The following is a 66963-nucleotide window of genomic DNA, read 5'->3' on the forward strand; positions in this document are numbered from 1 at the left end:
ACACAAAGTTTTCACACGTGCATGGAGAAGGAAATAATTACATGACATCATTTAAAGTTCTAACTTTCATACGCGCAATTGTTGCATCGGCACATTTACCCTCCATTTCCAGGGCATTGTTAACTTGGTGTTGTTTTACAATGATGTCATAGGCAGACTCATTATATCAGAAGCAAAGATTGTTAATTGGGGAGACGGCGTTGAGTTAGAATGATGTCATAACTTCTTTTCCTGCTACTTTTTGTCAAGAAAACAGTAGAATGACTGGCTGTTAATCTCATTATCACATTAGCGTCGTTTGACCACATTTGGCGATAAGCAGGAGCTATAACTCAAAGCAAATTAGATCCACTAACAAGCCCAGTCTGCTTTTTTTTTTTTTTTTAAGTAAGTATGATTTCACGGGGAGAATGGTTCCAGTGAGGTCAAGTATCGTGGAGTTTTTATGCACGGAACTAAATTAACTGGGTGTGACTTAACAAGGTGATGGCAGATTTTGGAAAAAAAAAAAAAAAGAGAATAAAAAGGACTCCATTGCATCAGTTATTGTGCAATCTGTTTATCCATAAAACCACGTGTCACTGACTACACGTAGTGCTTATCTGTTCCAGTTCATCCCAAAGGTGTTTGAGGAGTCAAGCTCCTCCATACCCCATCATTCAAGTAGCCCTACATGGTTCAGAAAAAGGAGTTACCTCATAGAAGAAAGATACCATTCAGGCGGTAGCACCAAACAAGCTACGCTAATGATGCAAGTATCATCTACTGACCTTTTTACTCGGGGTCTTGATGATGTTCTTACTTTAGGTGGTCTAACATGAGCCCATCCAAAGGACTTCACGACCACAGATGTCAGAGTGACAGGCTTGTGGTTCTGTTCCCATATTGCCAGTTCGGGGAGTGGAGAGCCCCATAATCTGTAAAAGATCTGCCTGAAGACCAAAGATGATCAGCGCTGACTGACATATTGTGCAAAATCCCCTATATTTTAGTTCAATATTTTTTTTGGGACCACTTGCAGTATATGATGTAAATGCAAGCAGTACGTACTGGGGATTACACAAACAAGTAAAATGGTTCAGCATTATTTATTAGTCCACCCTCCAAAATTTCCATCCAGTAGATATTTTTAAGCCCACGTCGCATCCTGTTTTTCTTCTGTTGCAAAGTTGTTTCTGGTTTGTTTTGCTTCTCCAAGCTGGCCCGAAACCACACAATTGTATTGATTTTTCTGATTTCATCTCAGTGGATTCAGACCACTTTGGTTCCCTTATTTTATAGAATAGATGAAAATAGCTCTGACCTCAAATTCTTGAGGTTTGGCAGTGGATTTTGACACATTTATACCAAGAATAATATTGTCTGAGTTTTAATGTGTACCCCCCCAAAAAAAAAAAGTATTTACAATCGGCAAAACGAGGCCTTAAAATCTGCTCTTTCTGTTGAAGCCAATATTAGCACAACGTAGCACTTAAATGTATAAACCTCTCACATTCCTATCCCTCCATTAATTTAAAAGCACATTTTGTAAAATATGTTTCCAAATTTATGTACTCAGGACTGCGCCAAAAAGAAAAGGGGAATCCCATCTTCAGTATATTTTACCGTGAAATGAAGCCATACATGCTTAAGTTTGCATCAGGAATTGCAATTAAGTAACAAATAAATCTCCTACATGCTGACAAGGATAGCAGAGATTTAGGGCAAAAAGGAAATCCGGTGCATCTGCATCTGTTCGGTAGCTCAACTCGGCGGATGTAGGAGTGTGTGGCTTTTGTATCTGCAAGTCGAGATCTTCTAATATTCTTAAGGGACAATTCAAGATGGATTCAGCATAGTCACAGCAGATCGATATTAATTTTATGGTGTCATAAAAGCACATCAGTAGCACATGCAGCAGAGTTGTTTTTTGCGTTTGAACTGTTACGCAACATGAGACCTCCCCCTTGAAAAGAAATCCTTCTATAGTAGGAGATCACGTTCTGTTCTGGGGCGACCCCCATTTCAGTCCTGTAGGTCCGTTGCTCTGCTGACTATATAGCGCTTCAGAGCCGAGTTCAGCCACCCAACGGACGAACAGGTTTTCCACAATAAAACCAAGCATGAGCTGTGAATGTCTTTTTTTTTCTATTGTGCAAGGTATATAAAGTTCTCTCTGTGAGTCGTAAAAGCAAATCGAGGGTGATTCAAATCTTAAACAGCTTACACATATGGTTTTGGTAGCATAAAATAATCACATTGGTGATATGTGGAGTTTATTTGCTTAATTAAATTTAGATTCTTGGCAGTAGCAGGGATAAAACAGTTCAGCAATACGCTGTAATAAAATTTCAAACATTACATACAGTTTTATATTATAACACTGAATTTTGCCTTTCTGATTAAAGTTGATGTCAGCAATCAGGATGAAGCGAAGTGTTATTGATGTGCTCATTATGCTGCATTTGGTGAATATTTGTGCTTTGTTCACTCATCTGTAAAGAAACTTTAAATTCTTGCGACCAATAAGAGAAGAAAAAGTGAAAAGCACTCACATATTGTCTGGTCTTTTATTTGTGCAAAATATATTTTAATCATATATCATTTTGACCACTATAATCATAATATCAAATGTTCGTGTGTTTTATGTCTAGCCACTACCACTGAGGTTGGAAAAATATCTTTACTTGATGTCATTAATCCACCAATTCATGTTTGCCGCTTGTTAATGGGCGGACAAGCTGGCGGTCTGACAAGGATGGAACACACAACTGCAGCCCCCGACTCTCCATCCTCTTTAAAATCCGCCACGGTCGGCTCACGCGCATGTGAGCTTTGAGGTCGGAAGCTGGAAAAAAAAAAAAGAGAACCGCAAATCACAGTCGGTCAAGCTGGGTCCAACTGTCGCTCGTGTACACGTGCAGCCACACATGCATAGCCCGCTGGCTCAACGTATGGATCAAGATAGGGGAAGAAGAACTATAAGAAATATTTGAGGGAGTGAGGTGATCCAATTAAGCAATTACAAGCTTTGGGGCCCATACTTTCCATGACTTCATCTGGCGTTCACCATGGAGCCATCCGTCTCCATGGCGTCTCCGGGAAGTGGTCCTGAGACAAGGAAATGGTGGTTTCTGATACAGATCAACCTCTGTCACAGTTGGGTGGGTTATTTTAAAAAGGCAGTCTGATATAGTTACTAATTACCTGTTAGGAAAGAGAGGAATATAATCAAACTACCATGTTATAATTATAGAAGGTGATTGCATTTGAAGCAGCAATACAATATTTATTATTTATTTTATTTGTTCTCTTGCTCTTCAGTCAATTAGTTATGTGCCATTGTTGCGCACTTTCAGGTTCTCGCTCCCTCGGACTAAATCTACAGCCACCTTGGAGGTGTGACCCCTTTGAATTCTGAAGATTCCAGCAAGTCTTATATTGTGGAGTTTTCCTGAGACACGGGAATTCCATAGCGATCCATTTGGGAATTATGTCACAGTCTAAATGTGAAATTGACATGCTTACTATATCCGGATGGTATACTGATTGCTGCCAGTGATTCACTTTTTAATAAATTTAATACAGGTAAATTATGTAATTTAATCAGCGCAGATTACGCAATATGCGTGTGGTGCATCTGAAAAAAATATATATAACTTGTGTCCCGTTATTACGCTGACTGTAGTCCGTTGTGATCTGTACTTCAACTCCAAGTCCCATTGGATTCTGCAAATGATCCTCATAGGGGAAGAAAAAAAAAATGGCCCTGATGCTGATCCTTTTCTTCAATATGATATAATGTCACCCATCTTTGTACTCTAGTAGGAACACTTAATATATTACAGCCATTGGCCAGCCAGTCGATGAACATATATGGACCAAATAAAATTGTACATCTCACCTGAATCAACCACCTCTGGGCATATTTACTGACGGTGTTATGTAAAGTTGGACACCACCTCCATCATCTCATACCTGTTCATCACAATGCTGGCTAGTGGCTACAAACTGAATGGCATTGAGCTGAACTCGGCTTTATTTCATTCCAGACTGTAAAAAAGGGAAGATCATGTCTGCCAATGCTCAACTCTGCTTGATGTTTTCTGCATATGGAGGCTCCCCCAGAGCGGCAACAGAGGCTGTAAAATCTATTTAGGTCAGAGCACTAACGGTTGTTCCTTGTCTCAGCAGTTTAAGGGGTTCAGTGTCTTGACTCCATGTATCTCCAATATGTTTCAGAGCTTTTTCGATGGTAGCCTACATGGTTTATCAGATAAAAGGAGGACACTTAAACAATGATACATAGCTGTTAAGAAAATGAAAACAGCTTAAGGGGGTTTGGCGTCTTGTGTGCATGTTGTTTTGAAGTTCCATCTTCTTGACATTTACATTCGTGCTTTGCGTAAAAAAATGGCTCAAGTTTCGTGTAAAGGATGAAATGTAAAGGTGTTGTACTACATCGTGTTGGGGAATGCCAAATTATTTTTTTAAGGATAGCGCAACTATAGCATAACTGTTTTTGCATGATTGTCCTGCAACAGAGATTTTTTATTTAAAAAAAACTTTTTGCTAACTTTCAACTTGATACAAAATCGTCAACCACTGTCATTTTACTAGTGAGCCCAAACAGTGGCCTACAGGCATGTATCAATTACCAACATATATCTTCTGAAGAGCGCAATGTTTCAAGTGAGACTGGACATTATGCAGTGAATCAAACGTGTCTCCTGGGCTGTGCAAAACTGGACATGGTTCCAGGTACACAGGCATATTTCCAGGTACCAAAAAAACACTGATGGAAAACATCTATGGCAGCAGTGGACCAAATTTCCTCATGTGGCCTTCAGATGTCTGAAGCTAGCATTCAGAAAAATAACATTCCATCAGTGGGCTGAATCGCAGAGGGAGCCTGACCCATGAAAGTCACTACTCAGAATGCATTGTGACAAATATATATTCAAATAAAATTTCAGCTATTAGGTTGGGGTTCCTTTTAACACTATGTGATAGTTGTGCAGAACAATCTCTGAATGTTTGAAGAATGTTCCTCCATTGCATGCATGTGCACCAAGGCCAAATGCAATATGTCATTTTAAGGACTACAATTAGCTGAAAATCCACACTAACACCAGTCTTACATCATATAGGGCAACTATTCATTCCCACTTAAGGCATGTCATACAGCAATATACAACTCAAAGAGATTTAAAGTTTTTGGGTATGCAGGTCACAGCTTGGTTCCCTGGCACTCAATTGTGTTGTTATAGCAAACGTGTTCAGTGTGTCAGTTAGAGGATTTTCCGTGGAACTCAAAGACAGACTGGGTGTGTTTCCTTCAGGTGTTTGGTGTGTCAGCAGCCTCGACATGGGGTGGAGTACTTGTTTCTTCATTGGCACCGTGCATGTATGCACAAATCACGTCTGACAGACTATCTCTACAAACACAGCAGACATGCACACGTCAAAGCAACATAATGGTTCGAAATCAGAGACGGTAGGTGACTCCTTTATGAACTTTTGTGACCTTCACTGTAAAGTGCCAGCACAGCATATATTATCAAAGTCAAAGTCTGCTTTATTGTCAATTTCTTCACATGTCAAGACACACAAAGAGATCGAAATTGTGTTTCCTACTATCCCACGGTGACAAGACATATTACATATTATATATATATATATATTATATTATATAGGTCCACGGACAAACAAAACATTCAAGTAAACAATACAAAAAGTAAAATCAAGAAGGCACATACAATGAATAATAAGAGCAATGAATAAATAATAAATAAATAAATAAATGCAACATGGTTGAAATGGAGCAATTGTGCATACAGCAGACAGTCAGAATACAGATGTTATAGGTTCCATTATATATACTACATATACGTACAGGTATACGTACAGGTACATGTATACGTACAGGTACACGCATACGTACATGTATACGTACGGTTGCATATGCATATAGGTACAGGTACATGTACATATACGTAGAGGTACACGTATACGTAGAGGTACACGTATACGTAGAGGTACACTTATACGTACATGTGCAAGTACACGTACAGGTACATGTACATATACGTAGAGGTACACGTATACGTAGAGATACACTTATACGTACAGGTACACGTACAGGTACACGTACTCATACATATACATACATATAAGTATATCAAGTCAAGTTTATTTGTATATCCCTAAATCACAAGCAGTCTCAAAGCGCTTCACATAGACAAACAAATTGACAATGATTCTCAAAGCATCCCCTGATCTTAAGCTCCCAAAAGGGCAAGGAAAAACTCAAAAACACCCTACCAGGGGAAAAATGAGAAACCTTGAGTAGGGACCACAGATGGAAGGATCCCCCTTTCAGGATCACCAGGCTGCAATGGATGCAGAGAGGGCACATAAAATACGTAATATAAAAATCAATGAAAAAGTGGATGTCCAAGTCAAAGCGAAGAGCTGCTGGAGGTGCCCTCGATTGTCCTGGCAGTGTATGTATACATATACATATAAGTAAACATATACGTACACGTACACATACATGTAAACACACACGCATACATACATACATACATACATACATACACATATAATATATACATACGTACGTATAGGTTATTTTTTTATACCCATATTAGCTCAATCTTTCATGGTACAGTACGTTTTGTAGCCCTGAATGGTGTGTTGTCTTGCATGAGACTTATTTTACTGTAGAAGGAATATTTCTTTCATACCGTAGCATGAAATTTATTTACTCCATGTGATCGAAAAAAAGTTATTTTTACACCTGCAGTCAACCTAATGAGGCCTCACATTCCACCCAGAACTCCATCCATCTGGACATCCATCTGGTCCAAGGAGAACGGCATTCATCAGTGAATAAAAATCAGTATGCATGTTTTTCTTGTCTTTGTGAGATTGGATAGAGGAAACTGATATCCAGGTTCTTGCATGACTGCAAGTCCTTAGAGGGTCCTGCAGCAGTGTTTTTTTTTAACAGCAGCTCCTTTAATACAATGTCTGACAGAAACTTTGCTTAATACGGTTTTATCTGAATTAACCCAGTTTCTCGCTTTGGTCAGACAGTACACATGTTTTCTTTCAATGTCCTGTGGACATTGGACTATTCCATGATTTTTGAAAGATACTGCGTGTCCTTTAATTTGGCAAAATGTCCTGAAAATTTTGAATTTATGACCTGTTGACCTTGTTGATAATTAGATTGTAGAAGTTTACATTTTGAAGAGCTGGCTGCCGCGATCTTACGTCCAGATAACTCCGACTCTGTATCATGAGACCTAGTAGCTAAAAGGAAGTACGTCTCTGAGTTTTATATGATTTACACTCCTGTTAAACTCCTTATTCTGTGACAGGAAATATTTATACAAGGTCAAGTCTGCCGAAGTCACAGGACAGATGTGACGAGGCGGCAGAGGTTTGATGAAGAAGAGCAAGGCTGCCGAACAGCGGTCCATTGCTATATTATTATATCACAGTGAGGCGGATGCAATAAAATTCCCTTCAAAGAGTACAAAACGCACGCTAGATCTTTGCTGCGCCTTTTTAAGTTTTAACCGTGGACTTAATTTTGCTGTTAGCATGAGAAGAGCAGATGCTAAGGCAATCTGGGATCAAAACGAATTCCATCGGAGACTCATCTAAACAAGAAGGGCATGCGATAGTAAAACAGAGGCTAACATTTTCCTGAGATATAAGCCAAAATACTAGATCCCCCATTGGTGAAGGCATGTTTTTATTTCCCTTTTCTAAGACCCACGCTTAAAAATCCAGCATAATGAGGACTACAGACTTTCTAAGACTCTATGAAAAACGTTGTCATTGGGCGAGAGGCAGGGTACGCCCTTTCGTGGTCATGTAACATCCATTTCCTGAATCCCCACAAAGGTCGTGGGCGAGGTGGAACCTATCCCGCTGTCTTAGGGCGGTAGACGTGGTATACCCTGAACTTTTCGCCAGCCAATTGCAGGGCACACTTAAACAAACATTTACACCCAAACTCACACCAACGGACAATTTGGAGTGGTCAATCGGCCTACCAAAGAAAACGGAGCACTCGGAGGAAACCCACGCAGGCACGGGGAGAACATGCAAATTCCACATAGGAAGACCAGGGCCACAACTAACGTGCTAACTAGTGCGCTTATTATATAGTGAAGAAAGTAGCACTGTTGTAAACTCCATCTCAACTGTGACTCAGCCTTTAAGTGCTTACTTACTATTCTCCACCTATACGTCAGTGGAAAAACAGAGCAGGCGTATTATTTGCCTTTCTCCCTCCATTCATCAAACCTGTGATCCCTGCTACTACATAACCTCTCATGTCACATGTATTTAAGGGCAAGGAAACATGGATCTGTGCATTTCCCATCGAAAGCAATCAGAGTGGCTGATGACACAACTCCAGACGTCTGAAAACTTGTATTTGAGCCCTAATCAGTATTACAGGAACTCCGACTCGTTGTGCGGTTGAGACACATAATAATCCCCTGTCAGTCAGATGTGGGCCTGTTCAAACACAAGTGTTTCACAAGTCTCTCCTTGCAGTCTTTTGTACACACAATAATCTTGCTGCGATCTTTGCTTTCATTTTTTTTTCTTTTTAATGCTGACTGGTTTGCTCTTACATCCACGTACAGTGCAAACACCCTCACACATACAGGAGCCCACTTCCACCTGTTTTTGGTTACTGTAATTGGTCAGTGAGGTTTGGGAAATGTATGACAGCTGAATCTCGAGCAAAAAAATACATGACCCTGGCGAGAAATGAGTGGAAAATGAGGCGAGGGCCCGCTTTGCTCCTGGTGTGCATGTGCACAACACTAGTTTAGTTTAGCCTGATTCCTACTGTGATATTATTCATTCTCACACACATATTTTTAGCAAGTACGTCTCACCTAGACATTTGGATGAGTGTGAGGCAGGCAAGTCAAAAGAGAGCCATCCGGAGCCAGACAGAACCAATCAGTCACACTCCGAGAGCTCGTGTTGTTGGAGTCATCTTCCCACTGATGCGCTTTCAGCATGATGAAAACAACTTCATTCTGCTGCAGTGCAGATCAATAGGCTGGAAAGATAAATATACAAGTCGTGGTGAAATGTGTAAAGAGAGATGAAACATGTTGGAGAGCTGAAAGATACGAAAGGCCGTATTTTACTGTGGAATGCGGACACTTTGATGCGTTCAAAGTACGCTTTATGGGAGGATTCCAAAGTGTCTTAAGGCACTAGTCTTGATGGGTTGAGCCAAAGAAATGCGTCATTAAAAGGCAGGAAGCCATTACAGTCAGAGTTTGTGAGACTTAAGCAATGAAAGTTAATGATGGTAACCTCGAATTTTTTTTAACACTCCTTGACATTGGCCACCTACCGGTTTCGACTTTCCTGTGCTTCCTCGAAATTCTGCTCCGACCCTCGGCCTCGATTTTTAACCATTTCCAAGAATCGAGAGTTTTCCTCTCACAACTCCCCCCTCTCCCCTTTTATCATCAGTGTGGAAGAATACCGCACTTCAACAGAATACGCACAAGTCAAGGCTTCACAGAGGTTTTATTGTGTTAAGTTTCCAGTGTGTGCACACTCCATGCTCAAAACATGGAGTGATTTAGTTCAGAGCAAAGACAGGGATGGTTTAAATCAATTTTATTGGAAGATGAATAGATTCTCCTTTTTATTCAAGTACACCTGCATGAGCTTATTTCTCACCACATGTGGGAAAAAACAGTTAGAAAGCCAAAAAAGCTTTCATATTGGAGGTGGATTCATGTTTACAAAACCCGTTGTGAAAATTCTGTTTTTCATCAGCCCTCCGAACAAAATCGTGCCATCGGAGCACGGCTGCCTTTCGTCACTAGTTTTGTTCATTAACTTTATGGACAGAATTTTGAAGACCCAGCCGAGGGGTACCGATGCCTTAGGACAGGGGGTGTCCAAACCCGATCCTTGATGGCCGCTATTCTACATATCGTGGATGTCTCCCTCCTCCAACAGACCTGATTCAAATCGATCATTAAGGCTCCTTTGGAGTATTCTGATGAATCAGGTCTATTGGAGGAGGTAAACATCTAAAACATGCAAGACAGCAGCCAAGAATAAATTACAACAGCTTTGTATGCAAACTCTAAAACACCAGTGTCAAACTCAAGGCCCGGGAGCCAGATACGGCCCACCACATCATTTTATGTGGCCGCAAAGACAAATGTGCATCAAATTCGTGTGTCATTACTAGAATTACAAATTGTCTTCACTTTTAATATATTTTTTAAATATTTGACCGGCTTTTACTCGTCTGATTTGAAAACGAGTTATTTGTCAGTTTGTTTTGTAGCTTTTACTGTATATAATATGAGGTGCTCATACATTTATTTGTCTTGACAGTCATAATGGCCCTCCGAAAGAAGCTATGACTACAATGCGGCCCGGAAAAAAACGAGTTTGACACCCCTGCTCTAAAAGAATCTTTGGTAAAAAAAAAACATTTTGCATTATGAAAGCTGCATTGATACCAGGTGCACCGAGGGATTGTCAGTATCATGTCTCATCCGGAGAATGCCGATAGGCTACTCATGTAGTCGAGCAGACAGAAATACTGACACACCGCAATGACTCACTGGAGGCTGTCAGCCACCTGTGCTCGCTCCCTTGATTAGCGCAAAGTACCGCTCCCCCTCAATGAAGATGATATAAGGGACCATCCGGCCTGCTTTGTTTCTCTGGAGTTTCCTTTTCGGGATGGATTTGTCTGACTAGGACGTAGTGGGCCGGTTTATGTGGGGTCAGGTGGGGGTTGTGCAAATACACACTCACGCTGGGTGGGATGCAAGCTCAAACAGATTTTCCTATGACTCGCCCCTGGTGAAGTGCGTCTTGCCAAACAACTGCATCATCCTGCTCCCCACGGCCAACGTAGGGAGCCTCAGCGGGGAGTTTGAGGTTTTCCCAAATGATTCATCTTTGTTGTTGCCGACATCACCTGCGGTTTCTGTCACGCAATCAACAACTTTTGATTGATCGTATGATCTGCTCATTTGTTGATGGTAATTGCTGATCTATATCGGAATTAAAACATCAAACTTGACAGGAACTCCCGACCACGTTAGCGCATCCTGAATTCCTTTGGTTTAGCATTTGCAACATTCAAAATAAATCATTATATTACCAGAATATATCATATCAGTAATCGTACATCGGCTTTCCTTTTTGAGTCCAGTTATTCGTCACCCTGGTTACGCAATAAATCCCAAAGAGAGAATCCATCTTGAAAACCTGCTGTCAGTCTGTCGCTTTATGTGACACAAACACTTTATTTTGCAGCCTGTCACAAGAAATCCAACGTCATATTGTCTGTTATCCCATCAGAACAGGAAACAACGAGGAATAAATTCCTCTCCCTCAATTGCCATGAGGACAGATAACGTGCCGACCTTACTCCTCCTCAGCCGCACTAATGGGAATGAAATGTTCTCAATGGCGCTGGGGTTTGATTTACTGACACGAAACCTGTGTCGAATCCAGAAGCTTTACCATTTAGCAGATGGTGCCGCTGAAAGATGCTCTCGCTTTTGTTACATGGAGGCCTTTTTTTTCAGATTCATTTAAAGGCACTCAGTACATTCCTCTTAAAATAACTTGTAACCATAGCCATTTTGTAAGTGTATAAATAGAGTCAATTACGGGGGGTACCCTAAAAAAACAAAATCTCGCTTAGGGCGCCACGTTGGGTAGGGCTGATATTTCCTGTGACATAGAGATCGCATGACATCATGCCTGTCGTGATTGATTAACTGTTTTAGAACATGCCCTACAAACAAGGCTTGTGGAGTGTGAGGTTTATTGACTTGACCCTGATGTGTGTGTTGTTATCACAAATGTTCACATTCACGGAGCAGCGCACATTACCAGCCACAATATTAGGTACATGTGTGTAATATAGTACGGTCTGATTTAAAAATGTAATTTCATTTTTTGAATGGAATGCGGTGTTGAAGGTGAGACCTGGCACAAATAGCAAAACCTGTGAGTAATTGACACCCATCCACAAAGCTTTGCTTCGAGATGCCACAAGATGGCTGCAAAAATATACAGTGGTGCCATAAAATTTAATTAGTTCCACGATCATGCATAAAACTATCGCTATATCATCTTTCTCGATTGAAATGAATGAAAGGCCATTTATTGATTCCAGCCTCCAAAACCAATATGACAGGGATTGTCAACAGGTGGTCCGCGGGGCTCCAGTGGTCCGTGGCAATATTGCAGGTGGCCCGCAAAATTGAAAATGGAAAATAATTGTAACACATTTAAAAATAAAATTGATGTGTTTTCCAGCTAATTTTGTTTCTTCTTGGGGGTAGCAAATTTGAACAGGTTCCCTCCTCCCCAGCAAAGTTACAGGGGGTACTAATTCTAACAGAAGCCCTATTAGAATAAGTCAACCCATGAAAATAACTACCCCCCCTCCCATTTTTAAACGGTGAACCCTCGACATCAACTGACTCTGTCTTCTTTGGGGTTTCACCAAGTGTAGCAAATTTGAATAGGTTCCCCCCTCCCCAAGCAAAATTACGAGGGGCATGGCTCGGTTATAGTGATAGACTTGAACCTTGAAGGTGGTGGGTTCAATCCCCAAGTCAATTTAGACTTGATCTATTTTCCAGCTAATTTTGTGATGCATTTACCCGTCCAAATGATGTCAAATGTAGCTGAGATTTCCAAAATAGACAATCAGATGCAAATAAATACCCTGTATTGGTCTATCCTCCTTCGGTGAAAAAAATAAAATAATAATTCGCCAAAGCAGTGGTCCCTAAGTTGCTTCTTGGTTATAATGGTGGTCCCTTGGACAAAACTAGTTGAAAACCCCTTCAAAAAGAAATTCTTGTAATGTGAACATTTCTGTGAATTTCTTTTAAACCCAAGGCAGATTAGCTACTCAGTTATATTTAGCTGCAATCTTTATTATTATTATGGTTGAGGCGCATAAAATGATATTTTGATTACTTTATTCAGCTACACATGTATTTTTTTGAACAGACAAAATTCTCCTCCCTATACTTGAATACGGTAATATACAAGAATCACTATTCCGATGGCAAGCCTGCCATCTAGTGTTTTTCACTGTGAAGATTCACAGTGCTGCAGTGCACAGACTGGAGAGGAACTTCAGAAAAAGCTACTGAAAAATCACCCCTTGATAGTTAGCCAAAAACAAACAGGGTGAATGATATACTGTATATGCATTATTGTATTTTTTGTGGGGAAACTGATACCCCTAAATTTACTTCACTCCATGTCTGATTTAAAAAAAACAACTGGCTTTAAAGTCCAAGAAACCCTTCTAAAACATACAGCACATCAATCAAAGATGCATTTCCAGTGAACGAGCAAAAGACGTATCAGGTTTAACATGGATCTGGATCAAATTTGACCAAAGGGTCATTAATAAGCATTTTTTTTTAAAGTTGTCCTCCAATTTTACCTGCTTTATACAATTGGCTTCCTTCATCTTTCTTCATCACATTGCCTCAGGTAGACCTGCTGACCACCGGTGCGAACATTCCAATCAAATTAGACTGCAATAAGCAAAGTTATTCCAAGTATTACCCAACAAAGGCTACACGTGGTGCTATGTATTGAGGGCACTGATGAGGACACCACGATGGGATTCCCAGCAGACACAGATGCAAGTCTTCACCACAGAAGTCACAAGCGTCCATGAGGCGAAGAATTTCTGAATTATATGTTGTCGCTGCTCGTCTCGCTGTGAGGCAAGAAAATTATTTTTTAGGAGGATGAACATCATGATTAGCATGCGCGTATGAGTAATTTGTAAATAAATGATGCATCTTGAGGGCAATGAAACATTCTCAGTTATCTGTTCGTCATGATAATTGTTAATAGCATTTAGTCACTATTTAACACAAGTTACTCACTCGGCTCATAGTAGTCATAAACCTGCACCAGTGCATCTTGAATTCGGGCACTTAAAAACTCTGACCAATGAAAGTGGGATGCAAAGTTCTGACTTGTTGAGCTGTACACAAAAGTAGAGAATAGAAAAATAATGTTAGAGGCATACAGTGTAACGTAATTAACATTAATCGTGGTGTGGGTCACCGTTTGTTTAAATAAATAAATAAATAAATATACACGCTCAGGCAACAACATTATACCAGCTATCGTAGCTCCCTGTGCTTATTAGAAATTGCTTTTGGTGTGGTACATAATTTCGAAAATCAAAACTATGAAAGCAAAACTGCTACTCTCAGGCAAACACAGAGAATATTATTAGTTTTAATTTCCGTCATTTGTCTAACACAAGAATCTGTCTCTACATTTTGGAGACAAATATTTATGACATCATCCCACTATTTAAATGACTGATGAGATCCTTACTGAATCCAGGTAGAGGGTGATTTTCTGAGGCAATGTTTCCACCTTTCTTATTGATTGTATTGAGGCAGCAGCGCCAGCGGCGAGAGCAAAACCACTGAGCAGGCCGACATCCAGGATAACCATGCCTGTGTGAGGAATCACTTGATTGCTCTTCAGCCTACGAACAAGACATCACCATTGAGGGAACAAGAAAAATTTAAGTCACATTTACATAATGAGAAGTAAAGAAATATAAAAACATAAGAAATCAAAATGTTAATGTCAGGGACTTGCGTAAAAATGGAGGACCAGTAATCAATCAGTCATTAAAAAAAAAAAAAAAAGACAAAAAGCCTCAATAAAGTTAATAACACAATAAATAAATTGAGGGTTTCCAAACACAAAGAAAAATTAAAACCCAGTGTGATGTCATGACATGGCATTTTCTTTGCCGCATATGATTGGTCAGTTGTTTTTAATTTGTGGTTTGATTTAGCCAAAGAGTCTTTAATTAATCTAACGTGTTTTTTTGGAGGAAGCTGGACTACTCAGAGAAAACCCAAATAATTCCGAGGAGAAACATGCATACATGAACGGTCAATTACGCTCTTATAAAAATCATCTTACCTGACACACACAGATAAGAACAAGTAATCGTGGTTTTCCTCTTCCGTCACGTCCACTTTTAAACAAAATCCTCCTGGTTTCTGGCATGCAAAACTTGGTTCTGTAAAAATGCTTCGCTCTCCAGGTTGTAAAAGACATTCATCTGGAAGAATTTATGCGACATTTAAGACCTTTTTTTTTTTCTTGATTTTATGATGATACGCTTTCGTGTACCGGCTTTGCCAACAATGCAGGACACAAACACACTACAGAAACTATATCACGTTTTGGAAAAGTTACTGCAATGCAATCACAGATGTAAAATCCAGCATAATGAATTACAGAGAGTAAAACAGGTGGAAGAACTCTGAGATGGAGGGGTAATGTTTCTAATTTGGACAGAATGAAAAGATTAGGCTTTAGCCAAAGTCTTTTGAGTGGAATCATGTGGAGACACTAAGGCAAACAAAACTCTCAACTACAATATGTGTTCCAGATGTTAATCGGCGGGAGGCATCATGCTACATTTGCATTTAGCCGTTTTTTTTTTTGCTTTGGCATTAACAATGTAATTCATTGTCTCATGCACAGCTGCAATTTTCAGTTAACTCTGGTCATGCTCTGGCAATTAATGATAATTTATGTGGAGTTGGATAGTTGGAAACATTTCATAATTAGAGAGGAACTTTTGGGGGCGGGATGTGGCAGGATTCATTTGAAGCTGCAAATTGTAAACAGTTTTGTAATTATGAACTAATTATTGCAAGCAAGGACAAAGAGAAGCAGTACGATTGCACCTGAAATACGGCAAATCCTCTTCCTTCTATGTATATATGTAGATGTATGTCCTGGTCAGCATTGATCTGAAAAGAAACATGTCAAGTTGAACAAATCCCGCCAAAATATAAAATATTCCATGCATCAAAATACTGGACACATACGCTACCTCATGCTGCTGGTATGCCAAATAGCTGTGGAGTTGATGGGAAAGGTAAAAGAAGAATTCGAGGAAGATACAAGGAGACGGAGGTTGATGGAGCTGGAGCCACTAAATGCAGCATAGTAGGCCATTGCCTGGAGGGCAACTATTGTGTCCTAAGGGAGGACAAAATAGAACTTCTAGATTCAACAATATCCTGAATTTACTCTGGATGCAATTGAATGCATCCGAATGCATTAGACTGGAGTTCCAGTCTTGTCAACTTAGTCAACTGGTTAGTTTTTCTGCATTTTGCTGGTACTCTAACAATCTTTAGGTTACCGTATTTTCCGGACTATAAGGCGCACCGGACTATAAGGCGCACCTTCAATGAATGGCCCATTTTAAAACTTTGTCCTTATATAAGGCGTGCCGGACTATAAGGCGCACCATTAATGCATCATGTCAGACTTTTAATCCAAATCAAATCATTCTCCATTTTATCTTTTTATTTCAACTTCAGACGCAACAAATTACTTTATAATCATAAATAATGATCCATAGTCTTTTTGATTCATGATGCATAGACTTCAGCGGGCCACTTATGATTGATTTCATGACACAATGCTTTCGGGCCAGTTTAAATTTAGGAATTTGGTCCATATATAAGGCGCACCGGACTATAAGGTCCCACTGTCGGCTTTTGAGAAGATTTTAGGTTTTTAGGTGCGCCTTATAGTCCGGAAAATACGGTACATACAAAGACATTTCATCACAGTTTACCTGTGTGCTCCTGTAGCCACCCAAGAAGTTCCTTTGCTTGATTAACCACTTGAGAAACGGGATGCCCTCCACATAGCTTCCACGCTGAATATGTGTCAGCATTACATATGAGGCCATTTCTACCTGAGACGAGTGTGGTTGGCCCTCATGTACGTCCGGGCCAGCAGAGGATGCCCACATCATGATGCCATCTGGGGAATTGTAAAATGCAATAAAAAATTACACAACACTGTCACATCTACTACTCCTACTTAAAAAAATACATAGCCAGCCTTAAGACTGTGTAAAATTGTGATCTAACACCTCTAAATAATTCATTGGACATAATCTGGCAGTAGTGTCGGAATGTGATTCTGTTCATTCTCAAGTAGCAAATCTTTTTTAAACTACCTCTGTAGTCAGCTCTGGTGCTCAGTTCCTCCAGCGCTGTGCCAGCCACAGAACTGTTGGCCAGAGCTAACGCGTACGCTGCTAAACACAATGTGTAGTTGCTGAGCACTTCACTGGTTACACTTCTCTCCAGGTACGTTATGGTCAGGGATACTTTGTCATAGTGCTTGTCCTTCACAAGAATACAAAACAGTGGTGTCAAGATACCATGACAGTTCTTGCAGTAAGTAAACATTTCATGTAAATTGAGATGGAATCAATTTACCACATAAGTTTTTTCTCCAGTAGGGCCATCATAACAAAAGCAGTGAGGGCCACAGGGCCGTTGTCCAGTCCTTCTTGCATCGCTGTGTGCATCAAGCGCCCCACCTCAGAGAATTCTCCTTGGGGGCCCTGGAGGCCATGAGCCAAGTTCTGGCTCTATTATGACCGTTTCGTCAATGTGCATGTAGGGTTGAGCCTGGAGGAAGCACCTCAGGACGAAGGCTGTCAGCCTTGGAAGATAAAGTTACAGCCACGTCACCTATGTGATTTGCTGCTTCAAACGTTCGACGAAAACATTTTAAGGCAGTATAACTTTGACCCACTGAGGTTTTTAAATAAATTTGGCGTGGAAAGAAAATCTCTCTTTTACACAGAAACGGATAACGATAAAGCCAGCGTATTTCAGTGGCATATAAGAACGACCTACCATGTGCTACCAGCAGGATCTTGAGCACCAAAAGCACTGAAGGATCCATCATCTTTTTGGTAGGATAGCTGTCTTTGATAGCCTGAATAAACAGATAGATAGACATTTTAAAGCGGTAAATAAATAAATGAATGAATAAATAAATAAATAAATATCCAGTTCAGATTAGTCAGGTTAGTCCAGATTTATTTATTTATTTATTCATTTATTTTTCTAAATAAATACTATTGGCCAATTTAATGAGTCAAAAAATGACCTTGCTTCTTTTAATTATGTAATGTTGATATTTTGAATTCAGAACAATAAAATTCTACTGTAAATATGTAAATGTCGCATACCTTCAAACATATAGCTCAAAGCCGTGCTCCTCATCTCTTTATTCTCTTGGTTGGACCTGTCCAGGTATTGGAGCACATAAATATTTGGAGCAAGTGGATCATGTTCTGCTCTCCACATCCAATTGGCAATTGGACCAGTGAATTCAAGTGTTGGATGGACAAGGCCAACACATCAACCTGCGAATAGTGACACAATGGGGGTGGGGACCCTATTCAGTAATAATTTTATTGTACTGCAATCTCCCGAAAATAAAACACAGCGACAAAACAACCTGCAGACACCGACGATGTTTAAACAAGATCATTTTGTACTCTGATATAAAGTGTATTTGTCATGTTTGGTTTTTTGATTTGGGCTTTGGTGTGATTTTGTCCCTTTTGTTTTCCTGGTGTTCTTTGTATGTCTTGTTGTTGATCATTGTTCCTGTTCTGTTCTCGTTAGCCCCGCCCATTGTGTCTTCCAATCAGCTCCCTCAGCCACTTGTGTCTTGTCCGGGTGTTCCTCGTTGTCTCGTCAGTTTGTTTGTATTTAGTTCCCTCCTTTCTCTTGGTTGTTGGGGCATTGTCGTCTGTCCCACGTGCTGTGTGCTTTGTTTTTGTATGCTCCCCAAGCCACGTCTAAGTCTATTTTGTTAGTGTTTATTTGTTAGTTTATTGCTGGTTTTTGATTGCCTGTTTCTTCAGCTTTTCCTTGACCAGAGGTGCCTTGTTTGTTTTTTTGTTTCATTTAAGTTAAATATTTCTTGACTGAGCCACAGCCCCACTTACTTGCTTCCCTGCACTTGGGTCTCCCATTCCCTGATTTGTGACAGATTCAATCGTATCCTAGCTGAAGTTCAATAAATAAATGCAATTTAAAAAAATCAATAAATGTTGAAGTGCTGACAAATGGTGTAACAGAAGATAGCATTTTAACCTTGTGCATATTCCACCTACCTAATTTGTATCACTAAAGAAGCTGCAGTGACAATTTAATTGAAGACAAGTGCACACATACCCACTAATACCACATTGGCTCTCTGGCTGTCTTCCACCACATGCGGAGGCAAAGAGATAGAGATAGACTGGGAGTAGTTGTGGGTCAGTGGCTCCAGTTCCAGAAAAAGTGTCTCTGAGAAAGATTGTTCAACTCCTTCGGGCTTCAGGAAAATGGGATTCGTAGAGAATTAATAATGGGTTCACACCACCATATTTTGATTTTTATCATTGAGTGTAGATATGAACTTTAGAGAGTAGATATTCTGCCTTCAGTGCAAGTCAACCAAATCAATGTCAACTTGAGATGTCTGCAACAGATTCTGTACCTTCACAAGAACGTTCCAGACGAGGCTCTCTGAGCAGTCTGCAGCTATGGCGTCCACAGATATTTGCAGTTCCCCAATAACCACAGGCCTGATGGGGAACAAGGCTGTGGCTGAGCCATAACCTTCTAAGATGAGCGTTTGAGCATTAACCACGGAGATGTCACCATGCTTTGCCAAAATAAACTCAAAGGCCTCGCTTTCGGATAAAACCAAAATCACCTGTTGTGGGAGGAAAACATATTAATATAATATGACTTTGTCAGAGTAGTTTCTTCACTCCATACCTCTAAGTCTCGCGCTAAGTGGTTGATGATGTTCACCTCCAGTACAAGCTCCTCTCTTCTAATGATGTAGTGTGGAACATTAAGAGACAAGGAGAAATCTTTGGCCACATTCAGCTGTAAATGAAAAGAAAATAAGAAACAATTTAAGACTTTAATAGAAAATAAAAAATATGGACTTTCATATGTGTTGTTTGGTCAGTTTCTACATTCAACTACATTTTGGGGGTTTGCAAATATATATTGGAATGGACCAAGGAATTTCAATTAATTTTAGTTTGAACTGTTACAGTCTGCGTATACCGTATTTTCCAGACGATAAGGCGCACCTAAAAACCTAAAATTTTCTCAAAAGCCGACAGTGCGCCTTATAGTCCGGTGCGCCTTATATATGGACCAAATTCCTAAATTTAAACTGGCCCGAAGCATTATGCCATGAAATCAATCATAAGTGGCCCGCTGAAGACTATGAATCATGAATCAAAAAGACTATGGATCATTATTTTGTGATTATAAAGTAATAAGTTGCATCTGAAGTTGAAATAAAGATAAAATGGAGAATGATTTGATTTGGATTAAAAATCTGACATGATGCATTAATGGTGCGCCTTATAGTCCGGTGCTCCTTATATAAGGACAAAGTTTTACAATGGGCCATTCATTGAAGGTGCGCCTTATAGTCCGGTGCGCCTTATAGTCCGGAAAATACGGTATATATTTTTTACTTTCTAGCGCAACTGCGTCATCTACAAAAATAGACCCCATAGTGTACCTTTTGTGGCACAGGAGTGAATCCCAAACCCAAGTCATCTGACATTATCAGTGCAGCAGCTACCAGCGACGTAACACCATCTGGAACTGTTATTGCCCCACTTGTCCATGTTTTATCACTAGAGGACAAACAGAAGGACAATGCACGGCATCTGTGTGACATATTGTCCTCTACATGTATTCATTTTTTTCTTTGTACCATAAATCCTAATAGCTCACCTGAGTGTAGCATTAAACCACAATTGGTCTTCACCTCTATCCACCCAGTGTTTCCAGTACTTTTCTACTAAGTGGACATTGCCATCTGAAAATGTGAATGAAGATTGCAAGGGAAGTCAATGAGTGGAAAGAAAGCACATTTTGTCAATGCCTTTGTGTTATCATAACATACAATTTTCTGATCTATCCACCAGTGTTCATTCATATGCAGTGGACATTGGAGAAAATCTTCATATTTGCATCCCTACGGTGACAAAGCACAAGATGGTATACAGTACACTCTATGGCATTTCGGGAGGGGCCATTATGACTGTCAACCCAAATAAATGTATGAGCACCTCATATTTATTACAGTAAAGCTACAAAACAAACTGACAAATAACTCCTTTTCAAATCAGACGAGTAAAACTGGTCAAATATTTAAAAAAAAAAAAAACATTAAAAGTGAAGACAATTTGCAATTCTAGCAATGACACATGAATTTGATGCACAATTGTCTTCGCGGGCCACATAAAAATGATGTGGCGGGCAGTATCTGGCCCCCGGGCCTGAGTTGGACACCTGTGCTCTATGGTGACAAAAGCACTTAAACAACCCTTTACCTGCAATACATGACTCTGTACATTATTGTGACTGCCAAGCAAGGACATTGCCAATTTTGGTGATGTAAGACGTACATAAATAAAAGCTATTGAGGCGTCTTTTTAAAAGCTAGTTCATGTTCCCACGTCAAATACGTTGCAACTATACTTTTCTTCGTTGTGCATTCGTCAACAGGCCTCAGGTTAAGAACCAGGCAGCCATACTAGAGTTACAGACTTTTGGAAATAACCTAAGAAAGCAGGTCGGTCTGTTATAGCCAGACAACTGGTTTGAGCACGTATGATACAAATGCCGAGATGATTTTTACATGACTTCATTTGTGGCCTCTATCAAGTTGCTGGTTTAACATAAAACCACCGCACAAGCAAATAAAGGAACTGTACCTTGCCCTGCTTCTAAATCAGAGTCAGCCTGTGGATCCTCATCATGCATTCCCATCACCAAAATTCCGACACGGGAATTTGGAGTAAGGGCCGTCCACGGTGAGCGTTACTCGTTCTCCTGGACGGGCTCTTTCATTGCTCCAATGTAGAGAAACCTGTAATGGAAGAGTCACACTCGATTATCAACATGCTTCGATGTATACTGGACCAATTTAATGGAGCACAAGAGCTGGGCCATACATATGCTTGCTGAGCAACAGTTATCCGTGCTGTGTCACTAATGATCTTCCATCAGGGAGGATAGGAATAGACTGTGATACAGGCCTCAGGGGACCAGGACAATGTTGGCACCAGGGAAAAGGAGGAAGAAGTGTTTGACCCCCGCGTGTTACCAATTGGACCTCTTGAACTCACCTGGAAGTACAACAAGGACAAAAACAGTAGTGGATGTTTGTATCATCAAGAAATTACCATCTTATTATTTATTTGTATTTATGCATTATTCAAAGCAAACACGGTGCTATGAGGAAAGAGATTGTTAAATATACGTATATATGTATTATTCAAACTTACCACATAATGAATCTTGGATAGTGGAATTGTGCTTTCTGTCTCTATTTGATAGGGCGATCCGATCTGGAAGGTGAACATAGACAATCATGTAATCCATAAAAGAAAACCAACAAAATAACAAGCATAACGGAACTGTTCAAACACAAATTTGTTACCTTTGTAGTACCATTGCAGGCACTCCGGGCGTAATCTGAAGATATGAGTCACTTGGAGATGAGTAGTTTGTGTAGAGCGTCAGTGTCGACAGTTGATTGGTACCTGGCCTGTATATGAAATGCAAATAATAATCACACATACGAAGCATCCATCCACCATCTTAACCACTTATATTCACTTCTATAAATCAAATAATATTAAATTATTTCCACAGCAAACCAAACGTTCAGCTTTTGGAGGAATACATGAATACTTACGTGAATTAAAATCATCTGCACATCATACTGTAATTTAAACTTAATGTGGACATTCCCATCTATTGGCACTGGAAGAGTCATCGTGGTACTTCCTCTCATCATCGATGACCACTGAGTGACGTCAACCACAGCAGAGTACTTTCGATTATCGGTGTTCAGGGGCTTTTTGTCGTACCGGGAGATGCTAAGCTGTGAAGAAAGGTGTTTATTAAACTTGCCAATATCTGCTTGAAAAAAAAAATAGCTGTTGAGCAATTCTCTCACTTTTGTAAAGAAGGTCAACGATGGCTTCAAAGACTGGGGGAAATCACAGAACTTAAGCTGGAATGTGTTCCTCATCAGGTGGACTTTAACTGTCTTGCTGACTTTAATTCCTTGTGTGATGACACAATGTCATAAGTATATGAGAAGATCACAAAATATACACTACTAACTGTATAGACAGCCTACCTGTTGACTTGTCAGTAACGCACACTTTAATAAGTACGGCATCCTCCATTTTTGATGATATATGGAGGCGCTGAAGCTGAGCATTGCTGAAGAAAAAATTGAGCTGATCCATAGATCTGGAAGAAATAGAGAGAGAGAAAAATCCCTTAACAGAAATGGGATACTGCGTTTTTGTGATGTTACTAGGGTGTCTTGCATATTATTATTCATTTGACTTTTAGTTGTGTTGTTGCTGTGCAAATATGTGCGTTAAGGATGACCATGGTTGAAAAGTGTGTTGTCAATTCTTTCTCATTGCTCCAACCTGGAGACAGTTAGTAGTCACTGACTTTAGTGGTGAAAAGATGTACACTCTTTTAATCCTTTAAATTAAAGTAAATAAATGCTACATAGTAACGTTCTGTGACTTTGAGTTAACTAGTGATTATTGAATTGGAAAAAAGAGCTGATTTCTTAATAACGTATCATCGGCATCACTGTGGTTGTTTCTTCGACTTGTTTATCTAAAACTTCACCTCTTTGGTTTGTGTTAAGTCCTCCACGGCAGTCGGCTGAGTGAGTGAGATATTGAGGGTTCCCTGCACAGGTTGTCCATTGGGATAACTGCAGGAGAGAGCCAAAAGTATGATGGTACTTGCTATTCACTACATTATTGATTATTCATGGGATTACTGGACCCACATGGCTCTCACGATCCAGATATATCTTCTTCAACAAGAACTCTTGGTGGCGTCCTGACCAGCACATCAAATTTAGGAGGCTCTGCAACAAGTTGGCGTGAAAACAAATATGATGTTGGAGAAACTTTGGCAATTCTGTCATATTTGAAGCCATATTTTGTATCTTAATTTTGATTCTCCTATTTTTTTGTTTAAGCCTTCCTGCTTCCCTGCTAAAATCACTAATCAACAATATCTCCCTATCAGAGTAGTGATTATACAGTATAACCTCAATATTATTTCATTTCAAATGTATGGTAATGTAGTTATGAGCTCTTACCCTCATGCTCCACAACGAATGTTTCTTATCAGTCACACCCTGTACGGGAGAAGAACAAAAGACGTTTTTTTATTGACGTAATAGAGTCAAACATTCAACAGTCTTAGCTCACCTGACACTTTTCAAACTTACATGCATTGTGATGATGACTGTCCATGTTCCCAAGGAGGAGGTCTGGGATAAAGTGAATTGTTGAAACACAATCCCTGATTCGCTGTGGACTCCCACCTTTCCACAACATCCTCACTGGAATCCTCAAGAGCATCAGTGACACTCTCATGAACACACAAAAACCTGAGCAAAGACCCGTTCAGCTCCTCAGGCCACTTGTAGATAATGTAAAAAACTACCTCAACTGAGAGATCCACTCTCCCTTTGTACGGGAGATTATCCAACTGAACACAAACAGCTCGGACTCTGACAGTATCCCCCGGGCGATAATGCGATTGGTCAGTTGAACGTAGCATGAGATGTTCCTGACATCAAAAGTGAGGTTGGTGATGTTGGAGAAGACAAATCTTCCATCATGGTAGCCCGTTAATGTCAAATTCAAGCGGGAACTTTGGGTTAGAAAGGTGGGGAACTGTAACAGTCAATGAAAACAGAAATCTCAATAAAATTATGGTGATTTCAATTCATACAAACAGTACAAGAAGAGAAAAAATACTCACTGCAGGCAAAGTAAGCAGCTGAGTCACACCTGAAAAGAGCAATTTTAAAAATGTTTATTAAGTATGAAGGGTTTCACAAATTCTGAACATTAACTAAATTCAAATGTTTTTATGTGTTGAGTGAGACACCCTCCTTGGAAGTCAGCAGTTTTGGTGACTTTTGTGCTGTGATGTGAAACTTCAGCTTCAATCCTGATAGGAAACTCATAGAAGACCGTTACAGCCAGCAGTGAGGGCATCCCAGCAGGCAGCACCTCAGGTCCTGTCATCACAAATAATGGTCTGGCACATAGCACACAGTTATTAATCAGTGGAGCGAGACAATAAACAGGATTAAAATTTTATTTGCATTGACACGCTATGGATGAATCGTCGTTTTCATCTTACTTACGCTTGAGTGGAGCCGGTTGGAGCGGAACAAACTCCAAAACACACAAGTGCCCAAATTAAATCCATATTGACACTGCCTGCTAGCACAACGGAGTCTCTGCTTGACCTCCCAGGTGAAAGTGATACCACAAACAAGCTCAACTGACCTAAGCACAGCATAAGACAAAAGGGCACCTCTTATTCCCCCGAGAGGGCACTCGTGCAGTTCTGCACAAAAGTACCTATGAACTATCATATAGTCTGTCACACAATGGATCTGAGCTAACGCCTTTGCCCACAGGGACTCATCTCATCTGTCACTTTGGTCATTTCTCAGAGATACATTTTGGAGTGGGACGGGGGGGAAAAAATTCCATATAAATATGCATATTGTTACATTTTGCTTGGAAACGTGTTCTGTGGTCTGATGAGACTAAGATTAACTTGAATGTTCAGATGGTATTAGGTGTCCCAAAGGTACTTCAATTACATGATAACAACCCCCAAACACATCTCCCAGATGATGCCTTGCTAAAACAGGCGATAGACTGGTGTCCAGTTCTGAATTTTACGAAACGTCTCTGAGGCATCCAGTGGAGGAGCAAAGGATGAATTGGTGAACTCCATGCCCAAGAGAGTCAATGCTGTGCTGAAAAATAGTGATGGCTAGATTTACTTTTAATTTAGACATTAATGGTTGTGTGTTGAATTGTTTTTAGGAGGTGGTCAATTTACGCTGATACACAAGCTGAACGCTGAAAGTGGCATTTCTTCAGTGTTGCCCCGTGTAAAGATAATTTTAAAAAGCCTACTAGAACATCAGAACTTTATTTAGGGTTACTCAGAGGCACTGGTGAAGGTGTGCGCTGACGCATTGTACTATTTAAACTAGGTTTAAAGTGATTGATTCTGATTCTTGTGGTCCCAAATGTTCCTTCCCTTTGCTAAAAAAATATATTTTATCATTTTTAGGAATATTATTAAAATAATTTAATTATACTTCTTTTTTTTTTACAAAAAATGCATTATACAAAGTTAATATCGAAGTAATTAGTAAACTGTACAATTCCTGTTTTGCCATGCAAGGAAAATAGTTGCAAAATTGTATTTTATTTTGTTTGTATCCTAAAATCGTATCACAAATTGGCTATCACCAAACAAACATGAGGAAGTATAACCAAGCTGTAGTGACATCAATTTACCACAAAGTGGTAGTAGAGTCCATGCTAATCCATCATCAAGCCAGAGCAACATCCAGCCTCCCCAGCAAATCCTAATATTCATTATCCATTCATCTCTTCCTTGACCTTTGGCCCTTTCTAAAGTGTAAGCGTTTTCACCAAACGTAAAAACAGATAAACCACAACATTCAACAGTTTATTCTTGGTATTAACACTAGTTACATATTAACAGTTACAAGGAAGGTTTGGCAAATATTTGGCATGTGCGTAGGATAACCGCCAGTACAAAGTCCACTTTCCACAAGTCTAAGAAGGCATTTGGTGCGTCAGTATAGTACGATGGACGTGTATATGGCCGCCTGTAACGCCGTCACACGTTCAATGAAGCCCACTTTTACATCCAGGCCTGGATACTTGGATAGTTCACTGCTCCTGCAACCAAATAAGTCCAGTTATAAATGTGATTTATTTTGTGTGTTTTAGCTGTTACAGTTGAGCTTGCCCTTGGGTTAAAATTCAATTTAAAGAGACAGGAGTGACTTTAAGTACCTCCATTAATCACATTTCAAAATGACGATACATGCTCTCCACATAACTGAGGACCATTTGCCAGTCAGGACCACCTGCACGCAGCATGTCTTCAACACTCTGTTAAATAGATTTTTTAAGAGGTAATTAGTCTCAAAGCAGCTCTGTGTCTACAGAAGTGGAATTGTTCAATTGATCATATAAAAAAATCAGGATGGTAAGCAATGGCCTATTTTGGTTCAGTGTCTTACCAAAGATTGGACAATCCCGACAGTCTCTCCTGTTTTGAATGCAAGACTGAGATTCTCCCTCTGCAAAGAAATGATATGAGAATCTATGAACCATTGGGGTGTAAAATAAATTAATTCCATCTATTTAACATTTAAGACTGGTTAGGGGTTGGGTGGAGATTGATTGATTCACCGGTTCATTTAGTTTAGCAGATTAATGAGCTGATTCAACCAAAATGTATCATTTCCTCACGTTTACCATCTAAAAAAAAAAAAAAAGATGAATCTTGTACTCGAAAACTAGGCACAAACTAGGAACAAAGTGTGAGTTATTCGAGTTTTATGCGAAGTAGCTAAATTATGAATAACAAGAGCATCAATAATATCCATCAGGACCAAGCTTACCTTGTTGTCTGGACTGAGGCTGCTATAAGGAATATGTGAGGGGAGGTAGCTGTGGTACACGGCACAAAATGCGAGGCCATCCACCCAGCTGCTGCTAAAGTTTGGTAATGTCAATATTCTATAGAAAAGGGAATAAAAATAATTAAAGCCCAGTTGGCGTACAACAGCATATGGTAGCAAGGAGGGAAAAAAAAACATCATGACCCTGAAATGTAAGACCTAGCATTAGATATATTTATGAACTTCATGTCTGCATGTCTCATGTTTTTTTTAATCAGTCATAAAAAACCTGAGAGGCAGGCGGCCTATATGCCCAAAGCACAAGGACGTTTTAGCCAATGAGAAGTCTGAAAAGAGTTAGGCTCTGAAAAAAGCATAAATGCTAAATTAGGAAAAAAAAAAATATTGTACATTTCATATCGTGAATATGAAAAATATGTAATGTACTAAAAAGTAATTAGCAACAATGTAGTCAGCCCATGAATTTAACAAATAAAATATCGACTAACCCTCCATCGACTAATATTCTAAGACAAGAATCAAGGTTTACTTTGTAGCCTTGGGTTTGGCCCTGACACCAACGTAACAGTGAATTCCTTTTTGAGCCTCCGTGGCGACGTAGCAGCAGGTTGAAGCCATCCTGGGACCTGAACACGATAAGAGTTTTAGATCTTCTCGTTACATCTTTTTACATTACTTTATGTAAGAAAAGAGGCAAGTGTTGCTTGTGTAGTCCAGTCACCTGGTTGGCGGCAGCTCGGAGAGAGTTGAATTGTACTTGTTTAGAGTTTCTTCACGTTTTCCTGCAATGAAAAAGTACTTTATTACGTGAAATACACACACAAACACACACATGCATACGTATACTTCTATATATATCGACAAAATAACTATACACACACCTGTATCAGTGTTTGACTTGCTCTCTTGTTGGTCCAGATTTCTTCGTCCTCTAAGTTGGACTAAATTCTGTCAAAAAAAATATAAATTACACATTATTTTTAAAAAAAAATCTCTAAATATACATATGATATGCATTGAAACAGTCTCACTTTGTTTGTTGATTCAGGTGTTGTGGAAACAGTTGACTGGGATGTTCCATTCTGTATTGTAGGGGAGTCAGAGTGTGCTGGTAATCTCGACAGGCTCCTGCAGTATTATGACACGTTAGAAGAAATGTCTGATCAGATGAACCCTATTTCAGCAGTGAATAATAATAATAAATAATGATCATTTTATTTTTTGGGAGGCTTTTTAGCTCACTGTGGTATTTCATACCCGTTTCAGAATTACATTCCCATCCACACATTTGCTTTTTTAAGACCAGTCGCTCAGACTAGACATAAATGTTGTTTGGCTCACAATAAGGTCTAAATATGGGAATTAGTAGAGAGTATGGATGCAATGACCTAACGACCTAACTTTCCTCAGAATTATTTAAATAAAATAATTAATAATAGTACAAAAATAACCACACTAGTCACACTTTTCGTACACTTCATCGTACATGATCCAGGAAGTAAGGTGTAAATGTGTTTACTTGACTATAAATTGTTTGTCTCACCTTGACCTCTCAGTGGTTGCTGTTCTTCGCAGTTCACCAGAACGCATCTCCTCCCTCCTCCTTTCTTCATTGGTTACATTTCTCAGGTATCGTTTAGTAACAGCTACACAGTCCTCTCTGACAGCACTTTTCACGGTGTCATTCAGACACCCCGCCAGCCGGTACACCCCCCTCTCCTTCCCCCTCTGTCCCCCCTCGCTGCTGTCAGAGTTCTTCAGAGGTTGGATCTTCTCTTCTTCTTGGGTATTAGTTTTGTCTGGAGTCTGACTCAGTGTCTCTAGCCTCTGCCTGCTCTCCTCCAGCTCCCTTCTCAAAGTGACAAGCTGCATGTCAGCCTCCTTCTGTCTCTGCAGGGCTGCAGCCAGTTCCCTCTCCACATCTTTATGAGCCGTCCGGAGTGCACTCAGGTCCTCTTCGGCCTCAGCTCTCAGACGGTCAGCCACTGACACCGCCACCTGAAGGTCAGCTTGAAATTGCAGCCATTCTGTCCGCTCAGTCTAAAAGAACAAACAGGTGCTTTTAGATGACAGGTGTCAAACTCAAGGTCCGGGGGCCAGATACGGCACGCCGCATCATTTTATGTGGCCCGCGAAGACAAATTGTGCATCAAATTTATGTGCTTGAATTGCAAATTGTCTTCACTTTTAATATCTTTTTTCTTTTAATATTTGACCAGTTTTTACTCATGTGATTTGAAAACGAATTATTTGTCAGTTTGTTTTGTAGCTTTTACTGTATATAATATGAGGTGCTCATACATTTATTTGGGTCATAATGGTCCTCCGAAAGAAACTATAACTACAATGCGGCCTGCGAAAAAAATGAGTTTGACACCCCTGTTTTAAATGAACTGCCATTAATCAGGACAAGTCAGTTTCACAAATGTCTCCGCTGAGCCAATAAGAACACGACGATAAAATGATTTGAATAATTTCTGTCAGTGCTGTCACGTACAAAAACAAAGAGAGAGGAATTTACCAATAACTGGTATTATTGGTTGGCTTAATAGTTTGGGTGCAATTATTAAAGATCAATGTGAATTTAGTGCAGCAAGCCTTGACTAGCAAAAAGGGGAGGTGTATCTTTCTGACATATGAAACCAATTATGAAAAAAATATGTCTGTCAAACCACATAAGAAAAAAGATTTAACACACAATTGCGACAAAGGCTAATGTTACGGGACGTGTCATGAATACTTTTAGTCTGTTCTCATCTGAATAGGGGTTTTCCTCTTTGAGGTGTTCCCATTGGTTTCGATAACAATCATGCCAAAATAGTTTCCGTGTGATAAAAAACGTGCTATCCCCTCAGGCACTCTTAAACGGATAAAAAAATCTTTTTATATCATGGGGACAAAAAAAATGAAAAGTCACCAGTATACTAAAATCAAAGCTGAAATGAGAAATACAAAAAGAGGAGGTACATATTTAATGGAGGCAGCAGAAGGACTGGGAAGCAATATCAACCGGATGGTTCTGAAGTTAGGTGAAGGGGCAAAGGTTGGAAAGGTGAGTAATTAGATGAAGAGCCGGAGATGTGGAGGAGGAAGTAATAACGGAGCCAAGTCGACGCTCCCTAGTCTGACCAGTGACTCAGGACCACAGCTGGACCCCATTATACTGTACGCACACATCTCATATTTCTTTTCTCTCCCCCCACACACATTCCTTATTCGTCTGCCTCACCACCAGCTTATCTGACTTTTCAGTTTTGTAGAATTTGGCCCTCCATCCAGGAAACATGTCAAACAGCCTGATTAAGACTCAGTCTATATTAAGTATAACAATAACTAAAAAAAAAAAAACACGCTGGGGGTTGAAGGATCTTGCCTTCATGTCATCTTGGTTATCTAAGCACTGCAAGTCTGTTTAAGGAAACAGGAAGGGGTGCTCCTCAGTTCACACTGAGATAAGGGCGTGGGTTGTCAGGATGAACACATAGACACAAATAGTCCCGGAAGAGCTGGCCCGTGCTCCACAGCAAGACCAGATGTGATGCACATTCACACAAACCTGCACCTAGAATTTCTGGTGATTCCCAAAAAGAGTTATTTCTCAATCCATCTGTCTCTAGTTGTCTTCACCACCCAGCCACTCTCTTTTTTGACACATAGTTGGAGAAACATCCAAACTGCTTCTCGCTCCATGCTTTCATGTCTGTAATATGCACCGCCAAATGATGGAATACCATCTGATATTCTTTGCACCCAAAAAGAACCCAGGAGGGGGAAATAAGCTCCACTGAGTGCACATGGACATCAAAGTGTTCAACATCACTGCTGCCTCCTCACAGTCTAGACAAACTAAATATTTTTTCATTCCACACAACCTTTGTAACCTCAACATAAACTTCAGTTTAGGGAAAAGAGGACAAAGGGGGAATTGCTGGGAAGGTCTAGCAGCGGTCACCTGGAACTGATTCCAAAGCTGTGTTTTGAAAAATATCCAGAAGGGAAACAAATATGAGTGCGCAAGCATAAATGGAGAATTTTCTTTTTTTGTTGGTTAGGACAATTGAAAAGTGATGGTGCGGATAAGCACAGACAGATGGTGCATCAGATGAGATCCTTCAGGGATGGGTAGATGGCCATATTTTTTCAAATACATGCTCTTAATATAATATGTTTCATTTTTGATCATACATTTTGAATGTGCCCATTATGCTAACTCAACAACAAAGGGTTTGAAGCAAACAACTAAATAACTGCTTGCTCTAATCTCTTCCAGTGCTCAGTAGATCAGGAAAATATTTTTTTTCAACATGTGGAATATCACAGCAGTAAAAATACAGAAAGGGAGTTTGTTTATACTTGCACGATATAGAGAAAAAATATTGAGAAATATACCCATTACAAGAAGTGGGGAAAAAAAAGGGGAAATTGGGGCCTTTTCTTCTCAGCTATAACAACCTTCACTTTGTAAAGATTTTGGAGAGTGGGGATGTTTGTCCATTGATCCAGAAAAAACGTGAGGCCAGTTGTGACCAGTGTTGCAGAGTGTGCTTTGCAATCACAGCTGTAGTTCATCCCAAAAGTATTTGATGGGATTCTCCCACGCAAGCTCATCCAACCTAAGACAAAGCTTTGAAAACATCCAAGTGATCCCATAAAGACCTGTGACTCAATTGCCAAATCTATTAAATAACAAACTTGTTTCGCAATCTTGAGAGTCAATTGTTATAAATGCGGAACTCTTCCTGAGAACAAATGTGTTGAACAACTGCTGCCCGAGAGAACTGCACCAAATCAGATTGTGTGGTCCCATACTGGAAGCAGTGACGATTGCTTGACCCCGTGTGTGACCCCTTCATGTCGACACCACCCCCACATCTGCAGCTCTGCTTACCCTTGGACAAAGCGTTTGCTTCAATTTCTTTTTTTTTAAAATATCTTCTGCACAAGAAAAAGTAGAATTGTAGAATTGGAAAAAAATGAGGCACAATAAGGGGAGAAGTCAGTTCACAAAGTAGAAATCATTCGGTGCATTTCCGTGTCTGTAATTGTGCTTTTGCTCCGTCTCACGTGTGCAACAGACATAAAAAACAAATGGCCAGTGTGATCAAGCGCATCAACCCTCACCCCCTCCTCTTCCTCACCCCACTGAACAAAACAAAACAAGTTTTGTCTCCTGAAAAGCCGATTGTGAACCCCCACCTCCGCATTACTACCCCCCCTCCTCCTCCTTCCACCGCCTCCTCACAAAAAAGGCTCCCAGGACAGCAGAGCAGACTGAGCGGGTTCATAAAGTCAGGCTTTGCAACTTCTACTGGCCAAGCAAGAGCCCATGTAAACACACTGTTGGATTGCCTCAATTTCTAATACACGGCTACCTCTCCATGCTTTCTCTCCCTGCGGTCTGTGCTGGCCCATGCAGGGGGATTACATTTGCAAGCCTCTTCGGGGGGGGGGGGGGGGAGTGGAAAAGAGAAAAAGACATAAATAATAAAGGGGAGATTTCCAAGAGAGCGAATAAGCAAGTGGAGTGGGATTTTAAAGCACTGAATGGGTCAATGTGCATCACATATATGCTGTTCAATCTTTCCAAGATGCAAGATGACTTCGAATTTATTTTTCAATTTATTAGGTCAAAAAAGCAGCAAACACACACGTGTCACAATTATCAAAGGATACTTTACATAGGAGTAGCTAATGTTTCTATTTGTGTTTTATTCTAAACATGTGGGGGTCAAATTTTAAATGTGTGACTTTTGATATGATATAAAAGATAGCATAGCAAATGCAAATGAAAAAGGGAGAGGGGCACTTTGTGTCATCTGTAACCTGAAGGAAGCTGTGAGCCTCAAGCTGCTATCCTAAGGGAGTGGTCAGAATTGGAAACAGGAAATCACTGCAGATTACATCATCTTCAGAGGAGCCGGCGGGAAACATCGAAGTAAACTGAGGAATCTCTGTGGAAATGCCTTATATGTTGTCATTGTCAATGTACAAACTACGTAATTTTGGTAATTCTCATAGGATACTTTTGTTCCCTTTACTTTGACTTTGAATGCTTTCGATGTTTGTTTGTTAATGCTTGTTTAGATGTTGTGAAAAGTGTGAGCACGGTGAGTTTTCCTTGTATATGAAATGTGCCAGATAAAAAAAAAATTGCCTTGAGATGTTCATCTTTTCCCTTCGTGGACGGCAAGCCGAGCCAATTGCACAGCCTGTTTTGATAGCGTAACAGGGTGTGTTTTGGTGTTATTTCCAAGATGAGCAAACACTGACTGACCAAACTGTCACGGGAAATTGAAAGCTGTGTCGTTTTGGCTATTTGCTTTAAATGCAAAGCAGATCAGAAAAAGTTTTGGAAATGTTTATCATTCCAGTCCAACCATAACGATGGATAGGCTACAAAACAAACTGATGGAAAAACTAGTTTTGAAATCAGAGACTAGTAAAAACTGTTCAGATTTCTTAAAACAACAAATGGTAATAAAAATCACTATTTTTTTTTTTAAAGTGAAGACAATTTGTAATTTAGTAATGACACAAAGTCCATGCAAAATTTGTCTTTGCGGGCCACAAAAAATGATTTGGCGGGCCGTATCAGGCCCCCGGGCCTTAAGTTTGACAGTTATTTTAAACTAAGGCTCAATACATATGCTATAGAAAATATCGTAATGATATTAATATTCTACAGGAATAATATATAATTGAATATCATCTCACCTGCATTGCACTCTTCAAATTCTTCACTTCTGTCTGCAGTCGTTTCAGCATTTCTGATGGAGGAGAAATGTCGGATAATGTCACATGAATACAAAACTAAAAAGGTCAAAGAAACCTTTTGCCCTTCCCATTACAAGAAAATAATGAGCCTATGATCGAACAAAATGTTATAATAGCCACACAAATGCTTTGCGAGTCTTACCTATGGCATTTGTGGGCCCATCTTGACTGTCAGAGGTCCCTAATGTTGTCCGACACTCGTCCAATAGACTTTCCAATTCTTTGGACTGGACGTCTCTGACCTCTGGACCTGGCAACAAAGTTTGACTCACACTGCTGTCCCTTTCTTTCCATTTTGGTCCAGAGGAGTTGGACACAGGCAGTGAGGAACTACACGTCGAGGTTGGGATCTTTGCAGGGCTGACGGGCATGCACTTGCCCTGTGCAACCACAATCCGGACCGTAGAAGTAGAAGGAGCTCCATTTCTGCTTGTAACATTTCCTTTCACTGCTAATGTACTTTCAGGCTTAGTTGACACTGGACTGACTGCTGAAACATTTGCGGAGCTGTTTGAGTTGAGCCGTGGCGGAGGAGGTCTCCACTCAGGTGGTGGAACGGCAGAACTTGGCTGTGATCGTTTAACGCTGGAGGATGTGACCACCGAGGCGGGAGGTGAAGATGAAACTGTGCTGGGGGATTTTGGTGATATGGGGTGGAGGATTCGGGGGGCATTAGGTTCAAATCCAGGTTTGTCACTTTGTGGGGAAGCAGGAGGAGTGTGGAAACTATCCAGTTGGTTTCCTGGAGGAAACATTCACAAATTTAGCAGCATGTCTTAAAACATGTACCGTATTTTCTGCACTATAAGGCGCACCGGATTATAAGGCGCACCTTCAATGAATGGCCCATTTTAAAACTTTGTCCATATATAAGATGTATACATTTGGCCCGCGGGCCGGACTTTGGACACGCCTGCTGTAGTGGCTCAATATTGGTCCATATATAAGGCGCACCTGATTATAAGGTGCACTGTTGGCTTTTGAGAAAATTGGAGGTTTTTAGGTGCGCCTTATAGTGCGGGAAATACGGTACTATAAGTGTTGTAGAGAAGCAGGATTTTTTAATTTCGATTCTGGGGAAGGAAGATGTATTTTATTATTCGAGCCATTTTTCAAGTTTCCAGTGAAAATTCAAAAGAAACTTTTTTTCAAAGATAGTCACCAGTCGTCTGAAAGTTCCAAAATCTAGCACAAGTGTCAAATTTGTTATCAAAGACCAGTTAATGGAAATGTTCTGTCACTTAGTTAAACTGTTAGTCCAAACAAAGCTTCAAAGCATCGGAATAAATTGCTGCGATGTTATCTCGACACCGCTCAGAGCTCTAATGGCAACATCACAAGGGCAGGGCGGCGACTGATGTGGTGGATAATCCAACATCGGAGTCCTCAATCAATTACTTCATTTGACTTGGCGAGCCACTGCAAATTTCTTTCGCCTCTTCTAATCCCGTGCTCTCACAAAACACATCCTGATGAAACATATATACTCTTAAGTGAGGGAGTGTGAAAAGAATTTGAGTGGAGTGGAATTCAACAAACAAAATTAGATGACAAAGGCCGAGTGAGCGTCTGCATCATCGGATAATGATGTCATGGAGGAATGATGGGACAAAACTCTACAGTGGTCACGCCTATGGCATGTTGTCACTGAAAACACCATTCAATGAGCTGTCCATGCCAGTGGGAATTCTTGAACAGAGATTGCACATTGACAATGTTGCAACATTAACTCACCACATCGTTTTGGAACAGACACACTGACGACAGAAGCAAGAATTTCGAAACTTAAAAATAAAGACTTTATGGAGCTCGCAAATTCAACGAACAATTCTCAAATCAAATCAAAAAGATATACAGATAAGCACCGAGCATAACATCTTCATTTCCTTTCATTCGTTTGACAAAAAGCCTCATGGCTTATTCAAAAAAAAAAAGATTTCTTCTCAAATGATGTGAAAGCAGCAACTATGCACCAAGTCATTGGGAAAGAATGGGAGGATTGTTTAATAACTTCCTCAAATGTCCCTTCCCTTTTTATTTCTTCATTCCAGACCTTAATGTGCTCGTCCACCCATGCACATTGACTGAATGAATGTGTGAATGTGTACTGAGGTTTGTGTGTGAGTGAGCGTGGATGTCAGATAGCATTAAGCCTCTATGATTAATCCGCTGCCCTTGTGCTGAGCCGGGGAATTCTGCCGATTCATCACAGCTGGGCCTGAATGGATCACATGGTGACGCCAGGGGAATGACCACTCGCTGAGCAACGCACAGGAAGGCTGCCAAGATTCCTGCCTCCGCATGCACTTCTCTTTTTTTAAACAGCCTCTCTTCCTGATTGGCTCTCACGTATCCTTCTCTCTAACTTTTGCACAAGTTTAAAACATGGCAGTGACTTACCTGTGTGTCCATGGCTCTCCTTGCTGGAAAAGCTACCCATCCTGCCGTCAGTCTGGTCTGCTCTTCTGCCAGATCAAAGTGGCACTTGGGGGCACATCCGGGCCAGATGATGGATGAGGTCCTACCTCTTTGGTACCGTATGCAAACTGAAAAATAAAGCGGGGACTTAAAATCTCTTTAAAATATTTCGAAACCGAGTCCTTTCCCACCACAGTCAGATATGACTGGTGCTTCTCATTGCATCACATTATCACATCATCTAGGATGAGATCAGCGCAACTGTTGAATGTTTAGGGCAGCGATGTCCAAACATTTTCCAGAGGGCATGAAAAAAAAATGGAAGACAGGGGTCGCTTTAATATGCTATTAATAGTAAAACATATTTAAAGAGGGGGAATACTGTCTAAATCTCATTTTATTGCTATTGTTGAGTGACCAACCAAAAAGTTACTAGTATGTTAAAGTTATTAGTATTAGCGTGACTACATTGTAATTAAAAAAAGTTTGATCTCTAGCCAATTTAAAATGAAACTAATTTTGACTAACTGTCAATTTCAATATCTTAATGTGATATTTTTCTTTTAAGTTTGACGACAAAAAAACGTCAACTTTATTATTTTAAGGTTGGAAAGGGGGGGGAAACAGGTCACAAATGTACCCCTAGCCGGACTTTGAACAATCAATGTGCCAAAACTAGAACATGCGTGGACACCCATAAAGCGCACTAGTTTATTTACCCATTATATCAATTAACAAGACTTCTGTCTGGGGAAGAAAAAGTGTTGAAAGGTAACACTTAAACATTTTAGTTGAGGAAAAATAGCATGCAACAAGAGATAATAAATGAATACAAACCCTTGAAAGCGGACAAACTAATCCGTTCTGCTGGTACCTTCCTCACTTTGCTTTCTTAAAACCGTCTCGACCAGGCGCACTGGCTCGCAGAGTCTTCTCAAAGTTACCGCATCGGATCTAAACACATTTAATTCCTTTTACGTTTTTAGAAATAATCCTAACATGCGGGTTCGACCTCCTAGAGCGAGTCAACGAGCTAAAACGACGGCAAACCCAAGAATGCCTAGGAGGATTTCCGCTGGATGTGTCCACCAGAGAGCGGAGTTGAGTTGCCACTTTTAAAAAACAAAACAACGTGTTGCTTTTTGAGTCATCTTCTAATTCGCTGGTTGACGCAATGAACTTTTACATGACCACACCAGAGGTGACAAAAGTATAAGTCTAAAGAAGTAATACTAATTCGACAAAAAAGGCCCCAGAAAATATTGAAAGAAAAAAAATCTTTTAGAAAATCTGGCTTGTATTATTTGAAGGCCAAATACAGACTTTGACAAACAAATTAAAAAATTTAATTAAAAGAAAGAAAATTAATGTGACCTAAAAGCAACATAACATGGATTTTGCCAAATTATCCTTTATTTCACACGAGTTGTTTTTATTACATTTCACTTGTACCACTAACAAAGCAGAACTGTCATCTAAAGGGAACACAGGTCATTCTTGTTGTACAGACATTAAATCCAGTTAATTTAACATTCATGAGGGGATGCAGAAATTGTCAATAATTTTTATTCCTGCCTTTCAGTGTACATGTCTGGCAGTAATCCGTCCTAAACAGAGGAGTGGCATGTCAAAAAGTGGTTAGTGCATAAAGGTGTCTCCTTATCCTCCTCCCCGCAACTCTAATGATAGATTCTCTTTAATCTCTCTCTGCTGACCAAAATAATGTGTGAAACACACCCCATATTGATTCCCCACCCTAGAGAAAACATGAATGTGACTTTGCATCCAGTCTGACAAGGAGGACAAAATCTACGTGCATGTCGTACAGATTCCCCTCAGCAGAGCCAACATTAGATTTTTTTCTTTGGAATATCCTATTGGGATGAATTTCAGGAGGTCAGTGATTGCCTTTCTAAATGAACTCTCAAGCTGTCATAAATAAGTCAAACAGGAAAGACCTGCTCTTCAGAAATGAAATGATGCCCCAAATGAATCATTGTCTAATCATACGCCTCTTTCAGTCAGCTCATGGGAGAAAGTTTCGAACAATCTCCGAGATCGACCCTGTGCTCTCCTTAAGGCACGGCACACATTCTCAACCACTCTCAATGCCTCGCCAATTTATATCCATCTCTCTTTTTAACTGCATTTTTTGAGGGCGTGAACAAGGACACCACTGTCACACCCGTGCATAGAGAGACTAATGGTGGACATTGCAGGGAGAAAGGTACAGTTTGAGGGCACAGGGACTTTCTATATACGATGGGTAGGAATAGTAGATGCGGTCTAAACACCTCTTACATATGAGCTCATTTATAAATCGTCTACCCAGCTTGCGTGCCACCGTCGCGTAATCTCATAACAACAACAAGGCGCTGCTACTTCATCACCCTGACCAAGCTTTGCTACTCAATTAGTGGCCGATTCTTAGAGGGCTATTAATTGAGTCACAAAGCCAACCTCTGACCTCCACATTGTCTTTAATTGATCGTTTTAGTTTGGGGCTTTGTTCAAGGACAGAACCTGCTCTCCTCACATTTATCATGAGACGGGAACGTTTTGGATACCGTCTGTGTATGAAGGACCGCTGCCATACCTCATTCCTTTTTTATATCGGAAAAACAGACACAAGGGGATCTAAATTAATCACACTACATTTGATCGTTCTGATATCAGAACTGCTTAGTGCTGACACGGTATTTGACTACACTGCTGTTTTGAGATAAAGACAAATTATCGGAACTACAGGACTCTAGAGAACTCTGCCAACACAGGTTGAATCATTCCGATAACTCCACTTGCATGTCATCCGAGAGCACATGGGCCTCATTCACACAATGGGCCAGCATAGCTACAATCTTCGACATGCAACAGTGTGATTATCGAAAGACATCCTATGTTGGCCCACCGACCAATGCGCTTCTTTTAAACAAACTTTTGCCCCACAAAGGAGGGAGGTGGGATCTCCTGGTAGGCTCCAGCCCTGCGAGTAGCATCCATCAAGGGCGCCCTGAAGACCACCGCGCCCATCATGCTGGCATCAGTGTGCGAGCCAACGCTCTGAAGCACACGTTTGGAAGGTCGGTGGTAGAGAGCCAACTGCCTGGAGCTGTACCCGCACATTCCGATCCCCACGGCTCCTAGAAGCATAGCCATGCCAGGCATGGTCTTCTCGGGCGGACGTACCACACACACATTGTGGTAGGCCTGGGTCTGACAGAAGAAGACAAATCACTTGGTTGGATTGTGACAGCTTTAATGCGTCATGAAAAATCCTGCATTACATCATCATACAGTATCAGTATATATTTTTTTCCATTGTATGAGCCTCACCTCAGTCTAGTTCTCCCACAATGCCTGTGAGAATAGGAACCTATATGACTCTCTATTTTGCAACACGGGCAATTTCCTGTGCAGACCTTTTACAATAATAAAGCAGAGCAAACAATAGAAACCTCATTTTCTAAAACACTTGTGTCACAGGCAGTTAAAAAGCCATTCCTGAAGCTCACTCAACCAATTCTCATTGCCATTTACAACTCAATGGGCTGTCACAGGCTTACATTTCTTCATTGTTTGTGTCACCAGAAAGGTAATTATGTGACGTGAGCTAAAACAAAATATGTCCTATAATGACGGAAATGACTCTATGTGTGCATTTCATTCTATTTGCAGTTGAACCAGTTGAGTTACCAGGCAGATGAACCTGATGGCAGCAGCGTAAAGTTTAGTGAACTAAACTTGATGTATATTGTGTATGTGCCTATAAAATCACTACCTTGAAAGCAGCGATTACATCAGTCTTTTAGAACAACACCGCTGAGGATCATTATAGAGCGAACAAGCATTATGCAACTATGGGATACAGTTTTAATATGTGGGAGGGGATTTTCTCATATTTGTTAACATGGTTCTAAATCAAAGGGAACGATCAACAACAGCGTATTTAAATACATCATATATAGTAGGTGTGATCTTTCATTTTGGTCAATTAAATCTTACCTGCAGTAATCTGATGTAGCCCGGAGTCAGTCTTGGGAATCTGAAAAACATTTTGCCAGAGCTGTTGATGATTGCACAAAGACCTGGGTCTCTGTAGTCCCCCTTCCTGGACTCCCAGGAGGGGAAACCCGCTGACAGAGGGTCACGTTCAGCCTGTGTTCTGCTATGTGGCTTCAAGCAGATTTGTCTGCTCTGATAATGTCTCCTTTTATAACAGGCTTTAACAGTTGGTGTTTCTAATTGGATTACAAGATTTGGTATACGAGGCACATGTAAGTAAACAGAACCAAACCGTTTTCTGCTGCAGGCATACAGCAGGTGCTATCTTTTGAAGTTGGGGATATCTTGAAAATGTTTTACAAAGTTCTGTTGAAATTTGTTTAGCCGAGGCTTGGACTTGACTCAATCTATACGACCTGCCGCAAGACTTCAGACAGGAGTCTACTGTATAAATCATTTAAAAAAATAACCATTTTATTACCATTCTTCTTTTTTTTTTTAATATTTGAAAACATTTTACTGGTCTGAATTTGACACACAACAAATTCCCGAGTGCCCAAATTAAATCACACATACTCGTATCAACCAGTGCTAATCCAACGTGTAATCTACTGATACTCAGATTTATAATTTAATGTATTACTGATTTTGACCACAAAACCTATTTATTGGGCTAAAGCTGCTTTAGCTCCAGGGAAGTAAAAATCCTGGAGCGGATCCTCCTATTTTGGGGGCACTTTAGAATTTCTGTCCATTAGCAGTACCTTACCAAATGACCTCCCAGCTTTGAAACCATTAACAAGTCCCTTCCGTGTACTTACAGGCGGATCCCTTCTGTTTAATGTTTGTTTGATTCACTCTACAGGGCAAGATCTACCATAGCGCTCTAACCGAGACCAATTAGTGACACCGCCATTAGGCCTAACCTGTTCACCAAGTCTTTTGTTAATGGTTTTGCAAACCATTCCAGCCTTGGGCAAGTCTACAGTCTTACCAAACATTTTTTACATTGCTTCTGCCGTTCTCATGCATGCTGTTATGGAAATTGATTCCTGAGTACAAGTGATGAGTTAACATCAGAAATATTTGTACGAGACCGTTTGAGGCCATCTGTGTGCCACATGAGTACCAGTTCATTTGTGAGAGCCAAAATTCTAGTTATGCGATCAAATCTTATATTAAGAGTTTGAAAAATGTTATTTTGGATTTACTTTGTCTATCAATTATTAATAGTCAACCATGAAGGTTAATTATTTCATGAGTAAACCCACAAAATCAACAGGTGATCAAATAATTGCAGTATAGACATGAATAGACATATCGGTGCATTGCAACTCGTTTAATTCCGAAAAAGACAACAACTTTTACTCAACATGACACTTCCCGGGACATGATAATGCTGTCCTTTTCATGAACTCCTCCCCTGGCAACAAGCTTTGGGTAAAGGCACCAAAATAGAAAACAACTAGCGTCAGGCACCCCAGGGGGGCGACGGTGCTCTTAAGTCCAACATGCAATCAACAAGCTGTTTCTATATTAGTATAAAGTTAGACAATAGCAACAAGTGTTTGTGGAAGTTGTTTTTTTGCTCTCAATTATTCTTTGAGTGACACTGTATCAAAAAAGACTGTCATTTGAAATGTAATGTGTATAATTCACAATAAGGAGATCCAATTTGAAGCTGAAAATCACACAATTTTAAATTACAACAGTCCGTTGCAGAACGTTGGGTTATTTGAGAAGCTATTTGGTTATTTGGCTACTTTTTAAATGTCATGACAGTAAACAAAAGCTGACTTCCTGTAGTGCTGACATTTGCCTTGCTGGTAATTGGGGGTGAGACAAGACAGGCAAGTGTTACCAATTTCCATTAATTTGAACAGAATACAAAAAAAAAAAAACATGAGGTAAAAAAAAAACAGATCGATACAACTACAGCTTTCTAATTGGAGTGAACAAAATGTTTTGTTTTATTCTTGTAGAATGGAAAAATCCAGAAAAGCAAACATAGAAAAAATATTTACAGACAGTGTCATAGAGTGACTCAGAGACAAATTTAATGTCTGAACATTTCGCTATGGATCTAACAAATTTCTTCCTTACATGGTGTCGCAGCATGACTAAACCTCTCGGAGACTTTTGTCTCATTGACTCCCTTCATGGGAAGAATGTCTGTTATCCAGTACTGGAACAATTGGGCCACCGCAGAGGTTTCCTCTGAAACATAAAAACAACAAAGTGTGGTACTTGAACATAATAAATCTCAAAGCAAATATTAAGTACTTGCATGGCAACATTAAACTGTCAGCAAGAATCCAAAGCCAACATTGGGGGGGGGTAGGACCAGTCAAGTAGTTTATCGGAGGAACTACACGGCGTAGAGAAATACGCTGAAGTGGAAAGCTGCTCGGGATTTGCTATCAGAGCACGTCTCTGCAGAAACATGGATTATTGGATTGAAGTGGACTGAGTTAAAAAAGGCTATGTTCAGAATATCCGAACTCATGAATGTGATGTGAAGTCCAAAGCATTCCCTAAAAGATTCTTTATTTGTTTCGATGTGTCAATATAAAAAAAACTTTCACAAGCAAAAAAAGAAAAATTCAGAATTTCTTTTTCTGTGTTTGATTCATACGCTGCTTCTTTGATCAAATCTGCAGAGAGAGTTGCATTATGAAACACTGACATAAGAATGACTCATGCGTCGTGAAGACCGTGGGCATGTTTGAGCGCCTTTCATGCAGTTGTGGAGCTGGTGCACAGAGAGAGGGGGAAAAAAATACAGCAGGCTTGGCAACAGAATGGATTTTAAAATGCCGCATTTTGCCCATATGTATGGACAGATGTACTACTTTCAGAATCTCCTTGTTAGAGACACACACAAAAAAGCCGATCCCTAACAAGTCCCTATTATGAAACCATTTGCCCAATCACACGGATGGATGAAAATGTGCCTGCAGGCTTTGGATGCTTTGGCTGTTCACGAAACGTTAAATGCTAGGTTAACAGGTTGAAATGTGTGAGCTGCATGGTTACATTCAAGTGCATATTTTTGCATATCACAATACAGCGCCTGCCTTTGGTTATTATTATTTGTGTAGCTAGTTTTAAATTGAAGTCAAGGAAAATTTGTAGGCTTTTGAGGGCCATATAAAATGACATGGCGTGCTGGATCTGGTCCGTAGACCTTGAGTTTGACACCAACCACTAACCTGGGGGTATCAGGGTGTTGTTGGAGAGGTCCTGCAGTTCCTTTTCTAGTCGCTTTGTGTCCTTGTGTTGAGTACATAGCTTGAGATTATGAAGATGCTTCAAAAGAGAGACAGGCCTGCTTCCATTGACGATGCTGCTCAAAAGATCCTCCAACACACCAGGCATGCGAGGAAGCTTCTCCGCACGCAACAACGCTGAAGAACCATAGGACACTCCATTAATTCATCTCGTACTATTTAATTCATACTTAATCGGTGTCAAATCCACACAGATCAGCACTCAATCTGATTTATAGATTTCCAGTGTGGTCCGGAGGAAGTCTACCACCTCAGCAGCTCTCATCCCATCCTCTTCTTCCTCATTTTTTGTTTGGAATGTGAATTCCAGAGCAGAAGCCCGAGGCATCAAACCCATTGAGAGCATCTTCTCTTTGTGCCGTTTCTTCTTCAGTTTCCTTTTCTTGTTCCGGCTAATGTGCACTCCTTCTTCATCTATCAGCGTCCCGTTTTGAACGACACTAGTCACCATAGTTGGAGCAGTTCCATCTTTATCTCCATGAAGGTTTAGTCTCCTTTTTCTTCTTTTCCTTCGTCTTTTCAGTTCATTTGCTTCTTCATCTTGGTCAAGCTCTTCACTGCACTCCTGTATGTCTTGTTCTGCAGGGCATAGCCACATAGGGAGCAAATTGTTTAAGTGTTGGATCAAAAAGCATCACAGTACCGCTTATCTCAAAATTACTTTGAATTACATTGATTGACATCGTCTTTTCATCTCATCGTACAAGTGTATTTCATGTGGTGGCCAGTGAAATCACAGACAAATAATCTAAAATGAGCCGACAGCTGCTCTCCTGCCGGCCAGTTTTATCCTGTTCACTGAGATAAAACAAATAACGTCAGGTGGGGCCTAACATTAAGCGAGATGATAAGTACAGCGAGCTGTGAAATGAGCCAACAACACTGTAATTAAAATGTGATCATTCTAACAATTTGTGCAGGCAGAGACAAAAAAAAAAAACAGCATGCGACAAAACCATCACATTTGATGAAATAGGGCTTCATTTGTTTAATTTCTTCTACCCAACATCTAATCAGCAGGTTTAAAAGACCATATGCGCTGCGTTTAAGGTGCTGTTTGTCAGTTTTACAGAGTGAAGTAATTGAGGGGAACTCTACAACCAAGATCACCTGAAGGTCAATTTCTTTTGGAAATCCAATTTATCTTTATGATGCAAATTACAAATTCACAATAATAGTAGATTATCGTTGCCTTACCAGATGGAACCTCCTCACTATTTATAGTCTCAAGCTGTTGTAGCGTCACACATTTCACTGAAGTGGCATCATAATCTTCAGGAGGAGGTAGAACCGTGTATATACGCCTACTTGGAACCACTGCTGAATTACCTAAAAGTTAAAATAACATGCATACACAGGATGCATTAGTGCATATTAATTAATAAAAAGTCAGAAAATATAATTAATCTTACTAGGCGTAATATCTCGATTAGAGGTTCTTTTCACATCCACTGGTATGCATGATGGGGAGGGTTCCTTCTCCAATTTAGGGGCTGAAGGGTAAAGCTTCTGCAGCACCTTGGACTGGAATACTATATGGAATGCACACACACCATTGTTGGCTATATGGTAAATTGTTAATCATATACACAGTGCAGCTGATTAACATTTTTAGCAAAACATAAACAAAATAAGTTGCATTGGTACAATAGTGCGACAATGGTGAACTGCTGGTCCTGCAGTGATACACACTTCTTGTTTACCTACCTGCCTTACACTGTTGTCAACTTGTCAAAATTAATAATTTGAGTTTCTTGTGCGTGTGCCTTTCACTTAAATTTCCTGCAGTGATTGACTCAAAATCGGAACGCATCTGTCGATATTTTTCTAATTTTGGAAATATGCTTGAGACAGAGGAACACGTGCATTTGTTTACAACTTGAAGCTACAAACATGGCAAGCTAGCAACGTTAGCTAGCCACTTCATACAAACGAGTTATACTCTCAACGCGTGTAATTAATCATGACGACATATGCAAAACATACCTTCTTTCCTGTGTGTCATGTCAGCTGGACTGACTGGAGACGAAAACACTAAATTGTTTGTTTTTGCAAAGTGGTGTCGAGAACATTGCTAGCTAACTTAGCTAGTTCTTGGTCAGGTTTATAACGATCAGCAATAGCCTTTGCACATTACTCTCGTTTTGACACACTTGCAAATGAAAAAAAACACACACCATGCATTATAGTCAAGCAACCAAAACACTAGATTGTGAAAATAAAAAAAGATCGGCGAAACATGTGGATCGTCCCCTCCGATCACTCTAGCTAGCATCACAACTCGCAGAAGGACTAAGTGACAGGAAGCTGAGCCAGCACCGGAACTCCGATTAAACATTCTAGCATTTATATGGTGGCATTCATATTGCAAAGCTCCGCTCACTCCTTACCACGGATCCATGCAGCAATCGTTTCTGCCACATACGTTCTATGATTCGGAGTGTAAATCGAGTGCATACATATTACAAAATGTCAACAACTGCATTTTAGTGAGGCAACTCAGTAGAACATGTGATCCGAATCACTCTCTCGTCAAAATATATGGGGCAAGTCAAATTTGTTTGGTGAATGTAAACCACTGCACAATCAATTGCATTTGAATGACAGCACTGGATCATGATGCACCACAGCCCCACTGGTGTTTGAATGTTGTAATAACATTAGTCGATCCAGCTGCAGGGCGGTAGTGAGGAAGGGGAGACTGAGGAGAAAACTCGAGTGCACCTCATGTCTCGGCATCATCTTGAAGCTGAGTTGGCTTTGACGTGCCTTCCGAACTTGCTTTGGGATTTCAACATGTGACGGACTCTGCAGAAGAAGGAACCACCTAGAATGCCAGCTTTTAAGAAGGTAATTCCCTCCCCTTAAATATAATCCTGTACTGATAATGCTACAAAAATGTATACATATTACCTGCATGAAGTTTTTTTTAGCACTATATCAGATACACATAAATAGAATTAAAATTCGTTATGTGCATGTATGTTTAGTGATCTAAATAGTCACTTCTACATAATTTAACCGTGAGAGAATCTCTAATGTCAATCATTTTGATCCCAGTGCAAAAAGCAGGTGTTAAGTTTGAAATTGTATGGGCATGCATTACCAGCTCTCACTTTTCTGCACATCAATTCATGAGGAGGTGTGGGTGAGGAAAACCTGAGACTGAAAGAACCCTGCTGAGTCCAAGGTTAACTTCATTATATACTATATATATTTGCCGTGCACACCGTAGTTGCTGAGAGTGGGTGTGCTTCAATGACTGCAAGTCCTTGCCAGGACTGAATAAGAGCGTGTCACCAAAAAAAAAAGCTTTGAATGAATTGATGATTCGGCACCTCCGCACTTTTACATTTAGTAGTTTGCATTGTAGCTTGCAACATGGAATTCCCACTTGCATACTGATAAAGCAAGTTTTTGCTCACTTTCACTAGCAGTAGTAAGTAGCGGTTTGACATGTTCAAGTTTTGTTCTTGTATGTTTATGGTTTGTGTGAGCTCCAATGAATTTTCTGAGATGCAAGCTCAAAACTGCCAGTTTCAGCACCGCAAAAATACACCATGCACAGCGCAAGGGGTGACTTGCTTCTATCTTCACATCACCTGGCATAAGGTGCTGATGTGCTAAAAATAGGAGGACATTTTATTGCAATACTGTTTTATGTCAGTACACTTTTAGCTTTAGTGAGGTTACCTTTAACATTCTTATCTGCCTACATCGTAACGAGAAATACTCCACTATAAAATGTAATGATGTTTAGTTTTAAAGGGCAGTTAATTTTAGAGGTTCCAATGTGTTTTTGAGGTACATTTGGAAGAATGATGGGCCTGAAAATGGAAGATGGGATTGTTTAGACTTTTTTTGTATGCATGGAATTGAATGATTATTTGTTGTGTCTTGAAAAAATTGTGACAAAATTGATTCACACAGACTTTCATGATGACATTTTTTGGGGAGTGGGGACAGTTGTACGAGAAACGTTTTAGGTTGTAGTTCAAATCAACAATGTCTTACCCTTCAAAGTAATCTCCCTATGTGTGGTGTAACACATCACCATGCATGAAGATGAGCCCGACCGACTTCTACCTTTCCCATTCCGTGATGGAAATGTATTTTTTATACTAAAGCTAAATCAATCCTACAAGGCTTTTACATTACATAAAAGGAGCAAGACTTAATTAAAAACACAGACGTTCAATGAACAGAAGACAAAAATAGGGCACTGACACTCTTTTACTGGCCTAAGTAAGCACTTTGGAAGTGAGGGTGTGCACGCGCACACACACACACACACACACACACGCACACACAAAACAAGCCTCATCACCCTCGCTTTTTCAAAATTGTCAGTCCGAGGCTTGCGTAGACCTTGCCTGTTTGACAATGACAAGATAAGGCTCTCACAATCTGTTCCAAGATGCAATGCAAAGCTGGAGTCCGCATGAATAAGTGTAACAATGCCATTTTGATCTACAGTGGAGAGGAGCTAGTCCTGAAACATTTAGTAAGCTCTTTTCTCAGCCTCTCTACCCTGCACAAATGTGTTTCTGCTGTTACACTACATGTCCTATTATACTCTACACCTTTGTTATTTTAAAAGGTTCTTTTATCTTATAATCAAATCATTTGATCACAATTGAATGCCTGCAGCTGGAACTGACTAAAAAAAGTATCAATGTATTGATGAGTTGGACATTTGATCAATATGAAAGTATGTATTAGCATGTGTTTGTGCTTAATAGACCATGTGTGTGTATTTAAAGTTTTGTGATCAGCTTGCTACTGGGACTACACAGTTTGCACAACTTCACCCTTTGATATATATATATATTTTTTTTACGTCAAATTGGCTTACAGTAGCTGTTCTTTTTGTCCAATCACCCAGTCATCAACACTAGTTTTGACAAGACAAAGGTATGGCAGGAAGTCTCGTTGATTAGTTAGTTTACAGGTGTCAAACTCAAGGCCCGGGGGCCAGATACGGCCCGCCACATCATTTGAAGTGGCCCGCGAAGACAAATTGTGCATCAAATTCGTGTGTCATTACTAGAATTGCAAATTGTCTTCACTTTTAATAATATCTTTTTTTTTTAAATATTTGACCAGTTTTTACTTGTCTGATTTGAAAACGAGTTGTTTGTTTTGTAGCTTTTACTGTATATAATATGAGGTGCTCATACATTTATTTGGGTTGACAGTCATAATGGCCCTCAAAAGAAACTATGACTACAATGCGGCCCGTGAAAAAAACGAGTTTGACACCCCTGAGTTAGTTGAAGAGTAAATTCACATTGTGAAGGATAAAATGACGTGTGGGAAGGAAAGATGAACAGCACTTTATAAACCCATTGCACATTTTAGATTAAATAAATAAGATTGCAAATTGTCATTCCTCTATCATCTCCCCTTTGTTTGAAATGTGTCCGAGGGACATTTGAACCATCTTTGAAGACTGCGTGCAGCATTACTGCATTCTGTCATATTATGTTTTGTGAGTTGTCAACTTGTGTCAGGGTCTCCCGTAGCTTTTACAAGGTTGACTGTGCTTGCGGTGACCTCAGTTCAGTCTGTACACAGCCTGTCTGGATAAGAGTGAAGTAGACAGAAAGATCTTGGAAATTGTATGACTTGGAGTCCATCTTCATAGATTCTCATGAAAATATGCATCATTGTCAAAAGGTTATATCATTTTGAAATGAAAGAGTTTGTTGTTATTGTGTCTATCTTGACGTTCAATTGCTAACATAACCTCTTATTGCCCACTCACCGCTGTGATGCCTCACTTTTCAAGTAGTTCACAAGGCCATAAAGTGGGCCTACCATGGCAATTCAGCAGTGAAATTGCCCTGTAGTAGCTTTGAATGACTCGAGAAAATTGTCATTTATCAAACAACTGTGCTTTATACGGCCCCTGAGTTTACCCTTGGTCGGAACAAATTGTCGCTATGTCCAGTTATTTTTACGTTCCTCCCCCAAACGGCTATTCACCTTTTTATGAAACTAATTAATCACTTGTATATCGCTCACAATCACATGTACCCCTGAGGTAACACATGATCAATAAAAACAAATGAGGGACTATTTGAGAATAGTTATTTTTCCCCAAATAGTCTTTATATTACCTTGTAAGCTATTTCTGTATCCACTATTGTTCCAGGGATTTAGCGAGCTCGGTAGTTCCATTTTTTTTGAAGAAAGCAGTGTTAAATTTTAAAGTAAGACAGTTTCACAAAAAACAGCAGGGATTTTGGTTAATGATACGAGATAATGAGATCAAGTCTTACCTTAGTGAACTAAATGTATGTCTGAAACTGATTTGACCTTAACATTACTGAATGAAGGAAATGTCGAATTTACTATTTCAGTGATCTGGATTAGACTTTTATTTCAATTCTAATACAAAATGAGTCATGTCGGATGAAAACCGAAATACTTTTGATAATACATCTATAGTTTCTTGTCTCTGTACCGAAGAGCAAACCATAACAAAACTTGAAATTGGATTTTCACCATTTTTTTCTCCTGCTAAATAATATGATCCCATTCTAGGCTTTTTGTTTTCATAGCATGTGTATGTGCATAGCAATAAGTACAAATATGAAAATACAAGCTTTATTAGACAATTATAAATACCTTTTGGAATCATTGATCATCCTTAAGTAGACTAGTTGGTTCAAATCAATAGTTAGTTATGATTTGAGCAGTTTCGACATGAGCATGCGCTTAATGTAAAACGAGCCTTTTCATCAAATGCGATTTAAGCGATCCATCTTTTCAAATTGCCGATTACTGAGGAAACAAATTGCAATTCAGAGTCCCTAAATATAAACGTCCCAATTATGTGTGCTTTGTGATTGTCTCTGTCATTAAGCCTCCCCGCTTGAACAGACAAAACACTGACGCCCGAGGCACTGATGTATGTAAAATTAGATGGCTTGTCTGTAATCCTTTTAACAAGGCAAGCAACAGCTCATGTGTATCTGAGACACACAAGAGGCACTGACAGTTTGTTCTCCTCATTCCTCCAATACATAGCAACCAACCAGCATCGATTAGAATCGCTTTAATCACCACAAAGCAACTCCTGCATAGAAGCTGCGAGGCTTCTCGACAGTAGCCACCACTTGTTTCACACTTGACTACTGAAGCAAAATTTGTGGCCGACTTGACCTATGAAACCTCATGGAGGCAATTTTTACGTTGCCGTAATTATAGGATAGAAAGATGTTCTCTTGCTGTATCGCATTAGTGTTAAATGGCTGAGCGGTGCTGCCATCCGGAATTTGGAGGTTTAATTTAAAACATGTTTTTAGATCTATCGTATAATATATGATATAACCAAATTGATTACATATTTGTCTTGATTTTTCCCTTCTGCCTTTAGTTGCTGATACTGACAAATTATTTTCATGTTTCCTCACAGGTGTTGTTGCCAGGCATTTTTCAGAAGCATTGCTGTATCTTCCCAAACAGGAATGCGGGTAAGAAAAAAAAAAGCAGCACATCAAAATTGCGGTGATGCGATAAAAGGAAGGTGTTGTAGTCGGTCGGGCTGGGCAATCAATCATAATAATTTGGCTTCTCACGAACTCAAAAGCATTCATCATTTTCCTTCTATTATTATTTGGTGTGTTTGCAATTTCCACTTGTATTGTGAAATTAGGAGGAATGTTTTATTGACATGATATGGCATGATGTGGATAGAGCAAAATGAAAATGCAAGCGGCTTGAATTTCACATATTTACATGGTCATTTTGTTCATGACAAAAAAAAACAGATGGTATCGGGTAAAAAAGAAATCAATATAAATAAACAAAAGGGTATGTTGGGTGCTTTGAGTAGTTGGATGAATACTAAGGAATGAATAATCATTTTTATTCATTATGATTTCAATGTCAATCAAAATAATTGAAGCTCTCATTTTTTTTTTTTTTATATATTCATCCAGCCCTATTAGTGTGTGAATGAATGAGTCCTTGCTCCTGTCGTTATTTGCTAAATGGCATTCATGGGATTTTCATGGCTATGATGCGACGAGTTATCGCAAGCCTTGGGATGATCATGGATGAAAGTGAAGAAAAGAGAGAAATATTCAGGTGCGATTGCATGCAGCTTCCATCCTGTAAATAAAACCTCGATTGCTGCCGAGATGCGATACAATTTGTCTATGCATTGCTTTGCTCATTTATTTGAATTTGGGTTGTATTATCATCGGATCAACATCTGCCCCTGCAGGGAGTCTTCCGCTGTTGTTTTGGTGCATGACAGAATTTCTGAACTAATGTGTACTACCTTGGAGCTTTGGTAAAATGCACCTGACATTCTCTGATGTGACACCAAGGGTGCAGCAACCTTACTGAGGGAGCCTTGGAAATTGAGGTTTTTAAATGTTACATTTAAAATGTTAAATTTATTCCGTCCTGCAGTTTGAAAGCTTGACTTTTTATCAAATAATGGCAATCAAAAGAAGGCTATCATTTATTCGTTTGATATTGTCACGTTATCTTGCTTCCACGATTAATCTGGATCCCATTTTATATGACAACGCACCTTGCAAGTGAGTAATCCTGAGATCAAAAAATAACAGGATGGTCATTTTTTTGCATCATGAATACAGTTTGAGGAACAATTCATGGATTTGGGGTTGAGTTAGATTCAGGTCCTCAATAAATGACAAACATTGGAAAACGTATAGTGGATGGCAATAAAAGGAATTTTAAAATAAAGAAGACCAAGATGAGAGGAGACTTAAAATGACATTCCTGCAAAAAGATTGGTATTGCAGATGGGTTATTTGATTAAGTCTCTACATTAATTAAGTGAGCGCGTGAGGGCGTGTGCGCGAACGTCCTTTGTCAGACTCAAGTGAATAAAGCGCGCCCTCTCCTGGACATCTCTGAGTGCTTTCTAAAGACTTGACTAAGAGGAAAAGAATCTCCTGCATTTGTTTGCCATCTCTAATTTTCATGTTTTTTTTTTCTTTTCAAGTATGTGCAAAGAAATTGTGGTGATTGGGCTTATCATCATGGTACACTCTCTATTATCAGTGTGTCCCTTCCATTTCGATTATACAATTCATCCTCTGTTCTGGTGAGCACTCAGCATTTCTATGCAGACAATTCAGAATGTTCCTTCTAATAGACATTAATTACTGCCTTAGTATTTCATCATCCTCTCGCCACTTGTCCGTGCTGAATATCCGGCATCGTCCTTGACTATACTTTTTTTTGCTTTTTGCATTTTATTAAATATTAGGGATGTAAAGTACTTAACCGTGTTTTATAATATCCCACCATTTTGCTATGAATAAATGAATAACTAATTAATTCCTGCGGAAAGCTCTTGTAATTTTTCTGCATTTGCATTTTTGGGATTTTTTTTGTTTTGCATTCATAACCTTGCTTAACACACCTTCCACGAGTGACCTAAATAGACTACTTCTCACATGAATAGTCTTTTCTTCCATTATGCCTTACTGCTTTTTCCAATTGCAAAGATGGAAATTTTGATTTTCTGGAGTGTCTTTGAATCTTTGCTATCATCATTAAATAATGAAATTATAACAGACCTGATAGGGGAAGCTTGTGTATGACATCTGGATTCACAAGATAAAACTCATGTCACTTAAAATCTCCTAACCTCATGACAACAACATATAAACTGCATCAATCTAGTGGCGCCTCTCCCAGCTTTTGTCTTGAGTCTGAGGCCATCCTTATCAATGCATTGCATGTTTTGTCTGTGTTTGCTCATCCCACTCAGTAAATTTCACCGACACGAGATTGAATCGGCAGCCTCTCTATTAGCAGCTGTAATTAATGGTCCCTTTTATCCCGCAGTATGTTCAACCTGCTTTTGTGAGCTCACATTTTGCTCACTTAAGATGAGCACCCATTTCTTCCAGTCCTCTTGTCATTTTAAGTTCATTTTTAGCTACTGTGTGCTACCACAATCGATCCAATACAAGAGCTGTATTAAAAATGATTCCTTTACAAATTAAACCATAAATAATTTTTTAGTTTTGACTCACACTGTCAATTGGTATTGTTTGATTTTTTTTTTTCTTCATTATGGTATTAAGGGTGAATTTGACAAAATATCCATTCATCCAATTTTTGCCCAATTTAAGCTGATCTGTAGGCCACTTGGGACTTTTTGGAGTGATGTTAGTCTGCTCTAGAAAAAGCCACCACCTAGCTGCAGCGTTTGCTCCTTGACTGTATCTAATATCTCCCAAATCCTATTATCCACTATCTATTGTAAGAATCCAGCTTAATCAACAAAAGGAATTGGGAAAAGAGAAGCCTCCTCTGTTAAAAGGAAGTCCCAATTTGTCCTGAAGTCCCAACCAAAAGACAGGAGACAAACGACAGCCATTGTAACTGTCACTACTCGAACACGGACTCATTAATGACCGTAGATAAGTTCAGCATTAGAACTGCAAATTATAAAGGAGAGCAGACTAGTACTAGTAGATAGACAATTTGCCAATTGAATTGAAAAGGAATGTCGTACGTTGAGATTTCATCACATTGGAACCAGATTTTCTCTTGGCAGCCAGAAAAGTCCACTGCCAGCTCACGGAAAGAAAAACCTAAAAGAGTGAAATTTCAGAGGTCGCTTCGACGTCTTAATTTCAGGATATTCATACTATGGCTGCAAATACCCATCATTTTAAAAAAAAAAAAAATTCCCTTGAATTCGTAACATATGAGAAAAGTGAGAAAAATAACGAGCAACGTTTCTCAAACTAAAAATTTGCAAATGACTTGTTTTGATTACCGAAACATAATCAATCAGCTTTCACGAAGCACTTTAAAAATCTGAGAATATTAACTGTTGAGAGAATGTAATCAAAGAATTGTATCTATTTAATTAAAGAATGCCTCTAAATTAATATTGGTAGCATGCTTAAAATTGCAGGCTGACATAATTAGTAACATTTGCTTTGATTCTAAAAAAAAAAAAAAAATAAATACAAATCCTCTACTGCTCGTTGACCTTTTCTTTTCATACTAGCAATCATTATTTACCTAAAGCATCATTTCCTAAGGTTTAGAATACTGCAGAATAATCAATGTTTGCTCTATGGCCGCCTTGGGATTTATAAGCAGAGCAAACAGCCATACACATGATTGTAAGTCATATGAAATGGTTCATTGGTCTTGACGATGTCAAAGAAGGATAAGCCATAGGTTTATTTTTATTGCAAGATCTTTGCTGGCCAAACTGCCGCAGTGCGCTGTAGCTTATTGAAATGTCACCCCAGAAGCCATAACATCAGATCACCAGAGAAAATGATCCTCAATTTTGCAGGCAGCCGAACATGAGCATACTAAATCTGCTTTTTGCTATTCTGTCCCACTACCCTAGAATGAGCGGCTTGGCTTGACTTTGAAGAATGAATTTAAAGATTTCGATATAATAATATCTATGTGGATTTCATGGGACTCCTGTCATTATTAAGACTCATCATATTTTAAAGTAAACCTGCTCCATGCATTTCTTTTTTTTTTTCTTTACTTTTTATGACTATTAGAATTAATAGATTAACTATTAATACAAGTGCCTGTCCCATTATGTTCCAGGAGGACAAAAATGTATCCCCTATTGCCACTAATAACTATTACCGTCTTGGCCCGAATATAAGACGGTATTTTTTGCATTGAAATAAGACTGAAAAAGTGGGGGTCGTCTTACATTCGGGGTCTAGACATTATACCTATTCACAACGCTAGATGGCGCCAGATATCTTTAAAGCGAATGCTGAACTTAACTCCCCAGGCCAAAGCGAACCCCTGTCACGAAAAATAAAAATAGCGGTAGCGCGAAGAAGAAAAATAAAAAATAGCGGTAAGAAAGAAAAGAGAAGAAAATAAGAGAAGCGATAACAGAAAATGGAGAAACAGTAGGTTTATCTACATTTCAAAAACCAGAAGCCATTCATTTCCAAATGTGATTAGATTACATATTTAATGTTCAGATATTAAGATGTGATAGACAGTTTTTACACGATTTGAATGAGGCAAAATAACATGCTTTTTCTCTCGAATATATTTTTATAATCATTTGTTTCAGATGTACTGTAATTATTTTCTATATAAAAATTTGGTGTTCAAAAAGTCTTTTTTCAAACTTGAGTCTTGAAAAAGAGGGGGTTGTCTTATAATCAGGGTCATCTTATATTAGGGCCAATACTGTATTTGAAAACTGTAAAGACATACAGGAAAAAAAAGAACATCTATATTTGGACATAATTATCCAAATACTTGATTTGATTTTCAATTTTCGAGTCACCTATTTTAGAATTGCCATTTAAAGCCGTTGAGTTAGCGCAATATAAGCCTGATTTTGTGAAGACACATCACATGCACAAACACAAATGTGGAGGGAGAGAGAAAGAGAGAGATGGATAATGTGGCATAATATGATATGATATAATAATAGCATAATAAAAGCCATTTTCAAGGATATCTGCACTGTTTTATGAACACTGGAATGTGCAAAAGTGGCAGACGGCGCTGTGGCAAATGGGGTGAACATCAGCAGCAAGTAATCAGACAGGATGCATGCTGTTGCAGTCTGGAACAGTGATGATATAGTGATTGTCTGTGCCATGGGAAGGCAAGTCCTTGACAACCTAACAGCTTGGAGGAAAAAGCTGTTGCACAGTCTGGATGTGAATTTTGACTGGTTGAAAATATGGAGCATTGTCGCTTGCCTCTCTGATCTCTATCAAAGCATCCATTTTATCCCACTTATCCCGTTCAAGGTCACAGGTTAGCTGGAATCTCTCCAAGCTGTCTCGTGTGAGAGGTTGGGTCTTATCACCCACCAGTCAAGTGCAGGGGACAATTAGACAACCATTCCAACTCATATTCACATAAATGGTTTGAATCGAGACTGTGAGGCCAACGCCATATGCTCCATGCTGCCTCTCTCATCTCACTCACCATTTTCTTTTGTGCATCAGGACACTGGCTGTCACATATTTTTACAACTCCAGTCAACGCTGCTATCATGCACTGAATATAAATGATCTGTTCACACCTCGAGGGATCAGCCAAACATGACCAACAATCAGCCTTCAATATAATTAGAACAAAAACCCTCCCTTACGCAATTCAGCATTCCTTTGGCGTGTCGCAATAGGTCACAAATAAGCAGCGTGAATGGATGTATTCTTTCTTTCAAGGACACAGAAAATGAGGCCGTCAACCCGAGTTAGTCTTTGAATTCAATCCTGAGTCATCTGGTTTTATTCTCTAGCATACTTAAAAAAAATCAGTATTTATTTAGAGTCAAAAGGAAATATTAGGTTTATCAATTTTCGGAAAATCTCTGGGAGCGTAGGTGAGGAGCAGATTTTTCTCTTCAGGCACATTGAAGCGTCATCAAATGGAGATAAAAGACCATGTCGTGTTGTTTTTGTTATTTGTTTTTTAATACATTAAACATGTATGAAGATAAGTGGAAATGTGGAAACATGGAGAACAATATAGTACTGATTTAAAGAGGAATTCAAGGCAAACATTTACATTACAAAATATGTTCTATGTGCCCTTACTTGTCTAAACGATTAGTATTCTGATCAATATTGCATTCATGGAATAATTAACTGGATTAATCCATCAGATTTTTTTTTTTTTTTATCAAAGTCAGGGCACGGCCATTTTGTCTTTTACCACCCACTCGTGCCAACTGACATCAAAGTGCCCTTGTGTTCTCATTGCAAACAACACATGACCAAACCTCCCAAAAAAAGAAGCACCATGGCATTTGCAATGCGAGCCCGAGTTTACTTCAACATCAATTTCAGTCGAGGATGGTATAAGATATATTATTGCAATTTAAAATAAGAAATATAGTCTTTGTGCCCTCTCTCAAATTTGGATTTGAGTAACCCTGATCTATAATAGTGTTATTTCATTATTAGTTTTCCCTTCAGATTTTGCATAAATATTCTTTTACTGCAGGCCATGCATTACTCTCTATTCATGAAGGTAATGCATGGCCTATTTAATTTTCTGCACCAGCAACCCATTCATTTCCCTATTAGTTTAACTGGAGCCTGCTTTCATTCAAGGTGACATCTTATCTCCCTCTTCAGTCTGCATCATGGAGATTATGCAAGCCTCGACTATGAGAGTTTGAACTCGATGTGAAATAAAATAAAGTTTGCAGCCCTATTTTATTTAAACCGAGGGAGGAAAGGTCACAACAGTTGCTCATTAAACTAGAGCTAGGTACCATCCATTGTTGTGGAATGAAGTCTTATTATGTTTAAGGCTTAATTTAAGATATGAAATACTTTGGTTTTTTTAAATGTGGAGGCAATTGTCTTCAAGTGTTTTCTGCTTCAGTCTCTGAAATAATTGTGCAATCACTCCTGCACGAAACCTTCAAGCCTTAATCAAGTCCCAAGTCACCTTATTCCAGTATCCGGTTCTCATTAAGAAAGAAGTGGAATAATATAATTATTGGCCTCCAGTTCGTAACACTTAGAATTTTTGTTCTCCTTTTCCGTCACCCAGCGTGATATAAGGCCAAGTCGATTTAAGCAGCTGAGCCCTGGTTACGGCAATCTTTTTTTTTTTTTCCTCCTCCCGGTTTCTTCTTTCCCCTTTGCTACGTTGGCCAAATCTCACCCGGGAACGAGACGCATAAGCAACCACGCAGGCGGCTCCAGTCCTGGTCACAGTGCTACTTCTCTTTTTTTTTTTCTTATCTCTTCCTCTCATTCCCTGCTTTCCCCTCTGCTGCACTGGCCAAATCACACCCGAGACCAAGTTGCTGAAGCAGCCTTCACCAGTAGCTGATTCCCAGTCACTAAAAATAACAAAGAGCGCAATCGATAAGCGGAATCATCATGCAAACCAACGAACATTCCTAAGAATGGAAGTACCGTAATTTTCGGACTATAAGTCGCGGTTTTTTTCATAGTTTGGGTGGGGGGGCGACTTATACTCAGGAGCGATTTATATACATATATATGTTTTCTTTTCACTTTTTTGGGCATTTTATGGCTGGTGCGACTTATACTCCGGTGCGACTTATAGTCCGAAAATTACGGTATTGTTAACTGGTTCAAAATAAAATGATCAATTTTTTTTATTCTTACCCCCACGCCAGCCCTGCACGCTTTCATTGTAACTTGAAAAGTAGCTTTGTAGGACATTTACAGGAAATAATGGCGACCCTCTTACCCTCTAAAACAGGGGTGTCAAATGTATTTTTGACACGGGTCGCATAATAGTCATAGTTTGCTTCAAATGGTCATTAAAATTGTCAACCCAAATAAATGTATGAACGTCTCATATTGTATATATAGTATAGGCTCCACAACAAACTAGTTTTCAAAACAGAGACTAATAAAAACTCTTCAAATATTAAAAATGAAATATTTAAATCAATACTGTATATATAGTATAGGCTACACAACAAAACTAGTTTTCAAAACAGAGACTAATAAAAACTCTTCAAATATTAAAAATGAAATATTTAAATCAAATATTTAAAAATAAAAATAATTTTAAAAAATTACTGGTAATACAAATTGCTAACAATATCTCTATTTTTTAAAAGAAAAAACAATTGGAAATTTTGGAATTGACATGCATTCGATGCACAATTTGTCTTCACGGGCCACCTAAAATGATGTGTCGGGCTGTATCTGGCCCTCGGGCCTTGACTTTGACACCTGTGCTCTAAAATAAACCTAAGTTAAGCCTTTCGGGTGGAATCTGTGTGTGTCGGTTTGAGAATGCTATCTGAATTTTCTGGCTCTGAGAACCAGTCGACTGTGTTAGGGTCATTTTATCAAGCAGTCTCAGGCTATGCAACATCTTATCACTGGGACCAAGAGATGGTGCTATACTCTAAAGGGACAAACAAGATGTCATATATGATTTATAGTATCTGAAGTGTAGACTGAGCAAGTTGAACTATCGTCTGCATGACTTAAAGGTTGAATCTCCAGGTCAGGGTAAACAGCTTTACAGTCGATTTACATCACTTTCTCTGCCTCAGAAGCTTCTGGTAGGTTCTGTCCTGGCACACGGGAGCAAACCAAGGACCCATAAAGTATTCAATCTGTGTGCCATCACAATGCATCAGCCTGCTGTCTGGGCCTATAGCTACCAATCACACTAGCGGACTGTTTAGAGAGGTGTTAGCAGCCTGCCCAAACACTACAAGGTCAATACTCACAGAATAGGAGGCTGAATTTAAACACACTCCCCGATCACAGTTTGGAGCAATGTCTAAAACAAGACGAGAGGTGAAGTGTACCGACCTATACTTTCAAGACAGCCTCATTTTATTTTGCCTTTCTTCTTTTTCTCTTAAACCAACAGAGTTTTTGTCTGCACAAAAACATTTGATGGCAACATTTGGACCAGTAAAGAATAAAGGTGGAAAACAGGCACATTTTTCAAGTACGTATTTCGAATGTATCTTAAAATTACTGACAAACTGCTTTGGTGCAGTTTTAACTTACTATCTAGTTAATTGGTTATGCCTTGTTCCATCGATGATAATGATAAAAAAAAGATAACAGGAGATATTCAATAAAAGTTCTTTAACTTCTTCCTACTCCTTTTGTCCTAATTGTTGTTGTTTAAGTTATTTACGACTTGTTTGGGACATTTTGTTATTGTCCTGTTTTCTTTTTCCTTTGATATTTTACTGATATCTTTTTCTGTTTTTAAGCTCGAAATAAATTGATCAATCAATAATATTTTCATATTAAAAACGGAATTAAAGATGTTCAAGTTGTATTCAGGTTAACACAACACTTATTTATAATTTGTATTCTGACCACACAATATTTCTTAAAGTGTGCTTACAAGGCTGTTGCAAAATTGTGGCTATTATCATAGCATCATTGTCTAGTTTATTTAAAAAAAAAAAAACGGAAGTTGTGGATTTCAACGTGTCAATATCTGGACCGCCATGATTGCAAAGATAAACAGAACATTTTTAGACACTCAATGTCTTTCCCGACGCTTTTACCTGATGCAAAAATGTCTTTTCTTGTATTTCAATCTCATAAGCTTCCTTTTGCAATAGAAATCATTCACTGTAGTGAAGGAATTTAGGAGATGATTGAGGTGTGGAGAGTTATTTTCGGCAGAACACACTCTCACACATCATCTCCTGCCAGTTTTTTTTAATGGAACAAGCCTCCATGCAGAGGAACAAGAGAATGCTAGCTGCCATTCTTCCATCTTGGCTACAGGCCTAAAGAAATGAATGGAAAAATGGGAAACGGGGGGGTGGACGATGAATGAAAATTGCTAGCTTGGCTGCGTAGGTTTGTGGTCAGGAAAATAACTCTCGGTCCAGCTAGTGTGAATCTGTTTCTACTGGGAGACTTGATAAAACACACCACGTTTCACAGCATGATACACCTCGGTAATGTGCCTTTTCCAAATCATTGCTTTTTCCTCAGGATCACTTCTGCTCTTATCGTTGACTTCATCTCCTGCAGTCATTTCACGTATTTTTCTTAGGTGTCTTCTGCTGTGTTTTCAACGCTGAAAGCATTTCTTTTTTTCCCTCTCACGTTCACCACAATTTCAATCATGCATTTTTGCCTCTTCAGTTGTAACCTTTCTTTTATGTAAAGATCTTTACTCATGGGGGAGCGCTTGTGTTTGATTTTAGGGCAGCTTTAAAATATAGACATTGGGAGAAAAAACAGAATGAAATACTTTTACAGTGCAGCATCCCATACTATATCCCAAATCTCATATATTGCATTGGAGCCCTGAAGGAAGATTTTAATTGCAGGACTGTAATCTTTTGACCGACTGACTATTGTTTCTTTGACACTGCCAGCAGTGTGTGGCAGATAGAGTGGCCCGACTATTGCAGCCAGCTAAAATATGAAATTGAAGGATTATAGTAAGTCCTAGCAGAGTGGTCGTGCTTTCCGCTGCTTCAACATCTCTCTAACTTTGACCTGATGTGAGTGGCTTTTATTTAAAACATTTTTTTTCCCAATGACATCTAATCAAGGTATGTGGCCTTACATTTTTCGTCTTCCTCAAGTTTAGGCTATTTGATAAGTCATTTTCTAACAAATTAGTGGAAGGTCGTTTCCGTGTCAATCCTTTTGATTCCTAACCACTGAGATGGATGGATGGATGGATGGATGGATGGATGGATGGATGGATGGATGGATGGATGGATGGATGGATGGATGGATGGATGGATGGATGGATGGATGGATGGATGGATGGATGGATGGAATGATAGTGATGTGATTATACTTTCTCCATTTACTACCAGAAACAACCCAATCAACATTAATATTACCGTATTTTCTGCACTATAAGGCGCACTGGATTATAAGGCGCACCTTCAATGAATGGCCCATTTTAAAACTTTGTCCATATATAAGGCGCACCGGATTATAAGGCGCATAGAATAAATAACTCAACGTGGCTCAAACGTGAATGCACTCACAATATAGTAACACTCAAAATAGTGAAAACAATAACAATATATCAATAACTCAACGTTGCTCAAACGTTAATATCACACAACACACAAAATAAACACGTAAAGCTTACTTTAATAAGTTTAGTCCTCATGCACAAATCCATATTGGTCCATATATAAGGCGCACCGGATTATAAGGCGCACCGTCAGCTTTTGAGAAAATTTTAGGTTTTTAGGTGCGCCTTATAGTGCAGAAAATACGGTAGCTTATTTTGAAAAATCTATTTGCATGTTAAAATCGAATTTTAAGGTCTTTTTTGGTCATATTGATTTCTATTTGTTGACTAAGAAAGTCCTCATCAAGATGCACACAGTTGCAGTCTTACTGAGGCAGCAGTCAGAGTTTGATTTGTCTCTCTTGTTCTTAGAGCTCCTTCGCCAAAGTACTGCATTATTGATTGAAGCCCAAGTTCCCGTTTCTAAAACCGACTTTTCATGACAATTTCTCAGGGAACGGGGAGCTGACCTTCTAAAGACACATAAACTGACATGAATCACGTTTTGTGTGCATTTTCTTTTGTTATGCTATTCGTCTGTTTTCAACTATTACCACTAAAATCCACTGTTATTTCTTTGGTCATTTCTCTGGATAGCCTATCCTCTTGTCAAAGGGCAGAGGTAGTATTTATTGTTTTGGGAATGCAAATGCGCTTGTCACTGATTAATGCGGATGGGGTTAAGACAGCATAGTATGTAGTAATAGTATTTAACATGATGCATTATGATTCGCTTTATTGAGATTCGAGGGAAATATGGCAAAGCTTTAGATTTAAGCCTCAATAGAGATTAGAAGGAAAATGTTTGTATTCTGCGGTTATTTGATTTGTTTATTTTTAGCAAGTACATAATCAACACTTCTTTCAACTTCATTCCACATTTTGTTTTACATGACTTGTCGAAAAGGGAAGGTGGATTGAAGCAGTTTTGCTTATCTAGTCCCGTCCTGATTTCAACTAACTGGGAGTTTGATTACAGTTTGAATATGGCAATGACAAGTTAACTAACTTATTTAGCTAAAATGTTCTTGTAATTTCTCTGTCGGATAGTTTTGGACAAAAAAATACAGGTTTTGGAGCAACATAACCTAACAACAGTTAAGAGGAGAGATAAAGATGACTCTTTCCCAGCTTTTTTGGAAGGCATCAAAATCAAAATGAGTAAATATTTGCCGGGAAATAAAACCAGTTAAAGTTGAAAAGGATTGGCAAATTATTGTATTTTATTTTCCTTTAAGGTTTATACAACTTAATTTACCCTTCATTGGAATTGTGGTTACTGCATATTTGCTCGTCAAACTATGCTAGTGATAGAGTGACACACAGAACAATTAAATGCTCTTCTATTAATTAGCCAAAGTCCAATTAACAGGTTGCTACTCATACAACACTCATGACTTCCTTCAACTTGACGTTCAACTAAACTGAAGACTGTGAAATTGGGAGTAACTTGAGACAAACAATCATGCTTTCATTATTCTTACATCTGGTGACGTTTTTGTTTGGTGGTGTTCAGCGAGAAAGATTTGAGGAAATATTACTCGAACAAATTCTGCGTGTAATATGTATGTCAGCTCCAAAATGGAATTACTTTGTGTCACTATGTTTTCATTTGTAATTTGTTTGTCAAACCCAAAAATGAATCACTCTGTGTTTTGGCATTGTGTGCGTTTTTGGTAGAGAGTCAGATCAGATTGCTCACAGTTTCATGTTATCCGGCGTGATCCTCATGTCATCATGTTTTCTGCTGTTTGAAAACAGCTCATGAGTAGGCAAATATTCACAAGATTATCTGATGTTAGCAAGCCAGAAAAGAATCGCTTAAAAACGTAGGATTAGCGAGAACACAACGGTTTGTTGTGTGGCTGCAAACAGACGTGATTTATTTTTTTTTTTTCCTGCGAAGACCGCGCTTTTTGCAGTTAGATACAAATCCCATCTCAGAACGACATGCAGTTATTTCCCCCTTGGTACATTAATATCCCTTGTCACATGCTTAATCCTAAACAAACACACTGAATGAAAATCCATCTCAAGAGCTTTTATGCATGATCTTTTTTTCACTACGGGGCAGATGCACGTTCATTAGACCCCCCCGTAATTTTATGTATGAGCACTTTGTTTTAATTGTCCTCAGAGCGTCACATACAACCTCTAATTTGTCTTTCTGCTATTCACCAGATGTAAGGCTGAGTATGTGGAGGCAGAATTTTTCCTGCATAATAACAGTTCACATAGTAATTACAGGAGTCAAATTGGAACGTTTAGTGGCATCATTCCCCTTTTTAAAATTCTGAATGAGAAAAATCTATTTGATCCAATCAGGTGGTTCCTAAATGCATCCGCTTTATATCAGACATCCGTAGTGTATCGTAATCATAACATGATTGATATTTGGCATCCGTCTCCATAATTCCTATCATAATACTCGGATTGAAAGTTGATTAATACCGGTTGTCTGGTATTAAGACTTTAAACCAAAGGGTGGATTATTTGTAACAGGAAATAGCAACAAACACACACACACACACACACTGTGTCTATACAATGATAAGAACATGATCATTTTTTCAGACCAGTGACCTCCGAACGTTCACATTTATTGCAAATCTGCAGACGCCTCAGCTTGTGAGCACGGACTGATATCGGATTTCAGTGAAAGCACTATCCTTCATCCATGGCGGTCTTTCGCTGAGTCTAGAGCTTGTTCCACAAATACCACTACATTTCCAGGAGTACAATATTCAGGATCTTTCACCCTCCAATGTGTCTCATTTCCCTTTCGCCGTTCTGTTTCATGTGGCGGGAAATGATTGGTCACGTCTTGACATAACCCCGAGAGATAGGGGAGCCCCATTCAGAGTGCACCAACTCTGTTTCTTCAAAAGGAGAAGGTTTTCAAAGTATTCTTCCAGACTCATGGTGTCCCGGGTCAGCAGCACTCCATCTCCACTATAAATCGTGTCGGTGGTGCACTGCTTCACCAAATGGGGGACCAGAATTGCTCTTTTCGTAGAATAGTTTACAAGCTAGGTTTTCCCAGATGTGGCGCTGTTTAACTAAGGGGCCCTGTGCTTACGTAACACATCCCATTTACACAAGAAGCAAACAGAACAGTGGCAGCGGATGAGATGAGAGAAAGCAGATAAACGAAGAGCGCCATTAACCTTGCAGCCAACAGAGCCAGATATTCCCAGCATGCAGACAGAGAATTAAATTAGCTCCCAATTTGATTTGTTTGTTAGACTTATATTTCCTCTTGGATACATTCGATGTCTTACTGGTTTGAACTGAAATGATATTTTGCAGATGCTTCGCTGTTGATAGTCAAAGGTGGGGGTTGAGCTGGAGTTGACTCGAGTCACCGATTTTATTACCGATTTGGCATTCATGAGACGGTTTTAGCTTGAACTCACTTGACAAGTTATTTTTTTTGTACATTGGAAAAACATTTGTTTTTTTATATAGTGTGCCTTTGTTTTTGAAAGTATTTTTTTGTGTGTTGCCACCACTAGGCTATGAGACAAGGGCAGAAGCTGCCTAATTGAGCAAGTGTCATGGAGGAAGCTCTAAATATGAAAACATTTGGATTCAGGGATTGTCTTTTTGATGAAATCAGGAAAAAGACAATCGCAACATGCAACATTTGCAACTCAAAGGTAAGAGACAACATCTATAATGTTTATATTCGTCTGTCAGACGCCTTCAAAACTGTGATGCTAAGATAGGTAAGGTAAATTTAGCACACCAGTCAGGTTTATTTAACTTTAATGATCACTTGAATGAACTCAATTTCATGAAACTCTGGGATGGATATTGCTACACAGATAAATCTGGTCAAAATACGGCCCGCGGGCCACACTTGGCCCTCCCACAGTCTCTGATCGGCCCTTACAGTGACCATGAAGTCCAAATAAAAAAATTATGAGGTACTTAGATGTTGAATACTGGTGGAATCGAGGAAGGGAGCAATAACTCCGGCATATTATTATTATTGAATATCTGATGTCATCCAGAGGCGTTTGCTTGTATCTCTGATGCTTGACCAATACTTTGTCGGTTTGATATTTGAATGTGAATAATATCTGTCAATAAGTTGCTCCTGCTTGACTGCCCTCAGTGTCTTGTTAAGCTCATCTTTTTGTTAACCTGTGGATGACATGAAACGGCATCAGTATTATCCATGTGCCCACTAAAGGAGGAAGGAATTTTTTCCAATAGTCTCATAAATCTCTGTTCTACCTGGGTGAACAAGAGGATGTCTGGAGCCCGGCCGGCTGGCTGTCTCTCTTGGCCGTCTTTATAGATCTAGATTGACAGCTACTCCATCGTGTCTGCCACTGTTAATCACTGAAGGATTCGGGCTGCCGGCAAGCAGCTCTGACAAGCGACCTTGAGTCCTGCTTGGACCGAGGGACTACAAGCAAAGCCTGCTTCCTTGTTAGAGAAAGTGAAGTCATCC

The 66963-nt window shown here is 39.4% G+C and overlaps 4 protein-coding genes and 2 long non-coding RNA genes across 8 annotated transcripts; all 6 read right to left on the minus strand.

Moving 5' to 3' along the window:
- Positions 1-13469: 13469 nt before the first annotated feature.
- Positions 13470-18281, minus strand: LOC119116457. The gene is made up of 11 exons (XR_005096274.1): positions 18113-18281; positions 17775-17856; positions 17349-17577; positions 17084-17255; positions 16694-16884; positions 15938-16086; positions 15789-15854; positions 15013-15154; positions 14407-14563; positions 13944-14044; positions 13470-13771 (listed from the first exon to the last, which is right to left on the minus strand). It is a non-coding gene; the product is annotated as an uncharacterized LOC119116457 (long non-coding RNA).
- An 802-nt stretch (positions 18282-19083) lies between these two features.
- Positions 19084-20933, minus strand: LOC119116346 (CD109 antigen-like). The gene is made up of 6 exons (XM_037241656.1): positions 20860-20933; positions 20688-20772; positions 20470-20587; positions 19701-19814; positions 19417-19635; positions 19084-19251 (listed from the first exon to the last, which is right to left on the minus strand). The coding sequence occupies exons 3-6, from the start codon at positions 20512-20514 to the stop codon at positions 19084-19086; spliced, it is 546 nt and encodes a 181-aa protein (XP_037097551.1). The 5' UTR covers positions 20515-20587; positions 20688-20772; positions 20860-20933.
- Positions 20934-21678: 745 nt separating this feature from the next.
- Positions 21679-24810, minus strand: LOC119116458. Its single transcript, XR_005096275.1, has 13 exons — positions 24780-24810; positions 24459-24691; positions 24241-24362; positions 24109-24147; positions 23791-23871; positions 23625-23712; positions 23110-23225; positions 22924-23033; positions 22660-22848; positions 22413-22509; positions 22247-22309; positions 21914-22087; positions 21679-21828 (listed from the first exon to the last, which is right to left on the minus strand). It is a non-coding gene; the product is annotated as an uncharacterized LOC119116458 (long non-coding RNA).
- Positions 24811-26512: 1702 nt separating this feature from the next.
- On the minus strand, positions 26513-37800 carry si:ch211-195o20.7 (cytospin-A). Its single transcript, XM_037241822.1, is given in 14 exon segments — positions 26513-26761; positions 26879-26977; positions 27109-27168; positions 27493-27594; positions 27596-27610; positions 28043-28139; positions 28235-28295; positions 28395-28461; positions 28545-28641; positions 29057-29553; positions 34228-34280; positions 34430-35029; positions 36688-36833; positions 37543-37800. Coding segments are annotated over 12 exon segments (1779 nt in total). The 5' UTR covers positions 36728-36833; positions 37543-37800; the 3' UTR covers positions 26513-26761; positions 26879-26887.
- A 296-nt stretch (positions 37801-38096) lies between these two features.
- Positions 38097-40907, minus strand: zgc:193593 (uncharacterized protein LOC564090 homolog). The gene is made up of 2 exons (XM_037242060.1): positions 40708-40907; positions 38097-39918 (listed from the first exon to the last, which is right to left on the minus strand). The coding sequence occupies exons 1-2, from the start codon at positions 40756-40758 to the stop codon at positions 39631-39633; spliced, it is 339 nt and encodes a 112-aa protein (XP_037097955.1). The 5' UTR covers positions 40759-40907; the 3' UTR covers positions 38097-39630.
- A 1515-nt stretch (positions 40908-42422) lies between these two features.
- Positions 42423-46530, minus strand: LOC119116568 (glutamate-rich protein 1). Of its 3 annotated transcripts, none has more exons than XM_037242034.1 (6): positions 46388-46530; positions 45410-45529; positions 45195-45326; positions 44202-44576; positions 43920-44114; positions 42423-42924 (listed from the first exon to the last, which is right to left on the minus strand). In XM_037242034.1, the coding sequence occupies exons 1-6, from the start codon at positions 46452-46454 to the stop codon at positions 42791-42793; spliced, it is 1023 nt and encodes a 340-aa protein (XP_037097929.1). In that variant the 5' UTR covers positions 46455-46530; the 3' UTR covers positions 42423-42790. The 3 variants fall into 3 exon arrangements, with proteins under 3 accessions (XP_037097929.1, XP_037097931.1, XP_037097932.1); XM_037242036.1 differs by lacking the exon at positions 46388-46530 and adding an exon at positions 45984-46329; XM_037242037.1 differs by lacking the exons at positions 45410-45529; positions 46388-46530 and adding an exon at positions 45984-46332.
- Positions 46531-66963: the final 20433 nt, after the last annotated feature.

The sequence above is a fragment of the Syngnathus acus genome, chromosome 22 (genome assembly GCF_901709675.1).
Source record: "Syngnathus acus chromosome 22, fSynAcu1.2, whole genome shotgun sequence".
NCBI lineage: Eukaryota > Metazoa > Chordata > Actinopteri > Syngnathiformes > Syngnathidae > Syngnathus > Syngnathus acus.

What these genes read in the sequence shown, in the direction of transcription:
- LOC119116346 (XM_037241656.1), bottom strand. Translation starts at nt 20,514, where the DNA reads ATGTCAGATGACTTGGGTTTGGGATTCACTCCTGTGCCACAAAAG. An exon ending in ACTTAGCGCGAGACTTAGAG is followed by an intron (nt 19,636 to 19,700) that starts GTATGGAGTGAA and finishes CTCCCACAACAG; the next exon opens with GTGATTTTGGTTTTATCCGA. An exon ending in TCTGGAACGTTCTTGTGAAG is followed by an intron (nt 19,252 to 19,416) that starts GTACAGAATCTG and finishes ATTTTCCTGAAG; the next exon opens with CCCGAAGGAGTTGAACAATC.
- zgc:193593 (XM_037242060.1), bottom strand. Translation starts at nt 40,758, where the DNA reads ATGTTTTTCAGATTCCCAAGACTGACTCCGGGCTACATCAGATTACTG. An exon ending in GCTACATCAGATTACTGCAG is followed by an intron (nt 39,919 to 40,707) that starts GTAAGATTTAAT and finishes TTCTTCTGTCAG; the next exon opens with ACCCAGGCCTACCACAATGT.
- LOC119116568 (XM_037242034.1), bottom strand. Translation starts at nt 46,454, where the DNA reads ATGCACTCGATTTACACTCCGAATCATAGAACGTATGTGGCAGAAACG. An exon ending in GATTGCTGCATGGATCCGTG is followed by an intron (nt 45,530 to 46,387) that starts GTAAGGAGTGAG and finishes CATTCCATATAG; the next exon opens with TATTCCAGTCCAAGGTGCTG. An exon ending in GGAAATCTATAAATCAGATT is followed by an intron (nt 44,115 to 44,201) that starts GAGTGCTGATCT and finishes ATGGTTCTTCAG; the next exon opens with CGTTGTTGCGTGCGGAGAAG.